At 30.1% G+C, this 72,089-nt stretch overlaps 5 protein-coding genes and 1 pseudogene across 6 annotated transcripts; 5 read left to right on the plus strand and 1 right to left on the minus strand.

Moving 5' to 3' along the window:
• The first annotated feature begins 34,792 nt into the window (after positions 1–34,792).
• On the plus strand, positions 34,793–35,625 carry LOC124935419 (probable F-box protein At5g04010). Its single transcript, XM_047475856.1, has 2 exons — positions 34,793–35,119; positions 35,188–35,625. Exons 1-2 carry the CDS (start codon positions 34,793–34,795, stop codon positions 35,623–35,625), a joined length of 765 nt encoding a protein of 254 aa, XP_047331812.1.
• Positions 35,626–37,116: 1,491 nt separating this feature from the next.
• Positions 37,117–38,019, plus strand: LOC124935430 (probable F-box protein At5g04010). Its single transcript, XM_047475865.1, has 2 exons — positions 37,117–37,464; positions 37,579–38,019. Exons 1-2 carry the CDS (start codon positions 37,117–37,119, stop codon positions 38,017–38,019), a joined length of 789 nt encoding a protein of 262 aa, XP_047331821.1.
• A 5,303-nt stretch (positions 38,020–43,322) lies between these two features.
• Positions 43,323–48,914, plus strand: LOC124919220 (DNA-(apurinic or apyrimidinic site) endonuclease, chloroplastic). The gene is made up of 12 exons (XM_047459414.1): positions 43,323–43,462; positions 43,542–43,668; positions 43,751–43,857; positions 43,954–44,036; positions 44,193–44,372; positions 45,053–45,375; positions 46,158–46,268; positions 46,508–46,645; positions 46,810–46,857; positions 47,573–47,653; positions 47,921–48,080; positions 48,596–48,914. The coding sequence occupies exons 1-12, from the start codon at positions 43,416–43,418 to the stop codon at positions 48,715–48,717; spliced, it is 1,527 nt and encodes a 508-aa protein (XP_047315370.1). The 5' UTR covers positions 43,323–43,415; the 3' UTR covers positions 48,718–48,914.
• Positions 48,915–49,673: 759 nt separating this feature from the next.
• On the plus strand, positions 49,674–54,411 carry LOC124919219 (U4/U6 small nuclear ribonucleoprotein PRP4-like protein). Of its 2 annotated transcripts, XM_047459412.1 has the most exons (6): positions 49,674–49,994; positions 50,832–51,708; positions 52,355–52,808; positions 53,282–53,479; positions 53,549–53,630; positions 54,150–54,411. In XM_047459412.1, the coding sequence occupies exons 2-6, from the start codon at positions 50,837–50,839 to the stop codon at positions 54,245–54,247; spliced, it is 1,704 nt and encodes a 567-aa protein (XP_047315368.1). In that variant the 5' UTR covers positions 49,674–49,994; positions 50,832–50,836; the 3' UTR covers positions 54,248–54,411. The 2 variants fall into 2 exon arrangements, with proteins under 2 accessions (XP_047315368.1, XP_047315369.1); XM_047459413.1 differs by lacking the exon at positions 49,674–49,994 and having other exon boundaries at positions 50,794–51,708.
• A 113-nt stretch (positions 54,412–54,524) lies between these two features.
• On the minus strand, positions 54,525–55,397 carry LOC124919222 (probable acetyltransferase NATA1-like). The gene has a single exon (XM_047459415.1). The coding sequence runs from the start codon at positions 55,355–55,357 to the stop codon at positions 54,653–54,655; it is 705 nt and encodes a 234-aa protein (XP_047315371.1). The 5' UTR covers positions 55,358–55,397; the 3' UTR covers positions 54,525–54,652.
• A 490-nt stretch (positions 55,398–55,887) lies between these two features.
• LOC124922550 lies at positions 55,888–57,024 on the plus strand (annotated as a pseudogene).
• Positions 57,025–72,089: the final 15,065 nt, after the last annotated feature.

A 72,089-nucleotide genomic window follows, 5' to 3' on the forward strand; every position in this document is an offset into this window, starting at 1 on the left:
TAAATTAATTATATAATTAGTTATAAAATTAAATAAACACATGTATATGTTTTTGTCAATTATGAACAAGTAAAATATTATTTCACAAAAAAATCAAATAAAAACCGAAATAATTAATGATGTCTAACTGTTTTAACTTACAATTCCAAAATTCTTGAAAGTGTATTATATTAACTGATAATATTATTTTTTCAAATATCTTTGACTAATTAATTGAATTTAGTTTAATTAATTAAAAATAATATTATTTAATTAATTAAGTGGTTTATTTATTAAAAAATAATAAACTTCAATGATATATATTTGTTAGAAGGGTTATTTTTTATGTTATACTTTTAAAATATTTATTTTGTCACAAAAATTATTTTCCAACCCTATTTAATTTTTTTAGGTTCTCATTCTCCAATTAAAATGATTCTCACCATTAAATTTGAATCGTTATTTTTTAAATTCAAATAAACATATATATGTTAAAATATAATTGTATCCACTGTATTATAATAAACAAATTTAGATAAAAAAAAATTAAATTTAATGCTTAACAATAATTAAAAGAGAAAATATAAAATTCACTAAATTATTATATAACAAGAGGTTACCACACCCAAAATGCTCAATATGTTGGGATGATAATATTAAGATTTTGAAAACTTGAGCATTTATATAGTTTATAATGTAATTGTTTTGATTGTAATTTATCATAACTTGTTTTTATTTAAAAGAGTTCGATTTGTTTGAAGTTTAAATTAGGGTTCATGAAAATTTGACATACCTATTTTATAAACAATATTCTTATTTATGATAATATTAAAATAATATTTTAAATTTTTTAAATTCAAAATAATTAACCCAAAAAAGTGATTAAAAATCAAATTAGAGATAATTATTGTGATAATTAAAATATAATTAGGAAAAAAAATAAAATTCCAAAATAATTTGAGGTTAAAATATTATAAATTTACCCAAACTAGCATGTATCCCGTGAATTTGCACGAGTAATCATTTATAGTTTCTTGATCATTGTTCTTGATCGATTTGTTTGATGAAGTTAGGTTTACGAACTTTTCTGATCTGTCAAGTAAGTTGTTGAAATCGAATGTGTGGTTTTCCTTTTTAACCTCGCTCTGATACCATATTAAAATTTATGCATAAGATTAAACGTATCTTATTCGAAGATCAATCACATATAAATATGAAGTTGAGACTTAAAAAAATATAATAGAGAGCAAGAAACAAAAAAATAGTTTATGTTATTATTTATGTTAGTTAATGGGAAGTAATGACTCAATCAATGTATATATCAATAAATTTAGGAAATCTTCTTGATTAAAATTTAATACTATCATAATATTCTATACATTAAATAAAATATTTCGAAAATATATAATATCTCAATATCTATAATAACATGTTATATACTCTAAATAAAGTATTATATATATATATATATATATATCATTTATTCTAGTCTAGCGATAATAAGTTCCTAAGTTGTGTGCAGGTGTGGGGTGTTAAAAGTTAAGTATGTTGGTAGGTAATTTACTTAATTTGTTATTCTATTTTATATATATATATATATATATATATATATTAATATAAAAATACTTTAATTAATTTACAATATGCATGTATATGCCACCTCATTTATTCTTCCTTATCATCCCAAGATTGAGAGGATCATGATTACTAAAAAAATTTTAAACGGCAAACATTTGTCTTATTCATTCTTTAATATATTAGTATTATCATCATCGAACGGATACATTAGGATTTAGGAAGAAGATTTATATATAAATAAAATTAATATTTTTTTTCTCTCAGGACTTTTTTAAGTTTCGAAATGTCCTTGTTTTTTATATATATCACCTCTTTTATACTAGCAGGAATAAGAGTTGTATATTAATTATATGTTCCTGAGTTCGAGTCCGTTAGTTCGAGTTCGTCAAACGATAAGTTCTGCGTCTGGTTAAATGGTTAAATGTATTTGCAAGAAAATGATATATGAAACATGAAAAAAAACAAATTTCTAAAAAACCTGAAATGTAAAAACATAGTTCTTAGAAGATTGAGAAAAAAATGCAGAATGAAACTGAATGTTTGAAGCCTGAAATAAAAAATAATGAAATATGGAAGGTTGGATACAACGAAGGGCAAATCTCTATGGACTCAAGAATCAAATTATGACATTGTTGTTCCAAGCTAAGAAATGAGAGATTCAACTAAGTAAGAAAAACACAACAAACCACTATCCAACTCAATATTCACTATCTTCAGGATTGGAACTTACTTAAATAAGAAGAATACAAGAAGATAGTTAGTTGGTGTGTGGAAACAATGAGCGAGCTGAAGTGCCCCAAAACCAAGACCTATACTATCATAAGTAATTCCAGTTGGAAAGTTAATGATACCTGGAAGAAAAATGTAGGACAGAAATATGAAGATTGGGAGAAATATAAAGGTAAAACTTATTTGGGAGATTTTAAACCAAAAGTTGAGATTCTTAAATCCCTTTTGAGTTTAAATTACCTGTTGAAATGGAGGAAAAAATGCATTAAAAAATGGGAAAATATAGTTGTTGAGAACTACATAGGTATAAATCATGTATCTTTCCCAGTCACCAGGGACGGAGCCAAGTAAAAGTCGGCCCCGGCTGTAGCCCGGGTAGCCTTAAACAACTTGTATGTATTTTTTTCAATAACGACGGTAAATTACCGTCGTTATTGGTTATTTTCCATCGCTAAAAAGCATTGGTGACAGCAAATTATAAAACTAGTCCGGATAGATTTTTTTAATAAAAAATTAGCCCGGGTAGGTTTCAAATCCTGGCTCCGCCCCTGCCAGTCACTAAGGATGTTTTGCTAAAACAATGGAGCATATAGGACTGGAATAGGTATCAGCAAATATTCATGATCTCTATTTCTTGAAATTCAAGTAAGGAACAAATCTGGAAAATATTCTGAAGTTGGGACACACATATGTTGGGTCAAACTATATGAAGTTGGAAAAATAATCTGAAGGTATGAACCTACTCAGCAAACCAAAGAAAACAACTCAAATTTGGTTCAAACTAAGGAACATTCCAGCTCATATGTATAACGCAGAATCACTTAGTCATTTCGCTAGTCTCTTGGTAAAACCATTATATATGGACTCAATAATGGAGAAAAGCGAACACATCACATATGCTAGGATAAACATTGAAGTGCATCCTAGAAGCACTTTACGAGCAAAGATGACAGTAGTTGATAGAAAAGACAAACCCACAGACATGGATATTACGTATGAATGAAGGCCAAACAGATGTACGTTCTGCAATACTTTTGAACATCCCAATAATGAATGTGTAAAAGCAATTGAAGAACAAAAATAAAAACTAAAAGTTCAAGAGCAAAATGAGGAAGAAATTAAAGAATCGGACAATCAGAACGAGGAAGCTAAAGATGCAGATGCAGATGATGGGAATGATGATATAATCAAAAGAAATGAAAGATGAAAAATTAGAGAAAGAAGAAGATGAAGAGTTAGAGGAAGAAAAAATGGAAGAATTAGAGGAAGGAAATGATAAGAATGAAGTGGATCATAATGAAGAGGAAACTTTAAAAGTAGAATGTGAAGGTAAATGTGAAATTTCTAAAATACTGAAACATAATTTATTTTATTAGATTAGTGTTGGCTCCTCTAAAACAAAACTGATCCAAGGGAATGAAGTCAATGCTCACAAACAGTCATCATCAAATGCAACAGTTCAATCACCAATAAAGAAGCCTAAAGCCAAACAAGTGATTAGAAAAAAATAGATGGACTGCGAGAGCAATAGATTGAAATCCGAAAATAACGGAAATGATATTGTCTACATTGAACAAGAATGTTAAGTAGTATGATTGGTATGTTTTAGTTTTTTTTAATCTCTGTTTTTATTTATTTTTAATCAGATACTCTAGAGTCATTTAATTTTTTAATCAAAAATAGGGTTGGTCTAACTTTGATAATTGATATATTCTATCACTTTTGGGTTCTTAATAAAATAACAATAAATTATTTTTTTTTTTAAAATATAATTACTTTAATTAATTTACAGTATGCATGTATACGCCACCTCATTTATTCTTCCTTATCATCCCCAAGATTGAGGGGATCATGATTACTCACAAATTGTAAAACGGCAAACATTTGTCTTATTCATTCTTTAATATATTAATATTATCATCATCATCGAACGTATACATTAGGATTTAGGAACAAGATTAATATATAAATAAAATTATTCTTTTTTTTCTCTCTATTTACTTTTTTAAGCATAAGAATGTCTTTATTTTATTATCATCACCTATAAATATTGCGTTTTGTTCGGGTATCATGTTTAGTTTGATTTTTTTGTTTTAATTTTTTATATTCGGAATAATATTCTCAATCGTTGGTGAGTATGTTGCTTCTTATACTATCTGATTGTGTTAGTGATTATTTTTCGAGTTCGTGTATGTTCCATTTTTAACAACAAAGGAATCGAAATAATAAAAAAAAACTGGATTTATTTTTTTATTTTTTTCAATAAAAAAATAATCGATTTGATTTTTCATATAGAGTCCTCTTACTGGTATGAATTTTTCACTATTTTAGTCATAAATGTAGATGATCCATTTTTTTTGGCATGACATTTTCTGACGTTGTTTATCAACCCTAAATTAAAGATAATTTTAACTATTGTTCACAATATTTGGTAGTTAGAGATTCTTCCAGCTCTGTTTTATTATTTCGTTCAACTTTTTCTACTTCAACACTCACCGTTTCGTTCAACTTTTTCTACTTCAACACTCACCGTTTAAAAATTCAAATAAGTTCGTCTATGAAAAAATTCTTAACAATTGTTTGATCGTTGAAACTTTTTCCTATAAGTTTTATTTTTGTAAATTATTTATGCAATTTTATATCTAAATCATTAGTAATTTATTTTGATTTTATAGATGTTATATTGTATTATTTATCTATTAATATGTAACTATATTTGAATTTACTGAAAATTAATTTCTTATACAAAAAAATAATAATTATGAAAAAGATAAATAAAGAAAAGTTGAAAAATCATTTTGTTCATGATATTTTTTTAAGTATCGAGTGTTACTAATTTCTCTTTTTAGTACTCAAATTTGAGTTAGATTTGTCATTTTAAATTTTAGCAATCCGAAAAATACTTCAAATATTTTGTTGTTTGTCTATTGCTTATGCCCTCTAATCGTAGCGATCATTTCTCGATTTCGTATTCGTATAATTCCTAGAAAAAAAATGATGTTATCAAATCTAAAGTTGATTTTATTTTTCAAATAGAGAGTTTTAAGAATTCATCTTTCATGTGGAGACCCTCTAATAATTTTTATAACTTTCTCGTTATTTTAATTATATGGGATAATTATTATTTAACATAACTTTTTTCAAGATTGTCGCTTATCATTTTGGGCTGAGATTATTCTGACACTGTTTGTTCGCCTTGCTCTCTCTTTTATTACTAGTTGTGTGTTTTTCTTATAGTCACCCTCAAAACATTGCATTATTTTTAGATGATTTCTTTTAAAATTTTAATCACATTTGTACTATTTAACCTTTTAGAATTTTATTTAGTTCATTTGATATTTTAAATATTAACTTTATTATATGTAAATTAATATTTTATTTATAACTCCTTATATAATTTAATATTAAATTTTTTATAAAAAAAATATAATTCTAAAATAAGAAAACATCAAACTTTAAAAAAAAATTCTTCCTTAAAAAGTAAATAAATATTATAATTAAAAAATTATATATTCATGACTTAAAATTTATATGAAATAAAGGAATGACCTCCTTAAATACATAAATAAACATGTTTTATCAAAATGTTTGTAGATTGAAAATTCTTTTAAAAAAAACTCTTATAATAAATTGTCAAAATCATATATAAATAATTGTTATTGTTATATTAAATATCAATACTTATATGTACAGTTAGTGTGGCCCCGAGTATTGAGCAGTCTTATAATAGAAAAACGTGAAATAATTTGAATTTCTTAATTTTTATTTTAAATTGTTCAAATTTTATTTTTATTTTTTATATTTGAACCTATAACCAACAATTAATAAATTTAATTAAATAATATAATTATTTTTAGTAAATGGATTGTCCTATATGGACTGTCAAGTCTGTGAGCTTGCTAGACTCACTTTAAGATCGATCCTGAGTACACCATGATACCTGAAATAAAACAATATTAAGATGAATAAAATAAATTTATAAAATTTATATTAACAATAATTAATGATTACAAACATTTGATGTTAAAAGAAAATCAAATTAATGGTATGAAACTAAAGATATATAAAAAAGGGAGAAAATTTTACATAAATTTCACCGCATATACATGAGATGTAATACTTCTTTATAAAATTACTTTTTCCAATTACTTTTTCCAGTGTAAGATTTACCTTTTATTTTGTAATTGATTTATTCGCTTCATGAGATGGAATTCATTTCGAGAACCAAGTAAAATCTAATACTATAGAGATTTCAATAGAGATCGTTATAGACATATGAAGTATCGCCTTCAAGATAGTTATGGAAAGAAATGCTTTAAAGGTAGAAATATAATTTAACATCATTTTTTATTACTAAACTTGACATACATTTTATTAATTTGAAATAGCATAACGAAGAAGGGTATATTTATTTATTTAAATTATGAAGTCATATTTTTTTTTTTCTATAATAGATGTGACAACATTGAACTGACATTACACCTAAAAACTTTTTCTCTCCTTCCAATATATTAAATAATATTAATTAAATTATTATTATTAATAAAATATTATAATGTTAATTAAATTAAAAATGCATCTAATTTTTGAAATGATTAAAATATTATATATATATATATATATAATAAACTAAAATATATTTTTAAATTATATATATATTTAAATATTAATATACTTAATATAAAGTTATTACTTTTACAAATATTTTTAAATTATATATATATATAAGGGGGAGCAAATTAGATTATCACATCATTCTTCCTGTCTCCCAAATTCTCCCATCTGTTCTCTATGTGTATATATATTTGTTATAGATATAAATTTATTAATATATATATATATATATAACTTTTTTTATAATTATAAAATAATATATATTTTTTAATAATTTAACATTATATAAGAGAAAAAAATTAAATATAAAATTATTATTTGTTCATTTTTACTTATTATCTCTGAAAATAATTATTTAAAAAAATGGTTAATGTAATATATTAATTGATTGATAAACTGGAGACATAAAAGAATAGGAAAATTTTAAAATAAATAAATAAGATTCAATTAGTTGAGAAACTAAATAAGATATATATAATTTATATTTTATTGTTAATTTGATAATTTTATATTTTATTGTTAATTTGATATTTTATTATTATTATTATTATTAGTTATCTCAAAAAATTAAATAAATAAATAATTTTTTTTAGTTAACACATTAACCCAAATTTTATATAACTTAATTAATCAAACATTTTATTGTAATATTTAGAATTAATTTTAATAGTTTATAATTGAATATATTTAACTTTCATCACACACATATATATATATATATATATATATATATATATATATATTATAAATTAAATATTAATTGATTTTATTTATTTTCTCTATTACTATTCATTTTTAAAATTAATTGATTAATTATATAATATAAATATAAATATATATATATTATAAATTAAATATTAATTAATTATATAATATAAATATAAATATATATTATAAATTAAATATTAATTGATTTTATTTATTCTCGCTATTAGTATTTATTTTTAAAATAAATTAATTAATTAAATAATATAAATATATATTTTAAAATTAGTGAAGGGGTGAAAAGAAAAAATAATGAATGAGAAGGATTAATAACTATATACAATATCAATTTATTTCGCTGCATTGGTTTTCCTATTTTTATATTATGTGATAATTTGTCTTCAATACATTTTTTCTAACCTAGTGATCTATTGACATTATTTTTCACATAAAATATTTATTTTGCTTATCTATATAAATAACCTGTTTTTTTTTTTATTGTTTGACACATTTTACAAGATGGTAGATCATTATGATCCTTTTGAAATACCTTACATTTATTATTTTTAATGCATCTATTTTTTACTTAATTTTTTATAAGTAAAACTTATCTCTCTAGGAAAGATGACTGATTTAGGAGTGAATTTTTCGCTAATATGCTTTTCTTCAAAATTTTACATAAATATTAAATAGTATATTTATTTATTATCCAACATTTTTTTCAAACCTAAGAGTAACATAGAAAAACTATGATAGATGTCCATTAACCTTTTGTTTTGTTGGTGGTAATAAGTGTCAAAATTGTGTTCTCCATGTTCATTTGCATCGAAATCATAAGTTTCGCACAAAATTTTCTCATTCTCCTGTCTTCAAAAGATAAATGAGAAGAGAAACTACATGAGAACGGAGAAACAAAATTATTATAATAAAAGCTTGAATGAAAATGAAGACATAGGATTTAAGAATCGTTCTCAAATTTTTTTTATTTTAAAATTAATAATAAAGGTGAATGTGAGTGAAGAGATTTTTTGTTGGTTCGTTTTTTAGTTACATTACAAAAAGTTTAGTAGTTCTATATTTATTGCGTTTGTCAGTATACGATCTCTCCTTTAAACATTTCATCATCTAAACGTGACATTTACATTTTTTAGATTTTATCATTTTTAAAAGAAATGAAGATATAAAGAAGTGAAAAGATTAGACTTGAGTCGAAATGATGACAGAAGGTTTGAATTTTGATGAAGGCAGGGATGACCTATGTGGTGTCAAATTCGGCAAAGTGAGGACAAGGCCCAATTATATTTTGACTCGTTTTAAATTACACCCTCTCATTAAATAAATTAAAGTCTATCCATTTTTTTAAAAGGTTTTAAAAATCATCATAAGTTTAGTTAGTTGACACTTAATTTAAATTTAATCATAAAGTTTTTTTACTTAGTTTGCAAAACCAAGTATGAAAAAAAACATTAACTTAGTCTTGGGCTAAAACTTAGTTTGTAAAACCAAATGTTCGAAAAATTGTTTCGCTTTCACATGCACCCTCCCCTCATTTAAAACTGTCACTACTAAGAATTATTAAATTACCGAAATCTTCTTCAATTACCTTATGTAAAATAGTGAATAAATCATGTCACTTGAACCATCTTTGTAAGTTATCTCTAATAAGATACTTACATATTTATAATATACTTACACATTTGTAAACTTTATTTTTACGATTAAGGGATCATAGTTTGATAAACAGTTATGAGAGCTTAAATTTAAAGAGTTTTAAGTTGGTATGTTTTAAGATGTGGCCTAGCTAATAATAAAGTTTAAATCAAATTATACTACTTCTATTTTCTTATCTTATATTTCTTACACGATGTCAATGTTCCTATTAATCTCTTAATTGTGTTAATTGGTTAATAATTAACTACAACAAAAATATTCATTTTTTCTTAATTTCAATCAATTTTGAAACATTCTTTTATTTTAAACTAGGCATCTATTTGTGATATACGCCATTGTATTACATTACCACCATTGTCATATAACTTTATTATATTACTAAATTAATTATATAATTAGCTATAAAATTAAATAATCACATGTATATGTTTTTTTTTGTCAAATATAAACTAAGTGATATATTATTTCAAAAAAATCAAATAAAAACCAAAATAATTACTGATGTCTAGCTAACTGTTTTAACTTACAATTCCAAAATTCTTGAAAGTTTATTATATTAACTGATAATATTTGTTTTTTGAAATATCTTTGACTAATTAATTGAATTTAGTTTACTTAATTAAATAATATTATTTATTTAATTAAGTGGTATAAATATTAAAAAATAATAAACTTTAATAATGTATATTTGTTAGTTTACTCTTCTCTATTTATCTCTTATTAAGTTTTAATTGATTAGATTTATTATGAGGCACATACGGTAGTTTCAGTCTCTTGATAAGTCGATTTTTTTCTCTTTCACCGAAGAGAAGACAATGAATCTATGTTTACAAGGTTATGTTATTTTTTATTATTTTATTATAAATTTTGTTACTTTGCCTTCCATATTCTTCTTGTTTTAGGTCTGAAAATATGTCTGATACAATGTATAACTTTGTCGGATAAGAAGAAAATATATTAATCTGTTTCCTTGTTTTGACTTTTGTGAAAAAATTTCATAGAATTTCTACATATTTGCATCTTTAATGTCTGTTTCTTTATTTATATTCCCCTTAAAGAAGCTGGGATGTTCACAATGTCTAACTACTTTCATGACAAGGACAGACACCTCTTGAAGTTCATGCTAATGATGTAGAAACATTATGTGCTATAACTCGCAGTTCCCATCATCCATGACAACTAAACTTTTGAGTCAAAGGTTTATGATATAAGACAGTTGTTTTCCCTCTTGGAATGTGAATGTTTAGTCTCTCTGGTTTGTGTTGATCATCAGTTTGTATTTCTTTGTTGGACCCAAGATATCTTATTCCTCTCCTCTGTTACGAAGGCAACACATATACGAGTCTTCAACACCTGTGAATTTCGAGATAGTCACTGCAATACTGCCCAAACTTGGTTGTCCATCTTGTTTATCTTAAATTGCTGAAGCTTAATTCTAGCGATATGATTTTCTTTGGTTTTGTTGTACGCATTGGTTGTTTAGAACTTCAAAGAGCATGAGATGCTTTGTGTGTTATGTAAACTTTAGTTTTTTTGGATTTATTGATACAAAATTTGTAGTTACAATATATTAATATCTTTATCTACATTAAAAACAGACTCACTTATCTCTTGTATAGTTGGATATCACATATATTTTTATTAATGCTTCATATTTTTCATTCAATAATCAATTCTAAGCAAAGACTTAAATACTCAAAAAGTCTATTTTGCTGGAATATATTAATATTTTTCACAGCTTGTAGTTACAATATATTAATAACCCTCTTTATTCTTATGGATCATTGACGATCTACTTAAATTGATGAAGCTTATTTCTAGGGATATGATTTTATCTGGTTTTGTTGTATGCATTGGTTGTTTAGAACTTCAAAGAGTATGAGATGCTTTGTGTGTAATGTGAACTTTAGTTTTCTATTGATACAAAACTTGTAGTTACAATATATTAATATCTTCATCTACATTAAAAATAAGCTTACTTATTTCTTGTATAGTTGGAGAACACATTTTTTTATTAATGCTTCATATTTTTAAATTTATGCAGACAAAAAATTATGAGAGAAAACCTTGTTTGGATGTATAACAAAACTTTGCCAGATCGTCGAGGTTTAACAGATGAGTTTTTCAAAGGGGTGGAAGAGTTTATAAACTTTGCTACAAACATGATTGAATTCATGGATGGTGACAAAATTCGATATCCATGTAAAAAATGTGAGAACTATAAATATAATGATGTGGAATCTTGTAGGGATCATCTTTATCGATGTGGTTTCGTTAATAATTATTATACGTGGACCTCTCATAGGGAACCACTATCTCACATTGAACCAAAATTAATGGTTGTCGATATTAATCTATTTCGTAAAATTATCTTCAATGTTGCTGCCAGTTATAATCCCCGCAAAATGAAGGCGCAAAATTTTCTTCACACATTCATTTAGATGATCACGTTGAAGAAGGCGACACATTTTGGGATGTTCTGAAAGCTTCATATGAACCTCTTTGGTATGGTCACGGGAATGAGACCAAGCTTTCTGCGACGATAAGAATTTAAGTTTTAAAACAGATCACAACCTATCTGAAACTGCGGTGAATGAAATTATTGTTATGATGAACGATTTTATGTTACGTGACAATAATTTTCCAAGTAATTATTATACCACGAAGAAGTTACTTAAGAATTTGGGTTTGTCGGTTATAATGATTGATGCGTGTAGTGAAGGGTGCATGCTTTTTTGGAGAGATGATAATCATAATGAACAATGTTAATTTTGTTTGCGACCAAGATACAAACAAAATCGAGGGAAATCAAAAAACCGAAAATCTTATAAATAATTAATATATTTTCCTTTGATGCCAAGGTTGTAGAGGCTATACGCATCAGATGTAACATCACAACACATGACGTGGAATGCACAACATGAAATCAAAGAAGATATGATGTATCATTCATCAGATGGAGATGCATGGAAATCATTTGATCGTGCATATCCAAATTTTTTAGCAGAATACCGAAACATTCGATTAGGACTATTTACCAATGGATTTGCACCTTTTAATATATCAGGGAAGAAATATTCATGTTGGCCGGTAATTGTGACCCCATACAATCTCCCACATGATATTTGTATGAAGACACCCTACATTTTTATGTCTTTAATTGTGTTCGGGCTTGAGAATCCAAATAATAATATTGACATATATATGTAACCTTTGGTAGAAGAGTTAAAACAATTGTGGATGGAAGGTGTTTCAACATATGATATCTCAAGCCGATGAACATTCAATATGCGAGCATCTATTCTTTGGACAATTAATGACTTTCCAACTTATGCAATGTTATTAGGTTGGAGTACTTACAGTATTGATGGATGTCTGATTTGTACGAAACGTTCAAAATCGTTTAGACTTAAGTTTGGTAAAAACCGTGTTACTTTGATTCTCACAGACAATTTTTACCAGAGCAACATCAGCTTAGACGAGATACAAAAAACTTCATCAAAGACCGAATTGAGATGTCACCTCCTCCCCAAAGACTAAGCGGTGATGAAATATTGTCAAATGTTAGTGATTTTCTCACTACTATGGAAAATCCTTTAGGCACACTTGTTAGTTTCGGTGTCTTGCATAAATGGAAAAAAAGAAGTATTTTTTTGGGAGCTTACTTATTGGAGTCAATCTCTCATTCGTCATAACCTTGATTTGATGCATATAGAGAAAAATGTTTTTGATAATATCATCAATACTGTGATGAATGTGAAAGGAAAGACAAAAGAAAATGTCAATGCGAGAAAAGATTTGTTCCTACATTGCAATCACCCCACGTTGCATGTTCATTCTTAGAGCAATGACATGTTCATTCTCAGAGCAATGGTCACAAACCAAAATCAGCTTACTGGTTGACGAAAGAAGAAAATTGAATCATGCTTGAATGGCTTAAAAGTTTGAAATTTTCAGATGGTTTTGTTTCAAACATTGCAAGATGCATTGATTTTAATGAATGCAAGTTGACTGAGTTAAAAAGTCATGACTGCCATATCTTCATGGAACGATTAATTCCAATTGCTTTGAGAAGATTACTACCAAGGTATGTATGGGGCGCATTGACAGATTTTAGTAATTTATTTCATGACTTTTGCTCCACAACGTTGAGTATTTCAAACATTAAAGAACCAGAAAAAAAATGCGGAAGGTCCAATTAACATTTTTATCCCAACACATTCTATTTTTAATTATCTTGGACGTCCAAGTGAAGCTTCAAAATCACGAAATTTGAATGATAAAGAACATGAAGCTATCCATGCATATGTTCTATTAAATTATCCAGAACTTGATCCGTATTACAGGTAAGTTCATTATATGTTAATTTTTTTTTAATTTAATAACTATTATATTATAATTTATAAGGTATATTGTTCACTTCAAGCACAACCTATGTGAATTTTGCATCGTGATTTCATGCATATATGAGATATTTAAAGTTACGAATGCTTTATTAGTCACAATACATATAATGTCTTTTATATATATATTACTATTTATTCATTTTAAGATCTAAAAGATCCTGTTATTATCGCGGATAGGGGACTAATTTATTACCTAGCATGGGGACCTAATAAATCATCAATGAGTTGGCTTATATATTTCATTAATGGTTTTGTTTGGTATACTCGAGAATATGGTTCATCAAAATCTACCATTAATAGTGGAGTATGTGTACATGCTAATAATGATTTCTATGGTTTTCTAAATGAAATTATTGAAATAGAGTATTTAGTTCAACATTTTTGGGTGGTGTTATTTAAATGCTATTGGTTTCACCCGGTTAGAGGAGTCAATGCTCACAAAAATCTATAAGCTAGTTGACGTAAAGCCTAATTAGGCATGCAATAAATATGAGCCCTTCATATTAGCGCAACAAGCAGATCAAGTGTATTATACAACTTATCCAAGTTATATGAAAGACAGCACATAATGGTGGGATGTTTGCAAAACAAAAAATAGAACCAAAGTTGAGAAACGTTGGATCGAAAAAACATACCAACAAGATGAGATGACAACTTCCTTGGACATTAAAATGTATGATATTACAGAGTTGTGTGATTTTGATAGTGTTGATGATGGTGATGATGGAATCGATGAGTCGATCAATGATTTAAATGAAGAATTTCAATCTAGTGGTAGTGAAGACGACACTGACGATGAAACTGAAGATGATTCTGAAGACGACACTGAAGATTATACTAAAGACGATAGTGAAGATTGAAGACACTGATGGCAGGTATAAGAATTTGGTAACATGATTGTGTATGATTTTTAAGTAAATTTATATATCTTCTTTTGTGTTTTTAATTTTGTAAATTTCATTGGATTTTATGTAAAAGAAAAGATGGACAACCGAGTTCGTTATGTGGAACATTATGGAGGAATGTAAAAATAAATTGTCTTATTAATTTTAATGATTACAAATGATGTTATTAATTTATTGGTTAATTATATTTGTATTTGGTAGTGATAATAAATACGTATTTTCTCTAGATCAATGTTTATGTATTAGTGTTTGTAGAACGAAGACTGAGGTGCGGTCGCCGATTTCTCAAGTTTCTCTCATAGACTACTAGTTCGCCTAATCGTTACTACTAATTTTCCTTTCTTTAATCTGGTACGTTTTCACTCTAAATCAAGTTGTAAAGTACTATTATTAAGTTTATCTAGATTAATGTTTGTGTGTCATAAATATGCATTTGATATCTCATTTCGATTATTTGTTAGTACAATCACCTGCAATTTTTTTTCTGTTGAGTTCTGTCCAAATGAAATATTGAATTGAGACTTAATTTTGTTAGAACATCATATATTTTTTATACTAGTTCTTGAAGATTGTTATTGAAAGAGTTTATAAATTTGTTATTGAAACAGTTAAACCAACATGTATAAATAATGAATCACCGAGAAAAAATCTTGGAGATTTGTTATGAAGAACATAATAATAATTTAGTTCTCATTTGAACAATTTGAAAAATGAAGATAAGTTGAATAATGAGTTTGAACCAAATGTATATTGGGTCTTTATGTGCAGAACAAATTATCTAGATTTCTTAAATTTTTAATAGTTACTGTTTTGTTTTCATTCTCTACTCCACAAACACCATATTCCTATAACCTTTTCCTTGTTGAGTTCTGGCCAAACTAAATATGAAATTGGCACTTAATTTAGTTAGACTTTCTTTATCTCTCTATTCAATACTTTCAAGCAACTACTTGCATTTTATTTGCTTTTATGTTAAACCTTTAATCTAGATCTTGCATATAAATTCTTGTTCTTTATAAGCTCATATAGCTTCGATCATATCGAAAAATTGTATACTAAATGAACGACAATTTCGATTTACTAGCATTTTATGTTTATGTACAGGTTGTTGTTTTTGATTCCTTGATGGAATTGCGTGCTTGATCTGTAAAATTCTACTTATTATGTTTAGGATGATATCCTCTTGAAACATCGAAACAAGGTTGGATATGATCTGAGTGTTCTGAATCTGTTCACATGAATCTCATATTCTATAAACTAGTTTTGTGTTTATGGGAGCCCAAGCACAACCTCATGTGTATCTTGTATGCATCTTCATCTTTTTCATTCATCATGTGATGCGCTTTTATTCTAATTTATATTACATGAGGTTTGATCAAATCAAGTATTCTTTATCATTTGCAAGCACTGAACCTAGATTTTGGAAATTCTGTGTTGCATTTATTGTTCTTTAATTATGCTGGTTTTTTATGTTCATTATGCAGGTGTTAAACAAAAAAAAATGTACATAATGGTGAAGATTTGTTGCATAGGAGTTGGTTATGTTTATTGGGTGTTGATTTCTTAATTTGTTTAATGGTTACCGTTATGTTTTCATTCTCTACTACACAAACACAAACAAACACACCATTATTAGTTTCAATAACAGTGATTTATTATTATTATTGTATTATCAGAAACTTAAGCAGGTGTTGTTATTGTCTGTGATTAAGTATGCAATCTGAAGATATCCAACCCCAAATAAGCCAACACAAGAAAACTAAGATTTAGAAATAGATGATCGTCCCAGTATTGAACCAGATAGGAATAGGTGAGTGTCTAATTATAAGTATATTTTTTAAAAAATAATTCAATTATATGTATATATGATAAATTATTTTACATATTGGATAGTTTTTATCCGAATATAACACGTCAAATGAATACAATGATAATTGTTGCTTGGCGTGGAACTTTCATTAACTGGAATTAAGTTTCACCAGAAGTACGAGAATTGTGGTGGGGTTGTTCAAGATATATTTAATGTTATTTTACATTATTAATAAACACTCATTGGAGTTGAGTTTATATTTTATATCTAAGGATAAACATAAGTGGAATGAAGAGAATTCTGTCAAAATTTACAAAAACTTTAAAACGGAAGTGGGTGATAAACTCTGGAACTTCATTTACACTACAAAGAATAAAGGACAACTACCCTCATGCATTAATTCTTCTTCATGGGATCAAATACAAATTTTTGTTAAAGATCCAAAGTACATTGAAAATGTGGAAAAGCAAAACGGAGTCGTGAAACAAATTCTATAAATAATGCAGGAGCGACATACTGTGGAGGATCTATTAATGTTTGTGAGCATAAACGGAGAATGGTAATTTAAAGATTCAAATATTTTTTATATGTTTTAAATTCATAAAAATACTGTGAGTTTAATTTAATTATATTTTTTTTTTCAACAAAGACTATTGAACTAGGCAGACCACCGAACATGATAAAAATATTTTAGAAAATATATCAAAAGAAGTATGGTACTTGGAGTGGTCCACATGCATCCATATCTATGGTAAGTAACCATTTTTATTTTGATATTACTTTATATTTTAATTAAATTTTTAAGTGATGATTTAAAATAGAGATAGAAAAGATTACAAGTTAATTCATAGATGGTGTAAAAGAAAATTTGTCTATTTGTTTTCTTATTTTTTAAATTGATAAGTTTGAATGCAACTCATTTAGCTGTGAGTTTGACCTAAACCTGTCCAGATATGATAAATATGTGATTTTCTTTTAAATGTTTAAAATTTTGTATTAATAGAGTTTTTGTCGAGTATATATTTTCTTCGTAGTTGTTTGGAAACCATTAGATGAATCTTTATGATTTAGTTCAATTAGCTCTGATTTTGTGCTTTGTTTATTGTATGTGATTGCATTTTTTAACCTATAAATATTTGAGATAGTGATGACAATGTTTCTGGCTGGAGGATACATGAAACTTTCTTCTATGTTGACTTCCTTTTGTGCATATCTAATGCAATTGCAAGTAGATTGGAAAAAATGAGCTGAACTTTTATGTTTTAGTCATATTAGCTCTGAGTTTTGTACTTTTTTTTACTAAATGGGAATGGATTTGTTGTATGTGAATGAATTTGTTAACTTGTAGTTATGACTTGTTACTACTTTTTTCATCATCTTTTATTGCTGTCATTACAAGAAAATTATTTACACAAACAATTTTGTTTCTATAAGATAATTTTATTCGGTTTCAACAAAGTCAAAATGATCCAAATACTAGTGAAGTTGTGAAGAACTCCACTCTAGATGAGTTATATGTATTATTATCAGTCGGTGGCCCCAAGAGAGGGAGGATATTTGGAATGGGAAAAGATGAAAAATATTGTTTATACAAAAAAGAATCATCATCTTCCCAAGTTTTAAAGAGATTACAATATTGAAAGATGATATCAAAGAAATGCAGCTTAAAGTGCGAGAAAGGGATAAAAAAATGAAGAATATGAAATCAAATTGCAATAGAGATGAAATCATTGCTGAACTTCGTGATAACGTTCTATAATTGACACGTCGACAAAAAGAAACCGATGTAAAGATGGATGCATTCATGAAGACATTTTCTAATAGATATTGATAATTTGTTTTTATAATATTTTTAAATATATATATATTATATATATATATATTATATATATATATATGCTAGATTGATTAAGAATTTATTAAGTTGTTCTCCTCTTTTGAATTTTTAATTAGTGTCATTCTAATTTTAAAAAAATATTTTTTAATTCATTTTAAAATAAACGTAATTTTAATTTTTTTAATTTTATCACAAAATAAAATTACATTTTTTTGTCACAAAATTGATAAGATAACTATTACATCATAAAATATATTACATCATAAAATCCATCACAAATAATTTATCGTGGAAAAATAACATTACAAATGATTTGTCACAAAATATTGTTACAATGATTAATCACAAAATATCGTCACAAACTATTCATCACAAAATATCGTGACAAATTATTCGTCACAAAATATTGTAATAAATGATTCTTCACAACATATTATCACAAACAATTGGTCGGAAAATATCGTCACAAACGAATGGTCGCAAAATATTGTCAAAAAATATTCGTCGGTATTAAATATTAACGCAAAAATCGTCACCCTATTAGCGAGGATCTAATTAGCGTCTTTTGTTTTATGTCACAATATTCGTCGTTAAAGTTGTTTTTGTCAATAATTCCGTCAAAAATTGACGTCACAAAGTCATCAAATTTTTGTAGGGAATGAACGATTATTGTTGCGTTAGAGCAAACTGAACGAACCAATAAAATAGTGTCAAAAGAATATCTATCAAAAAATTTGAGCATTAGTTAAAATTATCCTTGCTTCATAAAGCAATGCCGGAAAATGTTGTGCCAAATGAAAATGGATCATCTGTATATTGTCGAAATAGTGAGAAATTCATACAAATCATGAGAGGATGTACAGAGGATGTACGTAAGAGGTACTCCATATGAAATATCAAATCAAGTAACTTTTTATTATAAAAATAAAAATAATTCAATATCCGATTATTTCATCTCTTTTGTTGTTAAGAAGGGTGGATACAGACTCGAGAAATGGTCATCAACACAATTGAAAGGTATAGGCAGCAAATTACACACCAACAATTGAGAGAATTATTCGAACTATAAAAAATCAAGAGAGAAAAACCAATCCGGCTAAATAAGATGTCAGACCAAACAAAACTGAAAGACGAGTAATAGAAAGAAAAATAAGGCATCCTCCGATATTAAAAAAATTATCCAAGGCGTCAAAAAAAATTGACATATCTCCTCTAAAATTTATTTTTCTAGAGTGAAAAATAAATTAATATATATATATATATATATATATATATATTAATATAAAAAATTACTTTAATTAATTTACAGCATGCATGTATGCCACCTCATTTATTCTTCCTTATCATCTAGAGGATCATGATTACTCAAAAATTGAAAAACGGCAAACATTTGTCTTATTCATTATAATATTATCATCATCGAACGGATACATTAGGATTTAATTTAGGTAGAATATATATATATATATATTAAGATTTATGCGAAAATTTTACTTTATTCGAAGATTAATCACAAATGAAGACGAATTTGAGACTTAAAATATATATATATATATTTAAGAAACGAAATAATAGTTTACGTTATTATTTATATTTTGTTAATGAGAATTAATGACCCAATCGATTATATATATATATAAAATTAGAAAACATTCTTAATTAGAAAATTTTAAAACTATCATAATATTCTATACATTAAATATTCCCAATGCTAAAAAATTGAGAAGTTTAGAAAAGTTATCTGAATTCTTTGCCTTTTTTAAGTTTGCTTAACATGAATTCTCAATGAACGTGGTTGAATGTTGGTTGAATGTTGTTCAACGTTATGATGTTGATTTGTCTTTTCTTCTTAACACTTAAAAACATTGTGAATGCTTTGTTAACGGTTGGTAGATGATCCATCATCGGAATCGAATCCTTGATGTTCTCACATAAATCATCTAGGCCTTAGGCCTTAGGCCTTAGGCCTTAGGCCTTAGGCCTTAGGCCTTGCATTTTCTTTTTGTCGATTGTGTTCATTATCCAAATCTTTACGGTTGCATCAACCATCCTCCAAAACATTGTTTTTTTAAATAGTCAATAAAACATGTTTTCATCTTTGATAGTAGACCACGACCAAGTCGAATATCAGTACTTCATTCGAAATAACTTAGTAGAGTATGAATCGTTGATGTGAGAACAATTGACTCTCTTCCATGTAGATAAAATTATCAATCCGATCACGTTTTTTATATGTCGTAAATAATCGTGTTAATAACTTCCAAGTCATATAATGATTTATTTGTGAATTGAGATTATTATTGTACCGTATATGCAATATTATGCTTGTTCTAATTTAGATATATTTATCTTTTAATAAATCTCCTCAGCTTACTCGATTCATTGATTAATTTTGATAATTTTTCATTTAGTTTGATACCTTAATCATGGGTTCATAAATAAATTTCTGCAATTTTTATGTAGTTTGATATCCTTAAATGGGTTAATGGTTAAATTTATACAATTTTTTTAATGTAGTTTGATACCTTTCATGTGTTCATAATTAAATTTCTACAATTTTTATGTAGTTTGATACTCCTCAATAGATTTATAATTAGATTTCTATACTATTTCATTCAGTTTATAACTAGGTTCATAATTAGATTTCTACAATATTTCATACAATTTAATACCATCAATGGGTTTATAATTAGATTTCTACAATATTTAATACAATTTAATACCCTTCCATGGATTCATAATTAAATATCTACAATTTTTTATCAATTTATACCATTTATGAGTTCATAGTTAGATTTCTACAATTTTCATGTAGTTTGATACTCATATCCATGAGTATTTTTGCATATTTACAAAGCCTATTAGGCCAAAATCATTGATAAATACCATTGGTATTATTTGAAATTTAAAAAAAAAAAGAATTTTTTTTTATAATTCCAATATCTTTGATTTTGATTTAAAATCAATGGATCTCATAAATATTCATAATAATATTTCTTTTCATTACATTAATACCATAAGCATCAGGTTTAATTTTGAGATTAATAAAGAATTTTGTTTTTCTAGAGTTTTTCATTTTTAATTTAAAATCAATGGATATTATAAGTATCCGTAATAATGATTCTTGTGATTACATTAATACAACTTGCATCATATTCAATTTTGAGACTAAGAAAGAATTTTTTAATTCCAAGTTTTTTATAGAAAATTTTGAATCAATTAAAATTTTATTTCTATAATATCTGATATATCATTATCGGGGTCATCAAAATATCATCTACATATATCAGTAGGACTTAAATTTATGATGATTATGTCTATTGTATAGACAATGATCATGTTCTGATTTTAATTAATTTATAATTCAATCACTAAATCATTATGTGACTCTTCATTATACTCATTATCTTCATGAGGAAGATTATGATATATTATCACTTTTTTAAGAACTTTCAGTCTTTTTATTTATTTTCTCATTAAATGGAAAAATATTTTTATGAAATGTCACCTCTCTTGATGTCACTATTTTATTTGAATCAATTTGATATAAAATATATCATTTTTTTAAGGATATCCCACAAATATGTTTGATTCCTCTATGTTCAAATTTCATTTTTTTAGGATTACTCTTAGACATATATCATAAACATAAAAAAAAAATTGAGAATTTTATAACTAGTTTCATACTTGTTCAATAAGAAATGTAGAGTTTTCTAGTTTACAACTTCGGTTGCAATCTGTTTATTACAAATATTGCAATAAAAAGTGATAATGACAAAAAAGATATTGGTTTATTCGAATGATTCAACAAACAACCATCTACTTCGGTTAAATGTCTATGTTTAATTTTCACAACCCATGTTGTTTTGGGGTGTAAATACATGTTCTTTGATGGATAATTCTCAATTCATTAAAAGGTGGTGTATACATAGAATTAACAAATTATGTCTCATTATTATTTCCAACTATTTTAACCCTTCTTTCATATTAATTCTTGATTAATATGAGATATTATTATTTTTTATAAAAAACTCTTGTTATGTTTTTAAGATAAGTATTCATATACATCTTGAGTAATCATTTATTATAATTAACATAAAAGATGTATTAGTTAATGAATCTTCTTTATAATGTGTTATACATCAATTTGTATGAGATAAAAAAAAAAATGTTTTCTATAATTGAAGTTCTATTATCACTTTTCATTATTTTAATATTTAAGTAAATTAATTTTAAACTACAAAAATACAAATCTTGATATTTCTAACTTAATGAATAATTCTATTTGATTCATTTGTCAAGTAAACATTATTTTGTTTTCAAATTTGTTTGGGTTACTAGCTCCAAATCTGTTAGTTTCATTTTATTATTTTAGTTAAAACATTTTTCTCATAATCTATTCGAAATATTACGAAAAATATTAATCATAATTATAAGACTTACTTGAATTCTTCAATAATTTTTCTTTTTTTTTCTTTCAATCTTTTGAATCATTCTTTAAACAGCTTGTAATCATCTTTAGTTTCTTTATCATTGTTCTTGGTTGTTGTTCTTGGTTGTTCTTGATCGATTTGTTTGATGATTCATTTTCATTGATGAAGTTAGGTTTACAAAATTTTCTGATCTGTCGAGTAAGCTGTTGAAGTCGAATGTGTTGTTTTCCTTTCTAACCTTGCTCTGAAACCATGTTAAGATTTATACATATAATTAAACCTACCTTATTCGAAAATCAATCACAAATGAAGATGAAGTTGAGACTTAAAAAGATATAGTAGAGAGCAAGAAACAAAAGAATAATTTATGTTATTATTTATATTTGTTAATGAGAATTAATGACCCAATCGATGTATATATCAATAATTTTAGGAAACATTCCTGGTTAAAATTTAAAACTATCATAATATTCTACACAATAAATAAAATATTTCCTAAATATATAATATCTCAAAATCTATCCTAATATTAAATAAAGTATTTGCTAAATATATAAATAAAATTAATTCGATTAAATAAGATGTCAAGACAAAAAAATGCAGCCTTAACTCAAATCTGAGTGATTGAAAGAAAAATAATGCATTATTAGATGAAAAAAAATTATCGAAGAGTCAAGAAAATTTCAGATATCAAATTTTTTTTCCTAGAGAAAAAATAAATTAATATATATATATATATATATATATATATTTTAACATTACAAATTTACTTTAATTAATTTATCGTATGCATGTATATGCCACCTCATTTATTCTTCCTTATCATCTAGAGGATCATGATTACTCAAAAATTGAAAAACGGCAAACATTTGTCTTATTCATTATAATATTATCATCATCGAACGGATACATTAGGATTTAGGAAGAAGATTTATATATAAAAATAAAATTAATCTTTTTTCATTCACACTTTTTTTTAACATCGGAATGACCCTTGTTTTTTTATATCACTTAAAAATATTGTGTTTTTGTTAGGTACTGTTGAGTCGAATTGATTTTTTTGATTTAGTTTTTTATATTCTGAATAATATTTTTAATTGTTGTTTGGTAGGTTGCTGCACATAACATCGTAGTATTAGTGTTCATTTCTCGAGAGTCCGTGTTTATCCTCTTTTTAACTGAGTCGAAATAATAAGAACTGGATTTATTTTTCAATTTTAAATAAAAGGTTATTTGATTTGACTTTTCCTATAAAGATCTTTTACCGGTATCTTTTATTAATTTCTCACTATTTTGATCATAATATGCAGATGATCTATTTTTTCTTAGCATGACATTTTCCGACGTTGTTTATCAACCCTAAATTAATGATAATTTTGACTATTGTTCATAATATTTGATAGTCAGAAATTCTTCCAACTTTGTTTTATTATTCCGTTGAACCTGTTCTACTTCAACACTTACGGTTTAAAAATTCAAATAAGTTCGTCTTTACAAGAATTCTCAACAATTGCGTTGAATCTTTTTCTCTGTGAGTTTTATTTTTGTAAATTATTTATGCAATTTTATATCTAAATCGTTAATTGTTTATTTAGATTTTATATATGTTATATTGTATTATTTATCAATTAATTTATAATATGCAACTATATTTGAATTTATTGAGAATTAATTTCATATAAAAAAACTAATAATGATGAAAAAGATAAATAAAGAAAAGTTGAAAAATCATTTTGTTCATGATATTTTTTTAGTATCGGAGTGTTACTAATTTCTCTTTTTAGAACTCAAATTTGAGTTAGTGTTCTATTTTGTTCGGTGCGACATTATATTATTGTTAAGTCGAATTGGATTTGTGGTTTTGAATTTTAGCAATCCAAATAATACTTCAAATCTTTGGTTGTTCGTCTGTTGATTATTCCCTCTAATCGTGATTGCAATCATTTCTCGATTTTGTATTCGTCTCATTCTTTGAAAAAAACATGATGTTGTCGAGTTTTAGGAATCCATCTTTCATGTGGAGACCCTCTAATGATTTTCATAGTTTTCTCGATATTTTAATTATATGTGTCAGTTATTATTTGACAAAACTTTTTTCGCTGTTGTTTTTACCAACACTCATGCAAAAAAGTTTGATTGTCGCTTATAATTTTGGGTGGAGATTATTCCGACACTGTTTTATTAGTTTGTTCGGCTTACTCTCTTTTATTACTAGTTGTGAATCTCAAGTAAATTTTTTTATAGTCATCCTCAAAATAATATTGCATTATTTTTAGATGATTTCTTTTAAAATTTTATTCACATTTGTACTATTTAACTTTAGAATTTTATTTACTTCATTTGAAATTTTAAATGTTATTTTTATTATATGTAAATTAATATTTTATTTATAACTACTTATATAATTTAATAAGAATTATTTTTTATAAAAAAAATAATAATTCTAAAATAAGAAAAGATCAAACTTTAAAACAAAAAATCTTCCTTAAAAGTAAATAAATTTTATAATTAAAAAATTAAATATTCATAAATCTTAAAATTTATATGAAATAAAGGAATGGCCTCCTTAAATACATAAATAAACATGTTTTATCAAAATGTTTGTAGATTGAATTCTTCTAAAAAGCTCATATAATAAATAGTCAAAATCATATATAAATAATTGTTATATTAAATATCAATACCTATATACTTATAGGTTAGTGTCGGCTCCGAGTATCGAGCAGTCTTAGGGTAGAAAAACATGAAAAGAATTTGATTGTCTTAATTTTTATTTTAAATTGTTCAAATAATTTATTAATTTATTTTGATATTTGAACCATTAACCAAATAAAAAGAATTACTTGACTTTAATATTAAAACAATTAATAAATTTAACTAAATAACTTAATTATTTAAAGTTTAAAGTCTATGGCTTACTAGGCTTACCTTACCTTAGTATATGTCCTGAGTACACCATAATACAAATAAAACAATATTAAGGTGAATAAAATAAATTTATAAAATTCATGTTAACAATAATGAATTGATTACAAACATTTGAAGTTGAAACAAAATCAAATTAATGATATGAAACTAAAGATATATAGAGAAGGAAAAAAATTCATAATTGTTCAACCAACTTATGTAATTGTTCAACTCGCTTTGTATAAATGTAATTAATGAACTATTAAAAGTTTAATTAGACGTATTTACTATTAAAAATCGGCTCATTTTGTCCCTTTGTTGTTTAATGTTATAATTTGTTAAGTTTTTATTTGATTTATTATACATAATAATTTAAATAAATAAAAAAGTGAATTTATCCTTTCCTATTTTATATTATTTTTACTATTTCAAATTAACAAAGACAGACGAATTTGAATTGCAAGTCTATTGATGAAGAAACTTAGTAAAAGTGCATTTATAACGTTATAGAGATTTCTAACAATAAAAATCAAATTGAGAATCAAATCGAATTAAATAGACAGGTGGGAAAATATGATAAATATATATATATGCATCGTTCTAAATAATATGTCGCCCTCATAAGCTGCTGCAAATGAGGGAGTGTCAACCAAAGCTGTCAAAATCAAGAGTTTGCGTAGAATCGTTAATTAGTTATAAACTCGTAAAATCTAGAGTTTACGTAAAATCGTAAGAGTTTAGTTTGAAAATAATAGTTATAAATTATTATTATTTATACATATAATGAAGTATTTTGTACTTAATCAATTTTAAAAAATTATATATTTTAATATAAAATTAATTAAAAAATAATAATAAGTAAATAATACTATAAAAAATATATTTACAAAATTTATTATATTAATTAATTAATTTAAATAAATAATAACTTTAATTTATAATTTAATTAATATAAATTTGTTTTATTAAAAGTAAAACCGTATAAAATCGTAAAATTGAAATTGTTTATAAACTCGTAAAATCGTAAAATCTTATTATCGTAAATTTAAAATCGTACGAATTTACCTATTTAAGAGTTTACATAAAATCATACTCGTTAACCATATGTGAAATCGTAAAATCGTAAGATTTTAAAAGTCAACTCGAGTTTTTAATAATCTTGGTGTCAACGATAGAAGAGATGAGAGAGAGAGAGTCGTGGCTTTCATTCCTTCCTTGTCGGCGTCGATTGATGAAGAATAGTCGTCGAAGCAGCAAGTCCTTGTCTCATTATATCATTCTTTCGCCTTCATTCTTTCATTTTCCTACAAGGTATCAATGTAAATTTGGAATATTCCTCTGTTTTCAATTTGTGATAATTGTATTTGTTGGTCAAATTAGTATTGTTGATTTTGTTAAGGAGATTTGGGACGTTCTTATGTGAGGGGATTGTTTGGATAAAGACTATTACTTTATTAACATGTTCTCTCAAATTCAATTGGAAAAGAGAGAAAGTTTTACATAAATTTTACTGCATGCCTCCGTTTGGTTGGTAAGAAGTATGACTATGTAGTTATAGTACAATTATATTTACAGTAAAATGTATTAATTATTTGGTTGGAAAAATTTATAACTACATTAATATAATGTATAATTTATACTTTAAACTAGGTATAAAATTGTAACGGCTTCCACCGGTTACAAAACTTTACGAAATTTTTAATCCATTATTACTCTCGTATCTTTTTTTATTATATTTTGTTTACATAACACTCTTTTGTTTATTATCTTTTTCCTCTTCTCCTCTTTCATATTTCACCAAAAATAATATAGCGTTGGTTGATAGTATTCATTATTTATAAATATTTATATAATTATAAGGGTTAATTTTTTATATATAAAATAAGATAATCATATAATAATATTATTTATTTAAAAAATACATTTATATAATAATTATATATTATTTTTTTATTAATTTCAATATAATTAATAATAAAAATACATATAAAATAAATATATTAATTTTAATATAATTAATAATACAAACTACCTATAAAATAAATATTAAAATAGTAATTAAAAATAAATTATATAAATATAAGGATAAAATATTACACTTTTTACTATTTTTTTTATACCACCAACCAAACACAAAATAATAAAATTTATATAATTTATACTTATTTTATACTCACAACTAAACACTATTAACTCATATAATTTATACCTTCTAATACTTCTTTATAATTTATATCTCTTACAACTTATATCTACATAACTAATACTACATACCAAACACTACCCATATACATTAAATGTAAGATTTCCAGTTTTATTTTGTAGTTGATTTATTCGCTTCATGATATGGAATTCATTTCAAGAAAAGAGTGAAATTCAATGTTATAGAGATCTTTACCACATGTAGTAGTTAATAAAATAAATGTTTGAAAGGTATAAATGCTTAACAATAATTAAAAGAGAAAATATAAAATTCACTAAATTATTATATAACAAGAGGTTACCACACGCAAAATTCTCAATATGTTTGGATGATAATATTAAGATTTTGAAAACTTGAGCATTGATATAGTTTATAATGTAATTGTTTTGATTATAATTTATCATAACTTGTTTTTTTTAAAAGAGTTCGATTTATTTGAAGTTTAAATTAGGGTTCATGAAAATTTGACATACCTATTTTATATATAATATTATTATTTATGATAATATTAAAATAATATTTTAAATTTTCTAAATTCAAAATAATTAACCCAAAAAAGTGATTAAAAATAAAATTAGAGATAATTATTGTGATAGTTAAAATATAATTAGGAAAAATAAATAAAATTCTAAAAATAATTTGAGTTTAAAATATTGTAAATTTACCTAAACTAGCATGTATCACGTGCATGTGCACAAGTAATAATATAAAAACCGTGATAAAAATATTACGGTAAAATTTTTACCCTAAACCTTCTTTTATTTTAAACTAAGCATATATTCAGTGATATATATAGTCATTGTACTACATTACCACCATGGTATTACAACGTTATTATATTACTAAATTAATTATATAATTAGCTATAAAATTAAATAAACACATGTATATGTTTTTGTCAATTATGAACAAGTGAAATATTATTTCACAAAAAAATCAAATAAAAACCGAAATAATTAATGATGTCTAACAGTTTTAACTTACAATTCCAAAATTCTTGAAAGTGTATTATATTAACTGATAATATTATTTTTTCAAATATCTTTGACTAATTAATTGAATTTAGTTTAATTAATTAAAAATAATATTATTTATTTAATTAAGTGGTTTAAATATTAAAAAATAATAAACTTCAATGATATATATTTGTTAGAATGGTTATTTTTTATGTTATACTTTTAAAATATTTATTTTGTCACAAAAATTATTTTCCAACCCTATTTAATTTTTTTAAGTTCTCATTCTCCAATTAAAATGATTCTCACGATTAAATTTGAATCGTTATTTTTTAAATTCAAATAAACATATATATGTTAAAATATAATTGTATCCACTATATTATAATAAACAAATTTAGATTAAAAAAAAATTAAATTTAATGCTTAACAATAATTAAAAGAGAAAATATAAAATTCACTAAATTATTATATAACAAGAGGTTACCACACACAAAATGCTCCATATGTTGGGATGATAATATTAAGATTTTGAAAACTTGAGCATTGATATAGTTTATAATGTAATTGTTTTGATTATAATTTATCATAACTTGTTTTTTTTTTAAAATAGTTCGATTCATTTGATATTTAAATTAGGGTTCATGAAAATTTGATATACCTATTTTATAAATAATATTATTATTTTTGATAATATTAAAATAATATTTTAAATTTTTTAAATTCAAAATAATTAACCCAAAAAAGTGATTAAAAATCAAATTAGAGATAATTATTGTGATAATTAAAATATAATTAGGAAAAATAAATAAAATTCCAAAAATAATTTGAGGTTAAAATATTGTAAATTTATCAAAACTAGCATGTATCACGTGCATTTGCACGAGTAATAATATAAAAAACCGTGAAAAAAATATTACGGTAAATTTTTTACCCTAAACATTCTTTTATTTTAAACTAAGCATATATTCAGTTATATATTTAACCATTGTACTACATTACCACAATGGTCTTACAACGTTATTATATTACTAAATTAATTATATAATTAGCTATAAAATTAAATTAACACATGTATATGTTTTGTCAATTATGAACAAGTAAAATATTATTTCACAAAAAAAAAAATAAAAACCGAAATAATTAATGATGTCTAACTGTTTTAACTTACAATTCCAAAATTCTTGAAAGTGTATTATATTAACTAATAATATTATTTTTTCAAATATCTTTGACTAATTAATTGAATTTAGTTTAATTAATTAAAAATAATATTATTGGTTTAATTGAGTGGTTTAAATATTAAAAAATAATAAACTTCAATGATATATATTTGTTAGAAGGGTTATTTTTTATGTTATACTTTTAAAATATTTATTTTGTCACAAAAATTATTTTCCAACCCTATTTAATTTTTTTTAGGTTCTCATTCTCCAATTAAAATGATTCTCACGATTAAATTTGAATCGTTATTTTTTAAATTCAAATAAACATATATATGTTAAAATATAATTGTATCCATTGTATTATAATAAACAAATTTAGATAAAAAAAATTAAATTTAATGCTTAACAATAATTAAAAGAGAAAATATAAAATTCACTAAATTATTATATAACAAGAGGTTACCACACACAAAATGCTCAATATGTTGGGATGATAATATTAAGATTTTGAAAACTTGAGCATTGATATAGTTTATAATGTAATTGTTTTGATTATAATTTATCATAACTTGTTTTTATTTAAAAGAGTTCGATTTATTTGAATTTTAAATTAGGGTTCATGAAAATTTGACATACCTATTTTATAAATAATATTATTATTTATGATAATATTAAAATAATTTTTTAAATTTTTTAAATTCAAAATAATTAACCTAAAAAAGTGATTAAAAATCAAATTAGAGATAATTATTGTGATAATTAAAATATAATTAGGAAAAATAAATAAAATTCCAAAATAATTTGAGGTTAAAATATTATAAATTTACCCAAACTAGCATGTATCCCGTGCATTTGCACGAGTAATAATATAAAAAACGTGAAAAAAATATTACGGTAAAATTTTTACCCTAAACCTTCTTTTATTTTAAACTAAGCATATATTCAGTGATATATATAGCCATTGATATATATATAGCCATTATATATATATAGATTAGTTAGTTAAAAAGTTGAACTTATATTGTTAAAATGTCACGCGTTTATCAAATTTTAGGTTGAATTTAAAATATAAAGTGTTATTAGCCTAATTGGTTAAAAGGTTGTACTTATTTTGTTAGGTTGCAAGTTAGAACCATACCTATAACATTTTTAATTTTATTTTTAATCGTTTTAAGTTTATGGGCGGGTCAACCCACAATCCGACCTAAGTATCCATTTACTCTTACATATATCCAAATTAACCACAGCTCTCGACCCGGCAATTCGGACACTTTAAAAATTAAGCATCATTATATATATATATAGATTAAACTCAAGAAGGGATTGAAATTATTTAATTATGATTTTAAACATAAATTATGTATAATTATGGTTTAAAACAATTAAATAAATATCCAAAATACCCAAAAATAAAAGTAATAAACATAAATTTTTATCATGTTTCCAAAAATAATTTTTTGGAAATTTTTGTTTAAGAAAAACGCAAGAAAGAGATTAAAATTCAATTTCAAATAACCCTTTTATAAAAAAAATAGAACTGATAATCGAGTGTAGAAAAAATGGAAATTTTAATTGCAACAGGATCCTGGCCATCGAATTAGCCCTTGATTTTCATCTAGCGCCTAGGAATCAGCAACACATGCCCGTTGTAAAGGAACACGCGTGCGCCCGAACCACACAGGATCGACTAACGGGCCGCTAACCCCGTTAGCCCAATCGCCCAAATGTGAACGGGGCTCTAACGGAACACCTAAAGGCGCGTTCATTAAACCATAACGACACTGTTTTAGGCGCCTTCTTCGCCGATGCAGGGAGCTTGCCAAAATCGCGATCAATCGTTGGCGATCCTTCCAAAAGGGATAACTCTGGCATTTTTCTCCACCTTATCCTCTGATTTTTTCACCCACTTGCTCGCTTTATCCTCGCCTACAATAGCCTTAAACCTATTAATCTTATCTTCCCCTATAACTAGGCTGCCACGACTGAGGGTAGATTTAGGGATAAGATCTTCGATGATCAAATTGGAATTGAATTGAGCTTCCGCAACCGACCTAAAGCCAGTATAAATACTCCTTAGTTTATTCTCTACCAAATCCATCAAACACAAATATTACAGCCTGAATCAAAGGTTCAAGAATCTGACCAAGAACATATTTTTGTAAAAGCTCTTTCGGTGATCACAGTTTGGATCTAGGCTTTGGAAAAGTTTCCAACAATTCCTAGGATTGTTCTATAGTTGTTGGTAAGCTTCCAGATCTGTTGAATTTCAATTTGTAATTGAAAATTGGTTTTTACCAAGTTTGATCGGTTTGATTTGTTCTAGGGTTCAAGAGTATGATTTCTTTGTTTAGAATAAATCCCTAGATGTTATATGAACTTTCTGTTAAAAGAGATTTGATCAAATCAGCCTTAACTAAAAAATGAAAATTTGAATTGAAAATCTGGATTTTTAAAATTTTATTTCTTGAGCTTTAATCTTGATTTTTGATTCAAATAGCTGCTAAACATGTTTGTAAACATGTTAGAATAATTTCCAAATCACTTTAACATCATCCCAATCATGTTTGATCAAACTGTATTTTTGAAAATTTTGAATTTAATCTTCAATAATTGTTATAGAGCTACTATGATGTTCTTTTTTGGTTGTGTTCAACTATGTTCATCATTTCAAAACTAATGGAACAAAAATCAAACCTTGAATCAGCCTAATTCAAAAGATCCCAAATTTTAACCTAAAGATTGAGTGATTGATCGTGATTAGGGTTAGGGCTTTGTTCTTTATAATCATATGAATCATCTGCAACTTACAAATTATGATTCTATGATCTGTATCAAAAGTTATAGCTTCTGCAATTCTTGACCAAATTAAGAACACTCGGTGCCTAACGACCGAGTATTGTAGGACCGGGACCGAGAAAGAAGACCAAAGATCTTCGGTCCGGACTGAGACCAATGATTGATGTTCTTGAGTCAGGATTGAGACCAAGGACCGGTGTTCTTGAGTCAATGAACATTGTTCTTGAGCTAGGACCGGGGATTATGATCGATGTTCTTAAGCAAGAACCGAGAAATCTAACCGAGGTTTCTAACCTCGGACCGAGAGTTCGGACCTGGGATCAAGACTCCTAGGTCTATGACAGAGAAACCTAGACCTAGGATTGAGCCTCCCAGACCTAGGACCGAACATCTTGAACCCTAGGACCCATCCCTCTAATCCCTCGATCGAGCATTTCGAGTTCGAGACCAAGCCTCTCGAACCTAGGACCAAGTTTTCCGGTCCCTTGACCCATGCTCTTAAGCCCTAGTCTAGACCACCTCGATCTAGGCTAAGCCCGTCCGAGTCCAAATCATCAAAACTGGACCTAAACCCTAGAACTCCGGTCCTAAGGCATGTTTGGTTCCACTTTTCAAAATCTAAAATTATTTTTGTAATTTTGGAACCCCAATCCATTTTCAAATAATTCCGAAAGGTCGAAAATGATATTTAAATATTTTCGAGATATTTCCTAAACTAATATTTTGGCTAAAGTCCCGTTATAATTTTATTTTTAAATTCTAACACTTTTATGATATTTTCAGGGTTTTACTTAATATTATATTAACGCAATCGCATGTACACCCTTTTAAATAATTTTGTACAATTATTTACGCAATCTAAACCTACCCCGGACTACTAATTAAAAAATAAATGTTATAAATAAATCTTATAATATCCAGACTTTGTTTATTTTAAAATTTAAAACCATCATTTGACGGGCGCAAAGGACATAGTGTGAATAAAATTTCGAGCGTAACCAAAATTCGAAATCTTTATAGAAACTCTGATATAAGGTACGTTTATATACGTACATCCTTTTATTTATTTTTTTTAAAATTATTTGACGACTCTGATTTCAAATAAATAATTTTTTTAATTAATTATGTTTGATTAATTTAAACCGATTTTAACCAAATTATTTGATTCTTAGATTATTAAAATTTGAATAAAGTTAATTATTTTTTTATAATTAATTTTTAAAGTTCTAATTTATTTTCCAAAATCTTTTAAAATAATATTTTATTTGAAAACAAATATGCCTGGCACACAAACTAGGGTTGAAACGCATCAAATCTCAAACCATACTGCGATATTTCCCGTATTGCCACATATTGCCCGAACAAGTGTTAAGCTACGGGGAGCGATTCCTGAAGTTACAATTTTTATTAAATTATTTAGATAAACCAGTTTAAATATTTTATCACATACGCATCTAGTTAAAAATATGGATATTTGAGGGTTTTATAAATTAAAAAAAAATATAAGTATTTTATTCAATTATTTTGTCTCAAGAGTTTTTCAATAAATATAATTAATAATTTATATTTATATAAATAATAATTTATATTTACATCAAACATAATTTCTATTTTAAGTTTGTTAGCTAAAAATCTAATTATAATTAAATATTATTTTATTTACTCTTTTATCTATTGTATTACTCTATTATTAATTATATTATTTAATTTATTAATCAAAATATTAAAATATATTTTATTTATTTAAACATATATATTTTATATTATATATTATTAATTTTAATTTTTTACCTTAAAAAAATTAATTATGTAAAATCAATAAACCATTGTTTTTTTTTAAATCCAACCTGAGTAAATTTTTTATTTTAAATAATTAAATCACAGTAGGATAAAAATAAATAAACACCTGTCATAAGCGGATCAACTCAATGTGACGGTTTCCTCAGACGTGGCATTCCCATCTTCGGTTCATTTGACACGTATCACCTACTCAAAACATATCTCATTTCTCCGTTTCAATGACTTCTCGTATAAAATGGTGTTACAACACCTTACAAAAAGAATAATACATGTTTAATTAAAATGTCAAGTTCTAGTATGTGTAATTGTTCTGATCCTCCATGGAGAGCTCTAGACCTAATTGCTTCTTTCTTAGACCCCAAAACCCTAGCTTTAGCTTCATGTGTCTCAAAAACATGGCAAGTTTCAATGTCCTCCGACCACCTTTGGGAACCCCTATGTCTCTTACACTTCCCGTCTATCTCAACTCTCCGAACAACCGACCCTTCCATTTCCTTCCGCCGCCTCTACTCCATCGGTCACACATCGGCTATTCGCCGCCTACGAATATTCCCCGAACCTCTTCTTACTCTCAACAATCTTATCTTCACCGTCACCGCTCAAGTCACAAAAGCGGATACTTCAGTTAAGTCTTGCATGAGTTGAACTTTTGAATATGTTTTTGTTTAATATTATGAAATTTATTTTCTCAGAGAGGAAGTGGAGTTGTTAATGTGGTTGCAATGGTGGCGAGAAGGTTGGAACCGACCCTAGATGGAATGTTTTGGTTCGACTTGGAAATTAACGACGGGCCATGGCTATCCCGTCGGGCATTGAACAAGATAAGACTAACGTGGAACGTGACACTAGAAGGATATGGAGTGATTTTCACAATGTTAGATTGCAAAGAGAGTGTAGGACCGGGGATTGACGGTTGGATGTCGGAGGAGTTGCCGTCAACGATGTGTTGTTGTTCGCGGTTAGATGGGTCGAGCTCGGGATTGGTGGCGGAAGGGCAGTTGGAGATGAAGGAGAAAGATGGGAAAGTGAGGGCTGAGAAGGTTGGAGTGGGGATATTGAGTCTTGTAAGTTGGAGATATGTGGGAATTGAAGATGGGCTTAGGTATTTGGAGCATTTCTTGTGTACTTAATCTTAAGGTAATTTGTTTTTTCAACTTTTGATATATGTTAATATATGTTCTTTGATTTTGTAATATATGAATTTTCTATTGAACTTAGTTTTAGTTTTTTAATTAGATTATTATTTAGAGGTGTGTGTTTTTAACAAGAATGACTTACTAGAGTTTTAGATTTTGAGTATTATAAATTTTAATAATGATTAAATGATCATGGAATTATATAAAAAAATAAATAAAACAAATGATGGTTTTAAATGAGATCCTGATTATAATAGAGATTGAGACAAATGCTATTTTTCAAATATGCTCAATTAATAAATGAGTTCATTTTTTACATTATATTTTGAACATATTTATTTTGTCACAAAATTTTGTTTTATAAAACTATTTAATTTTATAAATTATTTTGGTGGGTTTATAACTACTAACAAAGTAATTCTCACAACTTTAATTTTGAATCTTGATTTTTTTTTTAAATTGAAGTAAAATATATATATATATATATATATATCATTATATTATCTAGTATCAGGTTGCCACACAAAATGTTAGAGGTGCTAAGTCTTAAAGTTTTTGTGACTTGAACATTTATGTTTTGAAAGCTTTTATAAAATACTTTTTTGTTTGAGTTAATAAGGTAGTATAATGTAATTGTTTTAATTATAATTTGTGAGAATTTATACTTTTAAATAGTCACAAAATTGAAATTTAAAAATGTATGATTGTGTTATATTTGAGACAGTCACGATGTTTTATCACAATTTATATTGTTCAAGCAAAATATGGATTTTTGAGAGTTATAAATTTAAAATATATATTTTTAATTATTTTATTTAATAATTTTGCTTGAAAGTGAAATGCTTTTAATAGATATAAATATTTTGGTTTATTAAGAAATTTTAATCATAAACAAATATCATTTTATTTCTTCTATCATTAATTATATCACTTAATTTATTAATCAAAATATTAAAATATATTATTATTATTATTATTATTATTATTATTATATATTAATATATTATAAAAAATAAAAAATAAATTCCAAAATATATTCCCCTCCTCCTAAAAATCACCCATATCAACACTACCAACTTATCCATTGGATTTTTAAAGTTCTTATCCATTGGATTTTTAATAAAAAAAAAATTAACCTAATAAAACATCATTTAATTTATAGTAGAAATTTTAAAACTTGTTTACCAAATTATATCGGATCACTTCCACAAAATTATGCTAATCATTTTTTTTTTAAAACAATCTATTTTAAATCTATTTCTCTATTTAAAATAATGAAAATATATATATCAAAAAAGATGAAGAATTCAAATGTGACTACTGTATTTTCTTAAACGTGGCATCCCAACATGAACCTCATTTGACACGTATCACTTCCTCAAAACTTATCCTTTCTCACCTCTTCAAAGCATGCATATCCTTTGATTTCTACCCCCTATTTAATACAAACCGTGCAAAAGAACAATGTATATGTTTTAAGTAAAAATGTCGAGTCATGGTATGCTTAAGTGTCCTCCACCATGGAAAGTTCTAATTCTAGTAGCAGCCACTTTAGACCCAAAAACCTTGGCTTTAGCCACATGTGTCTCAAAATTATGGTACGATTCATTGTTTAACGACGAGTTTTGGGAACCCTTATGTACTTTACACTTCCCTGCTTTCGCAACTATTCATTCAGCCGAGCCTTCCATGTCCTTTCACCGCCTATACTCCTTGTGCCGCATCTTCGCTAATCGTTCTATCCGTCGCCTCCGGAGTATCCCCGAACCTATTCTATATCTCAACGACCTTGTCTTCACCATCACCGCTCATATCGCAAACCCCAATACTACGGTAAAATTATGTCTCTTTCTTTTCTAGCTAGCTAGGCGAACCTCGGACAAACTATAACTTGTTATGTTAACCTGCATATATAATGCGCGTATGAGTTTTTGTTTAATATTTCAGAGAGGTGGAGTTGTTCCCTTCGTTGCGACGGTGGCGAGAAGGTTGGAGCCAACCCTAGACACAATGTTTTGGTTTGACTTGGAAATTAAAGACGGGGTATGGATACCCCGTGAGGCCTTGAAAAAGACAAGGATAACGTGGAACGTGTCACTAGAAGGATACAGAGCGATTTTCACAATGTTGGATTGCAAAGAAGAGAGTATGGGACCGAAGAAAGTCGAATGTTGGATGTCGAATGAGTTGCCGTCGACTCGGGGTTTTATTTCGGACCTCGAGGGGTCGACTTCGGGGTTTGTGGCGGAACTTCAGTTCGAGATGAAGGAGGAAGATGGGAAAGTGAAGGTAGAGAAGATTGGGGTGGGGATGTTCAGTGTCATGAATTGGAGATATTTGGGAGTAAGGGATGGACTTAGGTATTTGAAGCATTTCTTGTTATTTTAAGCTTCAAGTTAAACTTTGATTAATATGTAATGTGTCAAGTACTTTTCTTTTGAACTTATGCAAGTCCTTGTTAGAATCTGTCAGTAATGGTTTGTTTGTTTGTTTTAGTATGTATATGACTCTCATTTGGAACATAATGTGAGTTGTATATATATATGTTATCAATACTTAAATAATGTTATGCCCCATCTTTGTAAATATATGAATAAAATTTCAGTTTTTAAGAGGATTTTTAATTTGGAGATGGGATGGAAATTATAATATTAAAGCTTTAACAAGAATAACATAAGCTTTTTTAATTGACAATATTAATGAACAAATAAATAATTTGGAATTTGATTAGTTATGTCCAATCTTATAACTAGGGATTTGAATGTAATAAAGTGTGGAAACCATGATATAGAAAAATTAGAGGTTATGATTATTAATTTTTAATTTGGAGATGGGATGGAAATTTGGATGTTGCGGGGTGATGTAGTTCAATATATAATTTTTATAAATATCCTATGCAAATAGTTTTATTAGTGTTAATAAAATTACAAATATAATAAATTTAATTTAGAGTATTTTGTGAATAAATTAGATTTGTGGATTTGTTTCATATCAGAGAAAGGCTTGTTAAATGGTTTTTCTTTATACTAGTGAATTCAAATCAACTTGAGGATTGTTTAAAAAAAGGAATTTGATTTCGGAGGTCTAAACTTTCTTATATTTTTGTACAAATTGGTCTCTGAATTTTGTGTAAATTTTTTTTAAAGGAATAATTTTTTGTTTGATTTCAATTCAATTTTTAAGAATGAATCCATATGGGAACTTTATTCTCTACATAGAGTTAATCTAAGATCTTTAAAGGAATTTTCATTCAAAAATATTTCCCTCCACAGTCATCTCACTCATTAGAATCGGAGTTAATAATAGCATACGTGTCTACTGTTATAAACATTTTTTCCTCCTATTACTAAATATTTTAAAAAGTGTTTACATATAATTAGGGTCGGTCTTGAAGTAAGCCTGACAAGCCCTCGGTTAGAGCAGCCCACTCTCTAGGCAGCCCCATTTGTTAAAAATATCAAATTATTTTATTAAATTTATTATAATTTTAAACAAATTGGTATAATTTGGTGGTTAAAGATAAAAAAAAAATCAAAATTTTTATATGGTTATCGTTTTTAATCTCACTAAAAAATAGTTTTTTTTATCAATTTTTTAAACTAGACCTAGGGCAACAAAACATATAGTCAACTGCGTGCATATAATAAAACAAAATTTTCTACATTTTGCAATAATTCTTTTTATTTATCATGGTTGTAAAATATGTTTAAAAAAAGAAAATAATGACATTTTCACAACAATTAATCCATACAAAAATTGTAAAGAAATGGCAAAAGTTTTCCAGGTGAGATGAATAAAATAATGAATTTCACTTAAAAAAAAAACCACAATAATCTAAACCAATCCAAACCATACAGGTTTGTAACATAAAAATGAAAATGTGTGATTTACCATTTTTACAAAGGCAACATATCCATTGAATCTTGGGGAAATTTGATGAAATAACCCTCATAGGAGGATTATTACTATATATATAGCATGCCTTTACTAATTTTTTCATTTATAACCTTTTGCCAAGACTTTTGCCCTTTAATTTAAAAAAATAAAATAGATTTTCTATTCCCCGTTTTCCTTCTCCTTTCCCTCCCTCCCTCTCTTTTCAACTTCCCCTACCCCGAAGACGACCGATCAAGCCGAAGACGACGACGACAACGAAAAGCCCACGAAACATCGACGACGTCCTCTCCCCCGAACCCTGACGAGCCCCCAACGACAAATAAGAGCCTCTGTCGAAGGCTGTTGCAGGCTGTCGATGGCGACGATGCATTTTCGCAGCCGACTGTGCATCCGTCGTCTGCGACAGATGCATCGTCGCCTGCGACAAATGCACTGTCGCTTGCGACGGATGTCTTATTTCCTCTAAAGAATTGGTATTTACTTTCATTATTCTGACTTAATGTTTTTTTGCAGATGGCACCAACCAAATGCAAAACCAAAACGGTAATTGAGAACTTTCTTGGACGTGTTTCATGGAAATCTACTTGCACCTGCTTGTTAAAGACCAATGACAAGTTTAATCACTTTGGTCTTATGGAAAGGGCTTTGAAGAGTCAATTTCAGTATCTATTGAGAGCCCCGACTGTAATTTTCTCAGGAACAATAATCCACCAGATGTTGATCAGGAAAAGCAGCTCCAATTCGAAGGGAATAACTTTCTTAGTCAATGGTCAGCAGCTGTAGTGGGGCATGAAGGAATATGCCTTGTTGACAGGCCTAAATTTTGGAAGATTTCCTATGATCGAAAACTGGCACGTTGAAGAATGTTCACCCCTAGTCCATAAATATTTTGGTGGCAAAACAGTTGTTAGAGTGACAGAGGTTCAAACAGTTTTCCTCAAATGCTCTGAGAATGAGAATGCATGGAAGCTTGGGCTCATCAACCTTATTTACCAGTGTCTTTTTGGATCTGATAATAGGAAGAGAGTATGTTTGAAAATCTTCAGCATGGTGGAGGACATGGAAATGTTCCTTCAATTTCCATGGGGAAATGTGTCATTCAATTCAACCTTGAAGGGTATTGACAAGGACATGAAACATCTTCGACAGCTATATGTGGAGAAGAAGGAAACCTGCAAGGGGAACTGTGATGTTGCTTATACTATTAGTGGGTTCGCCATAGCCTTTCAAGTTTGGACATATTTGGTTATGAAGATATTTGTCCCCAAATTTGCGGATATGATCGAGGAACAACATATATGCCCAAGGATATTACTCTTTACAGCCTCCAGAAGCAACACCAACACTAGCCAAGAGGTATCCAATGCCCTTTTCAAATGCAATGTGTTTAACAAGATTGATGAGTCTGAGGAGGAGGAGAGTAACTACTGTGGGGAAGACTTTGAAGAAATGGGAGATTACATTTATGATGATTTATTTGAAGTGGATGGTAGGAAGAGAAAGAATGAAGATGGCAGTACTCCCAAACCGACGCCCAAGAGGAGAAAACCAATTAAAATCACACTAGCCAAGAGGACCGAGAAGTCATTTAGTGATGAATCTAGCCAAGACAGCTCTCGGTCTACTACTCGTGAATCTAGCCATGTCCCTTCAGCAACGAGTCCTCAAAAGAAAGAAGACAATTCTCCAACTAGCCAAGACAATCGGGTGACTCAAGCCCAGAATGATGTCAAGTTTGATGAGCTGAGAAAGGATATGAAGGAGCGGACAAGGGATGTGAAGGAGCTTAAAACTGAAATGAAGGTCATGAAAGAGGATCAACGTCTTATGTTCAATCACATTATCAAATTATTGGGTAAAATAAAACAACAAAAGAAAGATGTTGCTGCTGCTGATGATTTAGTGGAGAAGGATTTGGAGATGAACAAAGATGCTCATGATGTTGTTGATGATGTGCTAAATGATGTTGTTGTTGATGGGCTAAATGATGTTGGGTTGGAGGATGATGTTGATGATCTGCTGAATGAGAAAGAAGATGTTGCTGATGAGAATGATGTTGTTGATCGGTTGAATGAGAAAGAAGATGCTGCTGATGGGTTGGAGATCAACAAAGAATCTGATGAGAATGATGTTGTTGATGGGTTGGAGATGATAAAGAATGATGATGATGAACACAAAGATGATGCTGTTTTTGATGAACACAAAGATGATGCTGTTGTTGATGAACACAAAGATTCTGCTGTTGTTGATGGTTTGGAGATCAACAAAGAAGTTGATGATGATGAAAACAAAGATTCTGCTGTTGTTGATGGTTTGGAGATCAACAAAGAAGTTGATGATGATGAACACAAAGATTCTGCTGTTGTTGATGGTTTGGAGATCAACAAAGAAGCTGATGAGAATGAAAACAAAGATGTTGATGTTGTTGATAATGAGAATGAAAATAAAAAGATGCTGCTGTTGTTGATAAGAATGAGAATGAAAACAAAGATGTTGATGTTGTTGTTGAGAATGAAAACAACAAATTAGCTGATGAGGCTGAGTTGGGAAAGAATGAATTGGCCACGAAGAAGAAGAGGAAGGTGGTTTTGACCAAAAATAGGTTGCAGCAGTTGAGCAAGAAAAGGAAGATGGATGAAGAGGCTGAGTTGGGAAAGAAGAAGAATGATGAGGCTGAGTTGGGAAAGAAGAAGGATGATGAGGCTGAGTTGGGAAAGAAGAATGATGACGATGTATTGGTATTGACTCCAACAAGATTTTAGGGACAGAGTTTTCGGAGAAAGAAGAAGTGCACACAATTGGGGAACTACACAGATCCTAATGGAAAATCCTTTAAACTCATTGATCCAATAACTGTCAATCCTCTTTTAGATTATGATAGTGAACTGTTGGATGAGTTGAAACACTGGCTGAAGCTGGAGGATGAAGACAAGATAAATCTGGTTCTTTTCTATGCTGGTCGAGATTTGTTTAACAGAATGTTGAGGCCTCAGAAATGGCTACATGATCACGTAAGTTTTTGTTGATGAAACTGTTTTTGGGTATTGTATTAACAGTAGGACAAAGAGAAATAGCATGAATGCATTTGTCGCAAGCGATAAAACGACGAAGGTAACGTCTAACCTGAATGTTGAAGACGTTCCGATTTTGTTGATGAAGGACGTTGATGATGAAGGAAGGACGTTGATGAGATGAATGGGGAAAGTTGATGAAGGAAGGACGTTGGTTGGTGGAGAAGAGGGAAATGGGGGACAAGAAACTGAAAGGCACCGACATTTCAAATTTTTTTTTTTTAAATTAAAGGGCAAAAGTGACCTTTTGCCTTGGCAAAAGGTTATAAATGAAAAAATTAGTAAAGGCATGTTATATATGGTAATAACCCTCTTATGAGGGTTATTTCATCAAATTCCCCGAATCTTGAGAATTCTCCAAATGAAAGTAAATTTATGAATTTGAAGCTAAAAAAAAAAATTAAATCAAAATTTGATATTCATATCCTTTTATTTTTAATGTGAAATTAAAAGTTGAGTTTTGTCATAAAATATGAGTAACTCTCTCTAAAGACTATTTGATCATAAATTTCAATCCAACCAATATAAATTTGAAAGATAAGATTAGCTAATTATTAAAAATAAAGACGTTAATTTTAATTTTATTCCAAGTCAAAATTAGGGTCAAAAATAATTTTTTGAAATTGAAACAAAATTTTGATTTATAGCTATTATTATTTTTTTGTTCATCACATGTGCATAAGCTCTTATGAATTATCATTCAAAATTGTCCACATTTTAAACCCTAACTTTAATCTTAACCCTAACCTTATTAACACCTAAAATAATCCTGCTTTTATGTCTCATCAATTTCTCTATGCTATATTATGAATCATCATGCATTGCACTGAGGTTTCATCATCCTGTCTCTCTAAGCTTGTGAGGTATTTTTCAACAAGTTTAAATTAGGCACATCTCCGTTTCCACAATCAAAAGTACACATTTATGCGAATTCTTCCTTAGCCTTGCAGTTATTCGGTGGAATTTCAGACCTGTGGCAACCAGGGCGACGGGATTTAAACATGTCTGTTGTTATTCATCTGAGTCTGTAAAACGCTTTGAACAAATGAAGAACACCTTATCAATGAAGGTAAATTTGCTTCTTTTTTTTTGCCGAAAAATTTCGGAGGTTTCTGGTTTTGAGATTCAGTCATTGTTGGGTATGTTTGTAGGAGACTAAGGTGAAAGTAAACAAATTTGACTCTGGGATTATCGAGGATGGTTCTGGTTCAGTTTCATTTGACATGATGACAGTTCAAGAACTAAGGTCAAAATTAAGGTGACTAAAGAAACATTTTTGAGTTCTTTTTGCTACTTGCAGAATGTGATTATGGTTTCATGATTAGTGAATGGTTGGTTGATTATGAATTTGCAGGAGTGTTGGTGTTTCAGCCAAAGGTTCTAAAAGTGATCTCATTTCTGCATTGAAGGATTTCACAGAGAAAACCCAAATAAGTGGTAGTATTATGTTTTGATTTCAGTGATTTCTATGGCCAGTTAGTTTAATAAATAATGTCATTTTATTTCTTTACTAGTTATTAAGAAAACATAGAATGAGAATTAGTTAAACTAGCTCCAACTATCAACTTGTAAGTGAAAGGTCCATGATTGCAGAAGTTCAAGAGAAACCAAACTTGGTTCTTACAACTGAAATGAAATCATCTAGAAGAAAGAGAAATATTTCATCCGTTAAAGACGAAGATATGATCAAGGTTCTAGAGGTTTCTGATACTCATGAGACTAAGAAAAGAGTAAAACAGGTGTTCACAACGCAGGTTCCATCTGTGGCTTCAGGTTTGTCTTCTTTGCTTCTTCCTTGTTACGAGTATGCCAATATTCTTTTCTTTTATTGCTTTCCTTAATTGTCTTGTAGACATTACATAAGTTGTTGAATTGGGTAGATGGTATTGTAAGAAAAAAATCAACAGTAGGTCGTTTGCCTTCAACAATGGACAGTTTTGTTACAAACTCATTTTTTTATGTTGATCATGATCTGAAAACCTAGACTTGTTATGCTTGCCAAAATTCAGAATGATCTAAAAAATAATTTGATGAATCCACAAAGTTATCTGATAATTACACTAGAATTTGTCACCAAGAAAACAATTTGTATGTCAAATGTAGTATTGGATCATGATCCATAAAAGAATATGATAATCTGTTTTTCTTGTATGTCAAACAAACAAATTTAAATATAACTTTGGCGATTTTTCAATGAGATCCTGATTATGATAGAGATTGAGACAAATGCTAGTTTTCAAATATGCTCAATAACATACATTTCATCACAATTGAAGAGGAAACGACTTACCCATCTATCCAGTTGGTTTGGAAGGTTACCTATTCTTGTTTTCTAATTTCTTATCTAATTAAACCCTTCTCTAATTTGTGGTTTACATGCATGTGTGATTGTTTATACCATAAGATATCAGTGAGCTTAACATTATTATTTATTATGAATGTTCATTTATCAGGTGAGAAATACAGTACAAGAAAGAGTAAAACATCTACAGAAGCTGTTGATGATGTTGTACCTTCTGCCAATGTTGACCTTTCTGGAGATCAAATTGAACCCTGGACTGTTTTTGCTCACAAGAAACCACAGAAAGGATGGGTAGCGTATAATCCCAGAACAATGAGGCCGCTTCCTCTTCGTACTGATACGAAGTCCATAAAGTTAATGTCATGGAATGTCAATGGATTAAGAGCTTTGCTGAAGTTGAAAAGCTTTTCCGCTCAAGAACTTGCAAAAAGAGAAGATATTGATGTCTTATGCTTGCAGGAGACAAAATTACAAGTAAATTCACTTTTCTTTAGTGTATTAGATTGAGAGAATCTTTTTTCTGGTTTATTTCTTCCATGTTTATTTGGAAAAAAGATTTTAGATATATTTCTGATTTATCAAACAAAGAGAAGAGAAAAAAGATATGATGTTGGGTGTACTGCTAATCGAATTTTCCCATTACAAAATAATTGACAGGATTGAGATTCATAAGTACACCAATTTAAGTTGTGAAATTGCAAAATAAGAGTTTTAGAAAGTATGAAAGACAACAATTAGTTCATCTGGAAGCACCACTTATGTATGATTTCTCATTCGGATGTGGATCAAGATGTAATCACATTTGGAAAATGAATTGTGTGCGACACAAATTTAGAAATTTGCTTGCATTTTTTTATCCAGATAGTCAGATACAGATACAAAACTGTATCTAAAGAGAAGCAATGTCTTCCAACATTCTATCCCATTGATTAGGATTTTCCAAAGAGAACAAATTTCTTTCAACATTTATCCCAGTAATTACTAGAGACAGTTCGCATGAAAGTTCCTAAACTTTCATATTCTGTTTTATAAACATTATATTTATGTGGACTAAATAAGTCACTAAGAATAATACCAGAAAAAAATAGTTTTGTGCCAATCTAGTTGAGCTTCAAGAACCAAACTTTGGTCTATTTTTTGTTATGTGTCAAATAAAATCTTTTATAAATATGTGATTTCCTTTAACTTTATGTTTGAGATGATAGTAAGCTACTGTTCTTTCTTTATGTGATTTCCTTTACTACCTTTGTATGCAGGAGAAGGATGTTGAGTCAATCAAAGAGAGTCTTCTAGAAGGATACGAGAATAGTTTTTGGACATGTAGTGTTTCCAAATTGGGTTATTCTGGCACTGCTATTATCTCAAGGGTATATTTTAACTGATAAATTACTATCTCTCAAAAGTATTAGAAAAAAATACATATATGAATAGCATATTTATTTACTTAACTCAGATCATGACAAGTTAGTAACACAATTAACCAAAAATAATAGGTATTGATAACATGGTAATAAAGGAGTATACACTATCTTTGAATGAATTACTAAATTAATATGGAGCATTCTCTTCTACTCTTCGATTTACTTGTGATTTGTTTGGTTGACAGTTAAAGCCACTTTCCACCAGATATGGTCTTGGTACAACAGATCATGATAGCGAAGGGCGGCTTGTTACTGTAGAATTTGAAACATTTTATTTGTTGAATGCATATGTACCTAATTCTGGAGATGGCTTGAAAAGATTGGTAATTACTTGTTCTTTTTTTGTGCTATATCATCCTTATTTTGTATTCGATGAATCTTAACTAAATAATTTTTTTAACTTGACACATTTCTCTTTTCGTTCTTTTGTTCTGCTATTCTTAAATGAAACTCTGTTTATACTAACATATGTTCTGTTTTGTAACAGTCGTACAGAACTACACAGTGGGATCTTTCTCTTAGTAATTATATGAAAGTAAGTCTACCCTCTTTATCCACCATAATTATAGGCACTAACATTTTTTTTATTAAAGACGGTTAAATGTTATCTAAATGCTTGAGATAAAGGTGGACCTGATTATTTAACTCAATTGCTTCTTAACCAGGATCTATATGTAGATGTTGATATTCCATGAATAAATTGAGTTATCTGGTGTAAACTAGAAGAAGCCGAAACGACCTCTTTAGTATGATTTGCTCTAATTGGTCCATGATTCAGTTTTTGGCTGCAAAGGGTCAGACATATGGCAAAATTTCACTTTGTTGTCTTTCATGTGCCATGCTTTTCGTTTTTTACAACGGTCCTATATGGAAATATTTTTCTTTCAGGATCCGGATGTGGATAAGAAACCACCAAATAATTCTAAATATGTGTGAGACTAAGTTCATTTTCCAAAGGTCGGTTCATCAGACAAAAATGGTGTTTTCAAATGAAGCCAACAAATACCACATTATTGTTCCCACTTATAGTACAATAATGCCTATTAATAGTTTGAGTTGCAATTCAATTATGATATTGATATTGATGTTCCTTGAGACAATGTATTACCAATTTCAAGTTTTTCTTTTGATGGGAAGAATATCTATTGACATCCATTTCATTTGGTTTTACATTCACTATGTTTCTTGAAAAAACAATAATTTTTCCTTCTTATTTATATTGAAACACATTTTATTCCGTCAATATCCAGGAGCTGGAAAAGTCCAAACCTGTCGTATTGACTGGTGACCTTAATTGTGCTCATGAGGAGATAGATATTTATAACCCTGATGTAAGTAAACTGTTTTTTCTCTTGTGTTATTCTTGCCGATAACTTAAGCCTCGTTTATTGTTTTTTGATTGAATCCAGATATCTCATCATCAATCACTTCTTCATTCAAATCATCAAACAAATACATTTACATTGTTTTTGAATACTAATTTGACCTAAATAATCAAAATAAATCACCTTTTAAAAAATGAAGTGTAACCTATGCAATTTTTTAATTCTTGGTTTTTAATCATTTCACATTACTGCATATTAATGTTGTGTTTGCAGGGAAACAAAAAAAGTGCTGGTTTCACTGATGAAGAAAGACAATCATTTCAATTAAATTTCTTATCTAAAGGATTTGTTGATACATTTAGGAAGCAACATCCCGGTGTTGTTGGCTATTCTTACTGGGGTTACAGGCATGGTGGACGCAAAACTAACAGAGGTAATAATAGTTCCCAACTAATCTTTCTGTTCAAAAGCTGGAGAAAACCTTAAATCCAAAGTCAATTTTAAGGATTACAATGGGTTGGGTTTTTCAGGGATCAACCCGAAAGTGATATTGAACCATGTACTCAATCCCCGAATAGCTCATTTGGGGAGATTGTCTCCATTTTTTATTTTCTGCTGAAAATCAAAACCAATTCTTAAAAACATTACCATGACACAGTCACGACAATCTTCATATAGAGCTTGTTCGATGTAGTGTTTATTTTTTAAATCAATTTTGGATATAACATTGTATGCTGATTGCTGACAAACGAGTTATTTGAGGTTATATGGGTGGGGTTAAATGATTAAAATAAAGTAAGCTAATTTGATTGATGATTTAATGTTTGATTATATGGTTTATTTGGATTAAATCGAAATAGTCAGAGTCGGACTAGATGGTCATTGGAGTTATCTTTTTGTGCATGGACTTGTATCATTTAACATTCGCCTTTCTTTTAACTGGAACAGGATGGCGTTTGGATTATTTTTTAGTGTCAAAATCGATAGCTGATCAAGTACACGACTCCTACATCCTCCCAGATGTTACTGGAAGTGACCATTGTCCCATTGGTCTAGTTCTCAAGCTATAAAACCGGGGCATGTTGCGCATTTGTCTCAGGCTTTAAGCCCTTTGTTAGAAATTAATTTTTGATGTGCCATGTTTACACAGGTAGTGTTTACAATATAATTTTGTCTCAATTAAGGGTAGTTTAAGTGGAATGAGTATTAATTAACTGATTGAGCTCTCAAATTTGATTCTGGCTTAAGGTATTATTCTTGCTGATAACTCAAGTCTTGAAAGTTGAATCATATTTCTATTTTTGAATTTAATTCAGATAAACTAATATTCTATCAATAATCATTAGTTATGCGGAAAAAAAACCGGACCAAATCGATAAATTATCAGTTTCATTTTATTGGTTAACCTGCTTTGGTTAATCAGTTTTTTTTATTGATTAAATGGTTCGGTTTTATTATATATTTATATTTTATAATTTATATTAGTTATTATTATTATTATTATTTTTTTAAATATTAAATATATTATAAATAATTTATTATTAAATAGTTCAAATTATCAATTAAAATTAAAATATATGTATTTTATTTTCTATAATATTTTAAGATATTAAATGCTAATTTGATCTGAATGGAGTTAAAATTTTAATTTAATATGTAAAATTTTAAATTAGTTAAATTTTTATTTTAAATTTTGATTAAAAAGAAAACTTAATTTATATGTAGTTATTCGAAATAAATAAACTTATTCGTAATCCTTTATTTATATGTATAGAAAATCATTTTACCCTCAAATTATAATTCCTTGAAATTTAAACTATATATATATTTTTAAAATATCAGACAATAAATAGAATTAATATTATGTATTTAAATTTAGTAAAATAAAATTCGATTTCAAAATTCAATGTAACAATTAATCAAGGCCTTAACATTTAATTTAATTTAATTTAATTTAATTTAATTTGCAGGCCGAATCCAATAATAGCCCATGATGAGAAAATGGCCTTTGAGGCCTTTTGGGAATTTTGAACATGGGGGTTTCGGCTTCCGTCAGAGGAGGCGGCGATTCTTCCGACTTTTGGGGCCGCAAGTTCTAAGGATCCGAGATTTTCTTCCAATTTTCGGAAATCCAGAAAGAAACCGAGAATCTGCAAAGCTTTCATTTCTTGAAGCGGACAGCTGAACGTTTCTTTCGAACGCATCAGCTCCTGGAGACTCCGATTCATTCCAAACCAAATATTCTGGACTTAGATGATGAAGTTTCAGTTCTGCCGTTGAAGAAAAGGACTCCTCATTTTCCGAGAGTAGTAGACGTGCAATCTCGAATTCCATCTGCAGGCTTCAGGTACTGATTTCTTGCATTCAGTTTGAATTTGTGTTTTTGATTACTTCAGTAGTAACATTAATATTTGTTTAATTGAGTGAGAGTTGGATTAGGTTTTTTTTAACACTGTCAGATCTCTAGAAGTGTAATTGACTGAAATGGATTAGGAATAGTTTGGTTTAAATTTGTTGAGCTTAATAATCTTATTATTTGCTGAGCATGTTTTGAGTGATAGTTGCTTATGAGGTTCCAAAGTCCATGTACTGTCTGATTTGAAAATTAACAAGATGATATCTATATGAATTCTCTGAGCAAGGGTGATTTAGAAAACTTATGTACTGTTTCGTTTTGAAAGTCTTGAGTTTGGCCTAAATGATCCAATATGATCCTGCATTTAGATGATAAGAGTTTGAAAGATAAATGATTGAATTTAAAAAAACCAGAAATTCAGATTAGTAGTTCAAAAAGGAACTAGCAGCATTTGCACGGACACCATAAAAATTAAAATCAAATATAAAATCTCCAAAATCAAATTCCTCATTTTAACATGAACACTATTTACTAATATACCCTAATACATAACATCACATTTCTAGGTTAAGTGACTTGAAACAGTTTATTATAAAGAGAAGTGTAATGCGTATGTTATTGGAAACCATGGGGTAGAAATAATTTATTTATTTCTACTAAAAGCACTGTGATTAATGAGGGTCATGACCGTGGGATGTTGTGCTAACCTTATCCAGGGGCAAAAACTTAGTCTTGGAAAACTTTATTTATTTCTTGTGCAATGTGAATCAAATGCTGATTTATCTGCGGTGAAACACTACTTATTCTACTTGGTTTTCTATTATCCAGGCATCATGGAGATTGATGATGAGAATTCAATTACTAATTCAGTTTCAGAAATTCTCGATGCTGCTATTAGTGATAGCCATGCTGAAGCAACAATTGATGCTAGTCAAGTTCTGCCTCTTCAAACAACTAATTCAGTTTCACCCATTATTGCACCTCCGATTGTGCCCTCTATTGCCTCTACTCCCCCTCCTTTGGCCCCTCTACCGCCACGTCCACCTGTCCTTAGACCACCCCAACCTCAAAATGGAGAAATTGACTCAGATTCAGAGCATGATAATTCAGTTCCAGCTGGAGGTTCAACTGCCGAATATGAAGTTTCAGAGCACAGTCGAATGATTAGAGAAAGACAGGAAAAGGTTACGCAAGAATTTATGCTGAAGCGCCGTGCTGCTGCTCTTGCAGTTCCTACTAATGACATGTCTGTACGAGCTCGTCTCCGCCGTTTGGGTGAACCCATCACACTTTTTGGGGAAAGGGAAATGGAAAGAAGGGCTCGTTTGAGGGACCTTATGGCTAGACTAGATACTGAAGGGCAATTGGAGAAGCTAATGAAAGCTCACGAGGATGAGGAAGCTGTTTCTTCTTCCGCAATGGCAGATGAGGAAGAGGTGGAAATCCAGTATCCATTTTACACAGAAGGCTCCAGAGCATTGTTGGAAGCTCGATTAGATATTGCTAGATATTCTCTTGAAAGGGCAGCTATACGACTTAAGCGTGTTAAGAGGAAAAGGGATGATCCAGATGAAAATGTGGATGCTGAAATTGAATTGGCTCTTGAGCAAACTAGTAGCTTGGTCATGGATTGCAGTGAAATTGGAGATGATAGACCTCTTTCAGGATGCTCCTTTTCAAATGATGGGACAATACTAGCTACCTGGTATTCTTCAACTTCTTTTCTCTCTTTTTTTTCCTGGTTATATATAGGTTTTCATTTCTTTCTGCATTGGATTGGAGAATAATCCGATTTTTTAGAGAAAAGAAACCTTGTTTGATGAAAAATTGAAATTTTCTGGGCGTTATTTAGGTTAAATGACTATAATATCATTTATATTTAATATTTAAAATGTTATAAAAATAAAGTATTGGTATTTTGGTTGATGATTTTAATAATTTGATTAATGATGTGATAAAGGGTTATTTGGCTTCATCAGACAAGCCCATGGCGAGGGTTTGTCTTATTAAGTAAGTTCTTCATGTGTTGGACAGATACTCATGTTGCCTTGCCTCCCGAACTATTACAACTGGCTCAAATTATTCCATGCTTTCATTTCTTGGTTATCTCCTTTAAGCTAATTGAATCATCTCTTCAGAGTTGTTGCAGCTCCTTAACCATAATCTTTGGATGGATGGGATAATATTCTATTTTTAAAGTGCATAACAAAAACATAATGCAGTTACCAGAAAATGACGACAAGACGTATAGAGCTATTTTTAAAGTTTAAGAGCATTTGTTGCAAAGCAAAAATGAGTTTCTCTCCTCTTGTTTTTGTTTACAAATGAGCTATTATGTTATGACTATGCAGTGCCTTCAGTGGAGTCGCTAAATTGTGGAGCATGCCTCGATTGGAGAAGCTAACTAATTTAAAAGGACACACTGAACGTGTAACCGACGTCGTCTTCTCCACCACAGACGCTTATGTAGCAACTGCCTCTGCTGACCGCACAGCTAAGTTATGGAACACTGAGGGGACTCTTCTTAGAACATATGAAGGCCATTTGGATCGCCTTGCTCGTATTGCCTTCCATCCATCAGGTAAGTACTTAGGAACAACTAGTTTTGACAAGACCTGGAGGTTATGGGATGTTGAGACTGGAAACGAGCTCCTCCTTCAAGAAGGTCATAGTAGGAGTGTTTATGGTCTTGGATTTCATCATGATGGATCTCTGGTAGCATCATGTGGACTGGATTCTCTTGTTCGTGTATGGGATCTTCGATCTGGTAGAAGCATTCTAGTATTCGAAGGTCATGTTAAACCGGTAAGTGTTATCTCCATTTATCACCAAAATTTGTTTTGTTTTATTTGTCAAAACTCTGAAAAATCTAGACAGTATTTTATTCTATACAAAATGAGATTACCAAGTGATGTTTTGAATGCATGTTGAGCAGTTCCCGGTAACAAACCATGTCATAACTTGAACTATATTGTTTTTTGGATAGGTTTCATCATTAGGCAATTTTTTGGTTTCAATTTAATGGATTTTGTTCTTTCAAAACAATCTCCATAATTGGGATCATGTCAAGAAGATAATATGTATAACGAATGAATTGCAAATATTATACTATAATCTAGAAATAATTTGGATCATAATTTAGAATACAATGTTAGATCAAGCTAAAAATAATCACTTTCAGTTACTTTTTAGGCGATTTCCAGTGAGTTGCTGATTGTGACAGAATACTAGTTCTATATATTAGAATAATGTTTTTCCGTCATTTCTTATATTTTCAGGTTTATGGTGTGAGTTTTTCTCCGAATGGCTATCACTTAGCCAGTGGTGGAGAAGATAACTCTTGCCGGATATGGGATTTAAGGAAGAGGAAATCTTTGTACACGATACCAGCTCATTCAAATCTCATCTCTGAGGTCAAATTTGAGCCCCAGGATGGTTACTTCTTGATGACTGCTTCATTTGATATGACGGCAAAGGTAGTGTAAAAAAGCAATTTCTTCATTGATGATCATCTTTTCATTTTCATTAACATAATAATCTGGCAGGTTTGGTCTTCTAAAGATTTTAAGCCTGTTAAGACGTTATCTGGTCATGAAGCAAAAGTAACATCTCTAGATGTAGTTGAAGGTCAGTGTCTTTATTTTATTTTAATTATGCAGCAGAATTATTACTATGGGATTTTTGCATGTCTTTTATTGCTGTTATTTTCTCATACATGTCTAATTTTTATGGCTTTATAAATTATAATTATGATAATCTAGGCTAGGCTAGGCTAGGCTAGGCTAGGCTAGGCTGATTTGAGTTTGAAAGTTAAGTAACGAACCTATTTAGAAACTAATATTTTGTCACAATCTTTGGCATAATCACGTGCCCATTGAATGTTAGATCAAATAGGGTTCAATATTTTCTTCATTAACAACCCTTTGTTGGCATAAATAGATGATTTTGGTTATAAAGCGGAATGATATTACTCTACCAAACATAAATTTATTTTTAGATCATAGCAACTTTTAACTATCCTCTTCTCTCCCATTTCCATTGTTAACTCGGCAATGAAATGCATGAACTTACTTTGAAAATTGTTTGTTTTGCAAATTCTAATGATTATTATTATTATTATTAATTGTAATTGCATTCTTGTTATAGATGGACAGTGCATTGCAACTGTTTCGCATGATCGGACAATCAAATTATGGTCAAGCAAGAACAACAATGAAAAAGATAAATATATGGAGGTTGACTAATTTTCCGGTTTTGAAGAATCATATTTCTTGTTTTATGTTATATGATTTTGTATTCTTCTTGTATTCATTTTTTTTTATTTTTATTTTTGGATTTAGTAAGACTTTGTAGCAAGGAAAGAAGAGTTAGAACTTCCTCTTGATAGTAATCTATGTTTGTTTCATCATTGTCCAAATAGACCAAACATGTCATGTTTTTTTTTTGGGTGGAACCTTTGACCATGTTCATTCATAATAATATATTTGTTAATTCAACAAGTAAAAGGCTCAGATGATAAACTGTAAATTTATTAAAAACATAGTTCGAAATAAGTTAGTAGGAGAGTGGGTACAATCAAGCATGAATTAATCTCAAAACCCTATTTCTTAGGGAATAAGAAGATGAGAAATTTATTGAAAAAGGCATTTTCAGGGATTGTGATGATAAGCTTGAAGAGCATCGCCGGTGAGTCTACAGATTCTCCATTCCGGCAAGATTTGAGCACCCATTCCCTGATAGAAATTAATAGCGTTAACATTCCAATCAAGCACCACCCATTCCACACGTCCGTAACCCATCTTCGCCGCCTGAGTCGCCACCGCCGACAGAAGCATTTTCCCGAATCCTTTTCTCCTATAGCACTCTCTAACGAAAATATCCTCTATGTAGAACCCTGGCTTCGCAAGGAACGAAGAGTAATTCGGAAAGAACAGCACGAATCCGGCAACCACGACGTCGTTTCCCAGAGATCTGAATGCTTCGGTTTCGGGATCCGCGATTGGGAGATCTAGGTTAACCGTTTTGAGAATCGGAGAGAAGGCGGCGGTGGCGTCGTCGGCAGGGAATGGATTGGAGGAAACTTCGAGGATGAAGACTGTGAAGGAAGTGAAGGGAGGGGAAGTTTGGTTGAAGAGAGTGGCGGAGAGATACGATTCGGTGGCGGAAAAGAGATGGGTTAAGCGCTCGAAGACGGCCATCTGGTGAATTAGTTTGTGGATGTGGGGAACGTCTAATTGGTTCGCTAATCGAATCCTTGAGAATATCGGATTTCCTACCGGATGGTTCTCTGGTAGCGTCATGTTAAGGATCGGTGCCGGAGATGGGGACGGTGGCGGTGCTGCTGCGGCTGCCATTTTCACTTTCTAGTAGTAGTGGGGTTTGTTGAAATCTGAGATGACCGATAAAGTGGAGTGAGGCTAGGTGAGGTTTTATTTATATAACTTTTTCAAAACCCTTGAATTTACTTCAATGTGCAATTAATTGCCTAAAGTTTAAAAATTATAATAAACTATTCAAATGTTGATTACTAATATGCCTACTTGTTAAAAAGATTTTATTATGAACAACTTAATAAAAAAAAAAAAACTCACGATTGATAAAGTTGGCAAAAATGACTTTTTTGTCCTGTGAAAAGTCTGTAATATCCTCGCGCGTCTGTTTTAGCGTTCAATTACGAGAAATGTATTTCTCGCATTTGATATTTCTCGCATTTGGTATTTCTCGCATTTGGTATATTTGAGTATATTGAAATTCAGACATTTATAAAATATATGAAAACGGCTAGGGTTTCGAATCGATCTACAATAAACTACGAAAGAACAATCTCCAATGGAGGACGCGATCGCGATGCATTCATCTCTGGATATCATATTAACACACATACATGACGACGACTCAAGATAAGAACGCCTTATCATCGGAGGCTCCACTTGCCCCTGTCACCGTCGAACGCAATGTTCGCTCCGACCTCGACACCACACTTCCAAAGCCTTGTATGTATTCTCTAGCTAGATCTTGTTCTTTCAAATTATTAGATCTTTGAGATTGAGTCTTTTTTCATCAAATATGCAGACTTGGCTAGAGGGTCTACTGCTCCTGATATGGACTATCCACAAGGAACAATAGGGCACCCTCAATATGGCATGAGTGTCCTCCAGCAACATTCTTCCTTCTTTGATCAAGATGACAATGGAATAGTCATCTTTCGGCGCTAGGGCCTGCGTTGTCTAACAATGACAACAGACTCAATTACGAGAAATGTATTTTTCGCATTTGATATTTCTCATTTGGTAAATATTCTTCGGCCACGAACCCTAAATTTAGGGTTCTCATATAAATACTCTATAATTTAGATTTTCAAATGAAATTGTCAATTTTGAAATATGGGTTCTTCAGATTTTGATGATATTGTTTGAGATGCAGGTTTGCGTCAACTGAGTTTCAATATTATTGTATCTCTTGTAATGTCTATGTTTATAAACGGAGCTATGAATTATCCTTCTCTTCCTGTGATTATTTTCTACTTTTAAATCAACCAATCTTGTGAAATTGTATCAATTTCTAACATATTTTGTGATGGATAAAGGGATGGATACCTTCTCCATTCCTTCCTATATACATAACCAACATGCATAAAGCCAAACATGGAAGTGATTCTGGAACTTATGATACATGTCAGTGAACTTTGAGAACATGTTTAGCAAGTATGCACTCACTATACCTAATAGGCTCACTTTTGGGGAGATGTGGGCGATGACTGAAGCAAATCGAGTAGCATTGGACTTCTTTGGATGGTATGTATGAACTATGAAATAGAAAGAAGAGATTTTTATTTTCCTTTGGTATTATTGTAATATTGAAATCACTAGACAGGTTTGCGGCTAAGGTGGAGTGGATAATGTTGTATGTTATAGCTCGAGATAGTGAAGGAATGTTGTCTAAAGAGGCAGTAAAGTGTTTTGATGAGATTTTGTCTGATTACATTGCAAAGATGCAGATGAGTGAAGGGAAGATGTACTAAGAAGAAGATGAAGAACTTCTTAGTATTGTTTGATGATAATAATAATGATAATAAAGTGCACTACCAGACAAGAAGAAAACAAAGTTTTTTCTGCATTGTGTTTCAATATATTATATGTTGCAGCAATATATCTTGTTACCACCATTATCTCAAATCTTAAAGTGGAATGATCCAACTTGTAATGAGCAAAGTATATGCATAAAACCAAAACCAAATCAATAAAAATCACAAGAATTGAAAGGGTATATGTTTCTAATCTAAGTTGTGAATCAAAAAACAAAATTGACAAGTTTTTTAAAAAGCAAAAGAGTCTTCCGGCTTTATCAGACAATAGCATTGGCAGCACTTGCAATTTTGAGCCATAAATCAACACATTCCTTCCCAATTGGACCAGTAATGGCAGAATCTGATTTTTTTACCATCAAACAAATAATTGTGAGTGAATGAGGTCTAAAGATGATATAGTAATTTAACACATTTTGAGACATTTTTTACCTTTTATTTCTCCCTTAGGATTCACTATCACACCAGCATTATCTGCATAGTAACAACATATTTATCAACCAAGATATTTACATATTACAATCAACAAATTTCATATATAAAAAAGACCAAAAAGTATGTAAGACTTAGAACGCAAATAAGTGAGTATAGTGTTTCTAAATACATCATTCATCATACCATAAACTTTATTCATTATCCCTAATACTCTTTCTTTAATATCTTAGTGGGTATATACAATACCTAAATACCCGTGAAAACCAATACTAAAGAAAAACTATTTCTAAATCCTCGGCATTGAGAGTTTGTCATACAAAAGGCAGTTGTAGTGAAGAAGAGGGTTAAAGGCATTGTGATGATGAAGTGATACATGACAATTAATCAAAAAGTCAAATTGTACACTAACTAAATGACACTTTGATTGTCAAAACAAATATCTGATTATGATGAGCTTTGTTTGGTTAAGTTGTTTACTTGTGGAAATGGGCATGTTTTTCAAATTGTTTGATTTGCCATAGTTGTAATCAAATAAGGGATTGTATCAATCAGATCGTGAAAAGAGTGGGTTCTTCAGTCTAACTATTCTAGTAAAGAATAATAAATGCCGGAAAATATTTACCAAATGCGAGAAATACCAAATGCGAAAAATACATTTCTCGTAATTGAGCCTGTTGTTATTGTTAGACAACGCAAGCCCTGGCGCCGAAAGATGACTATTCTATTGTCATCTTGATCAAAGAAGGAAGCATGTTGCTGGAGGACACTCATGTTGATTAATTAGATGTTCGTAACGGAATAATTTATAGATCTAATCTAAACATCTAATCATATGATCATGCATAGTTGACAGAATCGTGATATATAGTTTATAGAAATATACCTTTGATGCGTGAACCGGATCAGGTCTGGTAGTAATGAATAGTCGAGAGCCCCACGTGTTGCTCCTTTACTTGGTCCACACGAGCCCGACTAGATCTCTTTACTTTCGACTGATAGGACGAAAAAGACAAAGGGGAAGCAATCCAATTGCTAGATTAAAAGATGATTTCTTTCTTTTGGAGTTCTCACCGTAATATAGCAAAAGCCATTTTAAAAGAGGAATAAATCTCTCTCTATTCACTTCCGTTTTCTTGCAAATAAGTGAATCCTTTTGTATTAAATAAAATTCAATAATTAACCATTAATTATATATTATTTTATTTCACAAATAAATAATATTTCTTATTATTAATAATATATAATATGTATTAATTATATATTATTTTATTTCAAAATCTTAACTCCATAATTAACCATTAATTATATATTATTTTATTTCACAATCTTAACTCCATAATTAACCATTAATTATATCTTATTTTATTTCACAATCTTAACTCCATAATTAACCATTAATTATATATTATTTTATTTCACAATCTTAACTCCATAATTAACCATTAATTATATATTATTTTATTTCACAATCTTAACTCCATAATTAACCATTAATTATATATTATTTTATTTCACAAATAAATAATATTTCTTATTATTAATAATATCTAATATGTATTAATAATTAACCATTTTTCTCGTTTATCTAGTCGGTCAACTCTAAGTGTGTGACCTCATAGGACCCGATTATAATAGTTATAGGTTTAACCCCATTAATCGTAGTTGGCTTCTAGCAAAGCACTACGACTCCTAAAATAATCGGATTAAATTATATCTGTTAATTTGTCCTATCCAAGTTTAATCATTGCACATTAAATTAAAGGACACAATTCCTTCAATCTCCCACTTGTCCTTAAACAAGTGTGCAATATAAGATACCTTTGTCTCTTAATGTCTTATTTGATGATATGGTAACATTCATACCTTTCTATCAAATATGTTTCTTGAACTCTGAGTTTGAACTGTCAATTAAACGGATGATTCATATTAATCCATCCGAGCATGGCCATGCATTTTCAGTTCTCGCTCTTCAAGTGGCCGAGATACCATTCCTGTTCAATGTATCACATTATACATGAAGTAGGAGGACTTCTCCATTCTTGTATGACTATGACTCCCACTCAATTTTTAGCAATCCCAACTACTGCCTTTATAACTCCCTTTTACGGAAAGCGTTTAACAGTGTCAAAGAAATACCAATCATCAAGTGAGGCCACAACATACTCATGTCTGAGGAATCTACTAAATATGGTTTAACTTAAAACTCTACAATCTCTTTTGGAGAGTCTTAAGGTGGGTCAGTCTTACATGTATCATCCATACACATATATGTAATTGACTAGACATCTCCATGTCCTTATAGCCCATGAAACCTGACGCTATCAGTCAACTTATAATATAGTAACTTATAAAATCATCTATGTTCATTTGATGATTTCAAACTATAGACTTTTAATAATTCAAAACTTCATTTCACTTAATGGGGTTTCATTCATCAGAACACTTAAGGTGATCCCATTTGTTAATAATGAATTATTTGGACATATTATTCAATATCGATAAAAACAATATAAATAAGGATGAAATATCATATATCATAAAATCATCAAGTCAAACATAAAACTGGTGTCTAACACTCATAAATACATAATGTAGTACAAAAGAAAACTCAAAGACATTCTCCAATGTGCTTGAGACCCTTAGCCCTAGTGTGACTCTCATGCTTGGGCCTAGGCATAGGTTTGGTTAATGGATCTGCAATGTTGTCATCAATATGCACCTTACACATCCTAATATCACCCATAGTGATGATGTGTCGAATAAGGTGATACTTTCTCATAACGTGTCTGGATTTGGAGCTCGAACTCGGTTCCTTTGCCTGAGCTATGGCACCATTGTTGTCACAATAGATGTCGATAGGCATTGAAATGCTAGGAACAACACTGAGTTCATCTAGGAACTTCCTCATCCAAACGGCCTCCTTTGCTGCTTCACAAGCAGCAATGTACTCAGCCTCTGTTGTAGAATTTGCTATAGTACCTTTCTTGGAGCTCTTCCAGCTCATAGCTCCTCCGTTAAGGATAAAGACATAACCAGATTGAGACTCAAAGCCATCTCGGTCAGTCTAAAAGCTTGCATCAGTATAGCCTTGTACGATCAATTTTTCATCTCCCCCATATACTAAGAAATCATCCTTTGTTCTTCTTAAGTACTTCAGAATATTCTTAGTTGCACTCCAGTGTGCTTCTCCAGGACTTGATTGGTATCTTCTACACATGCTCAAAGCATATGCAACATCTGGACGTGTACATACCATGGCATACATGATAGATCCTATAGTAGAAGCATATGGTATCTTGTTCATCTTCTCAAGCTCAGTAGGTGTTTTAGGGTGGTGGTTAATCCTGTTAGAGATTAACACCGGGGTTTCAATACTACACAAACTGTCATAAACCCTTGAACTAGGTTCAAGCGCGGAAGAGGTTTGCTTTCAGGTTGAAGCAGCACACTTGTATGATAGGCAGAACCAGTTTCGGATGATGAAGGTTTGAAAATTGATGGGTCGGTTTCGGTAACCTGGTGATTCGGCTTAGATAGAGTTAAGTAGGTTATAGCGGTACGGGTCGGTTAGAAAATGGAACCGGCAGGAAGTAAATGACAAAACATATTTTATGGATGTTCGGAGATAACACTCATACGTCACCCCTTCCTCTCGAAACCGCGAGAAGGATATTCACTAAGGAATACAAGTACAATCCGATCGAGACTTATTTCATGCTCGATAACACTCTTACAATTTACACCGAAATTGTAATACACACACTTCAACTTTTAGCACTCAGACTTTCTCTAGAGATAGAACACACTGTTTTCACTTGTAAATTAAATGCTCTTAGAATTTCTTGTTGTCTCACTTGTCCCGTATTTACTCTTCTTCAACTGCCCCTTTTATAGATGAAATATGCCAACGGTCATATTTCACTTCCTTGAATCTGATTGGCTGAGCAGAGGTGCAGAGGTTCAGTGATTCAGTGATTCAGACTCTGCGGTCATCTTTTCAGACCTGACGGTCAACCTCAGACCTGGCGGTCAATCTCACAGACTTGGCAGTCTGTTCTTCCGGTGTGTAAGACAAACCTGCTAGGTTTGTCTTTTACTCAATGTGGACACTGTCTGTTAGACAGTTGTCTGTACTTGGAAGATCTCCTTTCTGACTTATCCCGAAGTGGAAAGATCCTGTAGGACTGTCTTCTGCAGCCTGCAGACTTTCCTCAGACTTGTATGGATATGGAAGTGTTCAGTCTGTTCCTTTGATATCATTCTCAACAGATACCCGAATTGTCTTCTTGTACTGGTCGGTCATCCGACTTAACCGGATGGCTTCCGGTGTGAATGGTTTATCCTGACATCTTTCGGTTATTCCTCTGCCTTGTGGCTGATCAACTGTCTAATATTTCCGGTTTTAAGCTTTGGCCGATCCTTTCTTTGTGCGGTCATGTTCCAAGTGTTCCTGGTCGGTTTAGTGACTTGACCGGCTAGTTTTCTTAATCGGTTTATTTATTTGACCGGTCCGGTTCCTTGTTCCTGCATGGAAGGTTTATTTAAGTTAGGTTATGTGAACCGGTCTAATTTTATCTAGCAATTTCTCCCTTTTTGATTATTTTATTTAAAATTATCAAAACCATGTAAGTTTGCAAACGTAGGCCGGTTCTTTCTTTGACCGGATTTTTGAAACTGACTTGGGAGAATTTTTCGAAAAAATTTGGAAAAATTTTGAGAAATTTTTTGGAAAAGTCTTATCTTTTATCTTATCAATTTCTCCCTTTTTGATTATTTTATTTAAAATTATCAAAACCATGTAGAAATGCAAGTGTAGGCCGGTTTCAAAAATAACTTTATATATATAGATAAGATAACCGAAAATAGAAACTGTTATATAGAAATACTAAGATAAGCATAGTTAAAAGAAAGAGAGCCCCTATTCCGAGTCGGAGAAGTCGTAGCCGGCCATCAAGTTCTTGTTCCGTTTTCTCTTCACCGGTTGCGGTCGACTGGCCGATTCAGAGACTCGTTGTCTTGCAGTTATAACACCTTACATTGGATTTATCACCATAGTTGTAGTTTGTCGGTTGGCTCCTTTTCATGAACCTCCCAAACTTCTGTGCAAGCATAGCCATGGCATCCTCGGTGAACTGTTCGGCGGTTCTGATCGGTGCAGGTGCAGGTGCCGGTGCCGGTGCAGGTGCAGGTGCAAGTGCAACCAGTTCTGTAGATGTGATTAGTGCTCTGGTTGATGTTGAGGCCGAGACTTCTTCTTCAGTCCTAGATCTCATTTCGAACTCATATGCCTTAAGGTCTTCGAATACATCGTGTAGTTTCATCTTACGTAGGCTTTTTGATTCCCTCATTACCATTGTCTTTATGTCCCAAGCACTTGGAAGAGATCTCAAAGCTTTCATAATGACCTCTTTGTTGTCATACCTCTTGCCAAGAGTTGTTAGCTCATCTAACACACCAGTGAACCGGTCACTGTACTCTTTCATTGTTTCTCCCGGTTTCATTTTGATGCTTTCAAACTTCTGAGTAGCCACCATTATCTTGTTTTCCTTTGTTCTTTCATTTCCCTCAAAGATCTAGATGACCGTGTTCCATGTCTCCTTCGCGGTTTTGCAGTCTCTGATCTTGCAGTATGTGTTTCTGTCCACACTGTTGGAGATCCGGTTTCTAGCATGGTTATCCAGGTTGTTTCTTCTCCTATCTTCAGCCGTCCATTCCTTTCTGTCCTTATCAATGAATATCGGTCCTTCGGTCAGAATGGACTCCATTTCATCATCCAAGGTGATTAAGTGTAGGTGCATGCGTGCCTTCCAGTTGGCAAAGTCATCACCTTCTAGCATTGGAGGCCTATCGAAAGACATGCTTGCTTGAGTATTGAAACTAACTGCTCTGATACCAATTGTTAGGATCTAGGTAGCCACTGGAGGACCGGGGTTGAGCCGGTTAGCGGTTCTCACTCAAAGGGTGGTGGTTAATCTTGTTAGAGATTAACACTGGGGTTTCAATACTACACAAACTGTCACAAACCCTTGAACTAGGTTCAAGCGCGGAAGAGGTTTGCTTTCAGGTTGAAGCAGCACACTTGTATGATAGGCAGAACCAGTTTCGGATGATGAAGGTTTGAAAATTGATGGGTCGGTTTCGGTAACCTGGTGATTCGGCTTAGATAGAGTTAAGTAGGTTATAGCGGTACGAGTCGGTTAGAAAATGGAACCGGCAGGAAGTAAATGACAAAACAGATTTTATGGATGTTCGGAGATAACACTCCTACGTCACCCCTTCCTCTCGAAACCGCGAGAAGGATATTCACTAAGGAATACAAGTACAATCCGATCGAGACTTATTTCCTGCTCGATAACACTCTTACAATTTACACCGAAATTGTAATACACACACTTCAACTTTTAGCACTCAGACTTTCTCTAGAGATAGAACACACTGTTTTCACTTGTAAATTAAATGCTCTTAGAATTTCTTGTTGTCTCACTTGTCCCGCATTTACTCTTCTTCAACTGCCCCTTTTATAGATGAAATATGCCAACGGTCATATTTCACTTCCTTGAATCTGATTGGCTGAGCAGAGGTGCAGAGGTTCAGTGATTCAGTGATTCAGACCCTACAGTCATCTTTTCAGACCTGACGGTCAACCTCAGACCTGGCGGTCAATCTCACAGACTTGGCAGTCTGTTCTTCCGGTGTGTAAGACAAACCTGCTAGGTTTGTCTTTTACTCAATGTGGACACTGTCTGTTAGACAGTTGTCTGTACTTGGAAGATCTCCTTTCTGACTTATTCCGAAGTGGAAAGATCCTGTAGGACTGTCTTCTGCAGCCTGCAGACTTTCCTCAGACTTGTATGGATATGGAAGTGTTCAGTCTGTTCCTTTGGTATCATTCTCAACAGATACCCGAATTGTCTTCTTGTACTGGTCGGTCATCCGACTTAACCGGATGGCTTCCGGTGTGAATGGTTTATCGGGACATCTTCCGGTTATTCCTCTGCCTTATGGCTGATCGACTGTCTAATGTTTCCGGTTTTAAGATTTGGCCGACCCTTTCTTTGTGCGGTCATGTTCCAAGTGTTCCTGGTCGGTTTAGTGACTTGACCGGCTAGTTTTCTTAATCGGTTTATTTGTTTGACCGGTCCGGTTCCTTGTTCCTGCATAGAAGGTTTATTTAAGTTAGGTTATGTGAACCGGTCTAATTTTATCTAACAATTTCTCCCTTTTTGATTATTTTATTTAAAATTATCAAAACCATGTAAGTTTGCAAACGTAGGCCGGTTCTTTCTTTGACCGGATTTTTGAAACTGACTTGGGAGAATTTTTCGAAAAAATTTGGAAAAATTTTGAGAATTTTTTTGGAAAAGTCTTATCTTTTATCTTATCATAATCTTATCAATATAAGTTCCTTGACTTAATCCAAGAAGCCTCTTAGATCTATCTCTATAGATCTTAATTCCAAGTATGTACTCGGCCTTTCCTAAGTCTTTCATTGAGAAACATTTCTTCAGCCATTCTTTTACGGACTCTAGCATCGGAATGTCATTCCCAATAAGTAGTATGTCATCCACATACAAGACTAAGAAGGCTGCCTTACTCCCACTAAACTTCTTGTAAACACAAGGACCCTCTTCGCATCTAATGAATTCAAACTCTTTGATCTTTGCTTTTACGGACACAATGGACTTCTTAAGCTTGCATACCTTCCTAGCATGATTTGGATCTTCAAAACCTTCAGGTTGTGTCATGTACACATCCTCTTCCAAAAAACCATTTAGAAAAGCGGTTTTGACATCCATTTGCCATATCTCATAGTCATAATATGCAGCAATAGCTAGGATTATCCTAATGGATCTAATCATGACAACTGATGAAAATGTCTCGTCATAGTCTATACCATGAATTTGTCTAAAACCTTTGGCAACTAGTCTTGCATTGTAAACAAATGCATTTCCATCCTTGTCATTTTTGAGTTTGAAAATCCATTTGCTTCCTATGGGTTTTACCCCATCTGGCAAATCTATCAAGTCTCATACTTGATTTTCAAACATCGAATCCATTTCAGACCTCATGGCGTCAAGCCATTTATTGGAGTCTGGACCCGTCACTGCTTTCTTATAGGTCGAAGGCTCACTATGTTCTAGCATAAGAACATCAAGGCTTACATTTAAGATGAAATCATCATAACGTCTTGGTTGTACCCTTGGCCTTTCCGATCTACGAGTGGGTTCAACTTGTTCAACAACTAAATCTAGAACATGATCTACAACTATTTGTAGATCCTCTTGTTCTGGTTCTTGGATGTTCTGAGGCCCTGAGCCTTCAAAAGTAATCATCTCTGCATCGACATCATCCATGTCATTTTGTTGTTGAGTTTGTTGCTCTTCATCATCTTGAACTGTTTCAAGATGAATATTTCTCCCACTTGACTTGTTGGAAAGGAACTCTCTTTCCAAAAAGACACTATCCCTTGCAACAAACACCTTTTGCTGAGTTGGATCGTAGTAAGTAATATCCAAAACTTCCTTTTGAATACCCTATAAAAAGCATTTATCTGATTTTGGGGCAAGCTTCTCTGTTTGTAAACGCTTTACATAAGCTTCACATCCCCATATTTTCAGAAAAGACAACTTTGGAACCTTTCCAGTCCATATCTCATATGAAGTTTTGTTTACAGTTCTTGACGGAGTCCTATTTAGTGTAAGTACAGCGGTAGTGAGGGCATATCCCCAGAAGGATACCGGAAGATTAACAAAACTCATCATTGATCGGACCATGTATAACAAAGTCATGTTTCTCCTTTCAGACACACCATTTAGCTGAGGTGTTCCTGGGGTAGACAACTGTGTGACTATCCCACAGTTTTTCAAATGATGATCAAATTCGTGGCTCAAGTACTCACCACCACGATCAGATCAAAGTGCTTTTATTTTCTTGCCACTTTGAGTCTCTACTTCGTTTTGAAATTCCTTGAACTTTTCAAAGGACTCTGATTTATGTGACAGAAGGTAAATATACCCATATCTACTCATGTCATCAGTAAATGTGATGAAGTATCTATAGCCACCTCTAGCTTCAGTGCTCATTGGACCACATACATCAGTATGTATTACGCCCAGTAGTTCAGTAGCCCTTTCAAACGTTCCTTTGAAAGGTGACCTTGTCATCTTGCCCATCAGACATGATTCACATGTATCAATGGATTCAAAATCCATGTCTTTTAGAAGACCATCTTTGTGGATCTTCTTCATGCGATTCGCACTAATGTGACCCAATCGACAATGCCATAGGTAGGCCTCACTCAAACTATTTAATTTTTGTCTTTTGTTATTTATGTTATACAATTCTGATTTGAGATCCAATACAAAGAGTCCATTACTCATTGGAGCAGTCGCATAGAAAATATCATTCTTAAAAACAGAAATATTTCCATTTTTAATGCTAAATTCAAAACCTTCAGAATGTAATACAGCAACCGAAACAAGGTTCTTAGTAATGCAAGGAACATAATAACAATTATTTAGTTCTAATATTAAACCAGAAGGTAAAGATAGACTTAAATCTCCTACGGTAAGTGCAGCAACACTTGCTCCATTTCCAACGCGCAGGTCTATCTCTCCTTTCTTCACTTGTCTTTTATTTCTAAGTCCCTGCACATATGAAATAATGTGAGCACCACATGCAGTATCTAATACCCAAGTAGGACCATTATTTAATGTGAGAACATCGGTTGTCATAATCTCAATAACATAAATACCTGAATTGGAACTCACAGTCCCGTTCTTCTTGTCTTCTAGGTACTTGGGACAATTTCTTTTCCAGTGTCCCTTGGCCTTGCAGTAAAAACAATCATGATCAGCAGCCATCTTTGGCTTCTCACCACCCTTGGGTTTAGAAACTTGCTTGCCTTTCCCTTGGTTATAGTTCTTTTTCTTAGCCATCTTCTTAAACCCCTTCCCATTGTTGACATTTAGAACTTCCTTCTTCTTGTCATCAATAATATTGCCTTCAACATTTTTAAGCATGTTATGGAGCTCATTCAGATCATGCTTTAGACCATTCATATGGTATTGCATTCTAAATGGTGCAAAACCATCATGTAAGGATCTAAGAACAATATCAGTGGCCAACTCTTGGTCATATGGGGTCCCCATATTTTCCATCCTCTTGAAAAGCCCAGTCAGGCTAATCACATGAGGACTCACTGGTTTTCCCTTCACAAGCTTGCTATCAAGTATAGCCTTGTGAGTCTCATATCGCTCTATCCTTGCCTGATCTTAAAACAACGTTTTCAGTTCAGTTGTGATAGTATAAGCATCAGAATGCAAAAACCTCTTTTGCAATTCAGGCTCCATTGCAGCTAGCATGAGGCAAGTAACAGGTAATGCTTCAGTTTTCACCCGAGTTGATGTTGCCTTCTCCTCATCTGATGAGGTTCCGGTCACAGTAGGGATAGGGGTAGTTAGGACGTCCTCACGTCCCTCAGACCTGAGAATAATTCTCAAATTCTTTTCCAATCAAGGAAGTTCATTTCATTGAGCTTGTTTTTCTCAACAATTGAGCGTAGAGAGAATTTCAAATTATCGTTCGACATATTCTACAGAATATAAATGACATACAAATCAGTTTATGTTTTGAAATTTGCAAAATACTTATAATTGAACAATTTAAAATAAGTGAATGCACATTTTATTCAAGTTTTTATAGTCCCTTATGAATAAAATGATTCCAAGATCCCATTACAGACAATCCCCAACGTACTTTTGCACTGCCTTAGGTCTTGTGTGTTCAAGGTAAGTAACAATTACTAATTATAACTTCTTATAATTCTTGGTTGATGATCCACATCCAATGTAGGATTCATCCCCATGCCTCAAGATCCAAAACTTTGCCTTTTGGTCTCTTGTTGGGTACAACCGTATCAAGGTTTATGAATCCCCCTATAGATTCATCCTCAGGAGCCTAAGGTTGAGGAAAGACACCCTCGCTTTTGCGAAACCTATCCAACCAAAACCATAAACTTCATGGGTCATGACACGGAAAGTCATTGCCCCAATTTTCTTTAGGAACTTAAGTTTTGATTGTCTTTTATTTATTAGTGAAAATTATTATAAATTAAAACAATGCAATGAAAATTGTGATCCTAGTATGGCCCCTAAGATAAAAAAAATATATATAAAGAACTAAACTTCTTTGGTCTCCATGCTTGCACCCTTCATGGATCTCCATCCTTGAACTTCATGGTTCTTATTTGTATTACATAATTATTTATAATAATCTAATTATCAAAATAAATTACAAAATACATAACGATACGTAGATCGTGTTATGCTCAGATCGTATTTCTGGGCCATACTAGAAAAATATTAATCTTTAATAAGTGGGATTTCCTAACTTTTAGAAAACAAATATATTATATTTATTTGATCCAAATATTTATATAATCCAATTAAAATAAATATTTCTTTTATTTTTTTAAAGATAGTTTTACATCTTAATCTATGTAAAATTATATTATCAATATAGATCCACATCAAAATTAACAGTTAATTTATTGATCCTTTCAATATATGCAACCTTGCGCTCTGATACCACTGTTGGTTAATTAGATGTTTGCAGTGGAATAATTTATAGATCTAATCTAAACATCTAATCATATGATCATGCATAATTGATAGAATCATGATATATAGTTTATAGAAATATACCTTTGATGCGTGAACCGGATCAGATCTGGTAGTAATGAATAGTCGAGAGCCCCACGTGTTGCTCCTCTACTTGGTCCACACGAGCCCGACTAGATCTCTTTACTTTCGACTTCTAGGAAGAAAAAGACAAAGGGGAAGCAATCTAATTGCTAGATTAAAAGATGATTTCTTCCTTTTGGAGTTCTCACCGTAATATAGCAAAAACAGTTTTAAAAGAGGAATAATTCTCTCTCTATTCACTTCCGTTTTCTTGCAAATAAGTGAATCCTTTTGTATTAAATAAAATTCAATAATTAACCATTAATTATATATTATTTTATTTCACAAATAAATAATATTTCTTATTATTAATAATATCTAATATGTATTAATTATATATTATTTTATTTCACAATCTTAACTCCATAATTAACCATTAATTATATATTATTTTATTTCACAATCTTAACTCCATAATTAACCATTAATTATATATTATTTTATTTCACAAATAAATAATATTTCTTATTATTAATAATATCTAATATGTATTAATAATTAACCATCTTTCTCATTTATCTAGTCGGTCAACTCTAAGTGTGTGACCTCATAGGACCCGATTATAATAGTTATAGGTTTAACCCCATTAATCTTAGTTGGCTTCTAGCAAAGCACTACAACTCCTAAAATAATCGGATTAAATTATATTTGTTAATTTTTCCTATCCAAGTTTAGTCATTGCACATTAAATTAAAGGACACAATTCCTTCAACTCATGCCATATTGAGGGTGCCCTATTGTTCCTTGTGGGTCGTCCATATCAGGAGCAGTCGATCCTCTAGCCAAGTCTGCATATTTGATGAAAAAAGACCCAATCTCAAAGATCTAATAATTTAAAAGAACAAGATCTAGATAGAGAATACATACAAGGCTTTGGGAGTGTGGTGTCGAGGTCGGAGCGAAAATTGTGTTTGACGGTGACGGGGGAAAGTGGAGCCTCCGATGATAAGGCGTTCTTGTCTTGAGTCGTCGTCATGTATGTATGTTAATCTGATATCCATAGATGAATGCATCGCGATCGCGTCCTCCATTGGAGATTGTTCTTTCGTAGTTTATTGTAGATCGATTCGAAACCCTAGCCGTTTTCATATATTTTATAAATGTCCGAATCTCAATATATACTCAGATATACCAAATGCGAGAAATATCAAATGTGAGAAATACCAAATGCGAAAAATACCAAATACGAGAAATACCAAACGCGAGAAATACATTTCTCGTAATTGAGTAGTAAAACAGGCGCGCGAGGGTATTACAGACTTTTCACATGGCAAAAAGGCAAAATTTGCCAACTTTATCAACCGTGGGCCTTTTTTGGAATTATACCTCTTATGAGGGGCCATTCCATCAAATTTCTCAATTTCGAACCTCCTTTTTTATTTTATTTTTATTTATACAAGTTTTTTTTTATCGATTGACATTTATAAATAATAATAAAAAATAAACGATTTTTTAACTAGTTAATATACATTAGAAATAGATAATAATAATAATAATAATAATAATAATAATAATAATAATAATAATAATAATAATAACACCATGAAGTAGGTTCTTACACGCATAATCTAGATAAACATTTGGTATGAAAACGAAGCCATACATTCCACTAATTCCAAAAGAACTTTCTCAAAATTCAGTTGTGTACAAAATTTTGTATTCCTTATAATAATTTTTTAGTAAAATTTCTCTAACATCACACTTGAATTGGCGGTTATACAGATTTTTTAAATTATACATAATTACTAAAAAAAATAAAATAAAATTAATGGTCATTAGAAATATGGATCAATTATGCATTTGGGATTGGATGGAGTTTGATGAATAATTGGGCTACATCTCTCATTAGGTTTTGATATCGGGATGGTGATTTAAGTCTTTTCAATGCTGATTATGATGTGTTGGAGGTTTTACAATTTGTAAGAGTGATCAAAATGTTACTATTTATTTTAACTTTGATGATGCACTAAACCCAAGTTAGATATTGTATTAATATTATTCATATACAAGTTTAATATCTTGAAAATGGTGGTGAAAGAAATAAATATGAAAGAGAAGCTGAATTTAAAGATAAATAAAATGTTGATGTCTAAGTTGAAATAGTGGAACAAGAAAATTAGAAGATAAAATATCTGAAGATTTTGAAAAGGTTATAAGGTGAATTTGAACTTTATGTTGAAAAATTAATCTTGAAAAAGAGGTAATTGATGAGAATTAACATTATTGATGAAGATGTTGAAGTTGAAAAAAAGAGATTGATGAAGAAAAATATTATGTTATTGAAAAAAAAAGTGTCAAATGAAAAATCAACACAATATTAATTAAGAGGTTGAAGTTGGAGAGAGTCGGTCCAAGAGTAATGCAACATATGCATTTGCATAGCCCCTTAAAAAATTAAAATATGTTTCTTTATATCATTTTTAAAGGTATTAAAAAAAATTTTAAAAATAAAAGTTGTATATAACTGTTGAATTAATTTATAATTAATTCAATAATCATTGGCCTTTAATGCAATATTTATAGTGTTGGACGGTTATATAATAACAAACCTAAATTAGAGTGATCAAATACGATATTAAGAAGGTTTATGGAGTACGTAAGTTATGGAATAAATGCGTAGAGACCAAAAGGTTATTTAAATATCTATGAGGGGATGATTTAAAAATAACCAAAATCTAAAAAAGATGGTTATGTTCTCCAATCTAAATAGCTTTACACTAGATCATGCACATTGGACTTAATACATGTCGATTGATATTAGTAGGGTTACGACATTCAATAGGTAAGACATCTTACTTGTCTCCCCATCGATAGAGAGGATTC

This window comes from Impatiens glandulifera, chromosome 1 (genome assembly GCF_907164915.1).
Source record: "Impatiens glandulifera chromosome 1, dImpGla2.1, whole genome shotgun sequence".
Lineage (NCBI taxonomy): Eukaryota > Viridiplantae > Streptophyta > Magnoliopsida > Ericales > Balsaminaceae > Impatiens > Impatiens glandulifera.

Coding starts and splice junctions, on each gene's coding strand:
- LOC124935430 (XM_047475865.1), top strand. CDS start 37,117: ATGTCGAGTCATGGTATGCTTAAGTGTCCTCCACCATGGAAAGTTCTA. Junction 37,465..37,578: donor TCGCAAACCCCAATACTACG/GTAAAATTATGT, acceptor TTAATATTTCAG/AGAGGTGGAGTTGTTCCCTT.
- LOC124919222 (XM_047459415.1), bottom strand. CDS start 55,357: ATGGCAGCCGCAGCAGCACCGCCACCGTCCCCATCTCCGGCACCGATC.
- LOC124935419 (XM_047475856.1), top strand. CDS start 34,793: ATGTGTAATTGTTCTGATCCTCCATGGAGAGCTCTAGACCTAATTGCT. Junction 35,120..35,187: donor TCACAAAAGCGGATACTTCA/GTTAAGTCTTGC, acceptor TTATTTTCTCAG/AGAGGAAGTGGAGTTGTTAA.
- LOC124919219 (XM_047459412.1), top strand. CDS start 50,837: ATGGAGATTGATGATGAGAATTCAATTACTAATTCAGTTTCAGAAATT. Junction 53,480..53,548: donor CATTTGATATGACGGCAAAG/GTAGTGTAAAAA, acceptor ATAATCTGGCAG/GTTTGGTCTTCTAAAGATTT. Junction 53,631..54,149: donor ATCTCTAGATGTAGTTGAAG/GTCAGTGTCTTT, acceptor TTCTTGTTATAG/ATGGACAGTGCATTGCAACT.
- LOC124919220 (XM_047459414.1), top strand. CDS start 43,416: ATGCATTGCACTGAGGTTTCATCATCCTGTCTCTCTAAGCTTGTGAG. Junction 44,373..45,052: donor GGTTCCATCTGTGGCTTCAG/GTTTGTCTTCTT, acceptor TTCATTTATCAG/GTGAGAAATACAGTACAAGA. Junction 46,858..47,572: donor CTCTTAGTAATTATATGAAA/GTAAGTCTACCC, acceptor GTCAATATCCAG/GAGCTGGAAAAGTCCAAACC.